Consider the following 60,948-nt stretch of genomic DNA (forward strand, 5'->3'; position numbering starts at 1 on the left):
TGCAGCTGGCTGTGGGGCTGTGCACCCGGCTCTGCTCTCTTCCCCTTTTCCTGAGCAGAGTGATGCTCATCGGCTCCTGAAGGCATTGGGAGGCAGTGTGATGTGATGCTCCCTCTTGGCCCTTCGGGGATCCCTGTGTTTCTCTCTGTGCAGGCCAGACATGAGTCATGCCTGTGGCGTCAGGATGCTGCTTGCTGACTGCGAGTGGGTCAAAGCCACTCTGTGCATCACTGGGGTGCTGGGCTGGTCCTCCAGCATCCCTGCCCAGGGTGCCAGCCCTAACACTGCAGCAGGAGGGCTGTCAGGGGGTGCGGGCAGCCAGAATCATGAAGAGCCGTGTAACCAGAAGTGTGCTTCTCTGTGTGCAATGGTTCTGCTGGCAGGTGACTGGTGAGCTAACATGGGTGCAGGTGGAGAGCTCTGAAGCTTTTTTTACTGTCCTAAAGGAACTTCAGATTGTCTAAAAGCCATGAAGGATGATTCTGTGATACAGGCAGACAGTGACAGGAGCTGCAGCAGTTTGATTGAAGGGCCCTGGTGTAGCAGGGTGGGTGAGGAGCAGGGTCATGCTGAGCCCCAAGCTCAGTAGGAACTCTGTGTGCCTTGCATCTGGCTGGGAAGTGACACTGTCCTGGGCCTTGTAGGCCCCCTGGGTTCCAATGGGGCAGAGGAGCTCAGGACTGAGAGCCTCGCTGGCAGCGGAGGACTGAAACTCATGGTGGTGATGAGAGCATGGCTGGGTGCTGCGGGGCCTGCAGTTGTGTCTAGATCAATGGAGAGATCACATCAGGACAGCGGAGTCTCCAAATTACTTCAGATAAAACAATTAAATGACACTTCCCGGGTTTTATTACTTTTTTTTTTTTTTAATCTTACAAATGTGCCAAAACTTAAGCGCGGCGGCTGCTAATGTACAAAGTGTGGAATTGATTTTACTCCTTGCAAGTGGAGCAATTAAATGTGGAGCAGGTCTAATGCTCAGCGCGATGAGCTGCTGTCGCCCTGCCAGGAGAGCAGGGAGCAGGGGAAAGGCAGCGCTGGCACCCAGCGAGGGGTTGATGGCAGCACAGCCAGCAGCTGTCATCCATGGGAGAGAGGGGACACACTGCGACCGCTGGAGATGTGGGCTGTGTGGAAGGGTGAATGCTGTCCTATGTGAGCAGCCAGTGCTCAACCCCTCTGCTCCCCGTGCTGCCCAGGCACTGCCTCCTTAGCGGCCAACCAAACCCACCCTTGCCATTCCCAGTACCCATCAACTATTCTCATCCTCCTCATTAGCAAGAGAAACACTACAGGAAAGGTATTTTTAGCAAGATCTGTTTTAAGACAACCGAAACCAACCGGCCAGCTACTGGGGAGGATCGATTCATCACCAATTCTGGGCTCAGTGCACAATATGGAGCTTTTCCTGCTGCAGCAGTGTGCCAATAACCTTCAATATTTTCCAGAACACAGAGAAAGCAGAGTCATTTAATTTGCAGTTAACTTTGAACGGCAGGTTGGGGTGCAGCTTTCCAGGATTCCTGTGTGACCCCATGGGATGCTCCAGCACTTGTCTTTGTAGTGGTTTGTGGCAGCTGGGACTCCCAGGAACTGCCCAGCTATGGGCCATGCACCTTCCCTGGGGAGGGAGCAGAACCCCAGGTGAGAGGGAAATGCTCACGTTCCCCTGCACCTGCAGGAGGGAGCTGCAAACCCTGGCTCCTGCACTCCGCCTCACTAATTGCTCTCTGCTAATGGCCACGTTGGCTCTCACACAAATGGGAGCCCATTAGGTTTTGCCCAACGACACATACTGTTTTGTGGGCTTGACTGACAGTGCATTTTGCTAAAGTTAATTAGCAAGAAGAGAGGAAGGCAGCAAGCTTCAAGGATGCTTTGAAGTTTCCTTGACTTCAGACAGGGCCGTAGCTCAGCGGATGGGTGCATGGCCTCGCAGGGGCTGCAGCACCCCAGAGCAGAGCATAGGACTGCTGGCAAGGCACTGACCCCAATAGTGACCACAGTGCATGGGAACTTCCCCTCCAGGGTGCTGGGAAGGCACGGGAAGGTACCTCCTTGCAGAGCATTGAGTCTTCAGTGTTAATGATGCGTGTTCCCGTTCTGTCTTCCATGACCTTGTTTGTAAGCCCTGCAATTTGTTCTAACCTTCATTTCTTGGTGTGAGATTATGCTCGGATCCCAGCACGGCTGTGGGCTCCAAATCTGAGATGCAAAGGATGCTGTTGGCACCTATCAGGGGCTGCACATAGGCTGCAGTGCCCATGGGAACTGCTGTGCTGCAATGCCCCCAGCCCCCAGGTGCTGTGTGTGGCTGTATGAGGGATCCGCATGAGCTGCAGCTCCCCCAGCCCAGCAGCTCTCAGCTCAGCTCTGGGATTTGGGGCAGGGATGTTCAGGAAGAGGGGAGCTGCACGGTGCCTCTGTGCGTGACGGTCAGCAGCAGTGTGCCTTTTGGAAAAGATTGTGTTGACTTAAAGGACACCGCAAATCTCTGGAGCGTTTGAATGATTAAAAATGAATCAGCAACAAAGTTAATTACTGTGTTCACACTGCTTTTATGCATTGAAATGTCCCTCATTATCTGTCTGTGAGCACTGGTGTAAGTTCTTTGAACATAAACATTTATTAAAGGGAGCTGCTCTGTCATTAACACCCTGCGCTGCCTGGGGCTGGGCTGTGCTTTTTCTGGGTCTCCTCTCAGCACAGCACTTTCCCAGTGGGGACAGACTCCCTGAACCATACAGCTTTAGGGGATGGTGCTGAGCCCACCCCGCGGGGCTGAGCAGTGACAAAGCCCTACTGCCAGAGATCCCACAGTGCTGCCATCCGCATTCCCCACCTGGGGCCGGGGCTGTGGCTGCTCCCAGCGCCATGTCCCTGCATGAGCAGCAGCTGTTCTGGTGTCAGCTGCTGTAGGCTGTGTCCTGAAAGTCTGCTGCAATGTCACTCTGCTGGTGAGAGCTTCTTTTATCTTCCTCACACCTCAGTTTCTCGCATGCTTGACCCAGTTTTACTAAAATCTTCGTGGAGCTGTGCTAGAGCTTTCATCTACTGACACTGTTTGCAGTCCCACCATGCTTGGTATGGCACAGCATGGGGTGGCACAGCACTGCATGGCTTGGCATGGCACAGCACGGTATGATGTGACAGGGCACAGCACAGCACTTGCATCCTCCCAGCCATGGTCACCTCGCTCTGTGTCCAAGTACCATATCACAGCTACAGGTGCAGAGCCTGCACGCAGCAACACACTCAGCCCTCCCACCAGAGCCAGCACGGGGGATTTTTTTTGGCCAAATTAAACAGTTTGGTTTTGTGCCGACGAGTGGCTGAAGTCCAGGACTGTGCACACATCAGTCTGTGGCCTCCGAGGAGAGCTCTGGCTGCACCCGCCAAATCCTCTGCACACAGCGAGTGGCGGCAGCAAATATTTGCCTGGAGCTGGCAGTGCTTCGTGCAGCACTGTGCGGGCTGAAGGCAGAGCCATAACGGGATTACTGAGCACATGCTCCCCCCGTGCATGTTGATCCGCAATATCTCAATCATCTGATGAATTTTTGTACAAATTTATCCCTGGGAGAGTGTTTCACGCATGTTCAACATCAAAGCAACGTAGCCAGCAAGGGAGCGTATGTTTCTTTAATGTGGGAGTGTTGTAGGGACTGCAGGGTGCCCAAAGGCAGATTATGAGAGAATTAATAATTCAGGTCTGGGAAAGGTGCTGGAGAGAAGTTAACTCCTTCCAGGCAGGTGTTGATTCACAGGTTGGGAGAGAGCATTAATGCTTGTCTGCAGTGTACTAAAGGGCTTTAAGAATTTAGTAACTACAATAAAAATAATCTCTAATTCAAGAGGAATTAATGCTGTATCTCCAGCCAGATTAGTGCAGTGAGCAGGGGATTTGCTGGAGCTGGGGATGCCTAGCAGGTTTGATGCACATCCCTGGGTTGCACCCTGGGCAACCAGAGTGGCAGTGGGGCACCTTTGGCAGTGCAGCCCTGTGCTCTGCTGGGGAGGCTCTGCCTTCTTCCCCATGTGTCTGCAGCTGTGCAGGGCCCTGCTGTGTCCTGGGGAAGGGGCTGTCAGCTGTCCCACACTGTCAGCCAAGCAGAATGTGTGTGCAAGGAGCACTGTGCCAGGGAGGGCTGAGAAGTGCCGGGGTGACTGAAGGGCACTGGTGAGTGGATGTTGGCATCCCACAGCTAAGAGCATGGAGAGCTGCAATACCCCTGGTGATGAGATACTCCTGATGATCACTCCCAGCCTTTTTGGCAAGCACAATTAAAAGCAAATGAAGGAGAAAGCTGAAGGAATGCATTGGGAGTGGCAAAGGAGCTGCATCACTAGACAGTGCCTCCTGGAAGGAGACCCTCCGACTGCTCCCACAGCCCCAGGACCTGTCCCTGCTCCCACAGCTGATCACCAGGGCAGGTGAGGGGAACGGCTACTCTGCAGCCCACACTGCTTCAGTGAGACCATTGTGGAGCTCGCCCTGCCACGTCCGCAGACACGTCCATGCCCCGCTGCTCACTCAGCAACAGCTTTAACCTCCTGCATTTCTGCTGCGTCGCAGATTCTCTTCACCAGGACAAAGCACATCGTGCACACGCCGCCAGAGGGACAGTTCCAGTCTGGTTGCTGCAGCCCCAGGGTGCTGTGAGCAGTTATGATGGTGGCATCATCCTGGTCCCCAGGTTTGGCCATGCAAGTGAACCTCTGAACACCCAGCAGCAGCCCTGGAGCCAGCAGCATTCATGTCTCACTTATGCACATCCCGCACCTGAGAGTGCTGCAGTGAGCCTGGCCCTTCCATGTCACCAGGTTGTCACTGCACTGGCACTGGCTCTGGCAGGGGTCCGGCACTGCAACCTGCTGCATCTTTGGCTAAGGAGCACCCAGGAAGGAGCCCGCTGCACCCACAGCACCGTGCAGGTGCTGAAAGCCTTCAAACCCGAACGTGCCAGCCCTGGGCTTAAAACTATGTGACATGCTATTTGTATGCAAATAACTTTCGGAATGCAAAAGTCCAAAAATATCATTTTAAAGTCAACTGTAATTAAGTTTGCAATGCATTTCCCAGCTCCTGCAGCTCTGGGGATCCCGCCGTTAACACAAAGATGAATGTGTGGATGACATTTCTCCCCCTCGCACGGTTTTGCTGGTGATTTATTTATCTATTCGGGCTGGGTTTTGTTGTCTCAGCAGTCTCTGTTGTTCAGGAGCAGCGAACACTGGGAGTCCATTTAAAAAGAAAACAACTCCTGTCTCATTTCCGTAATTTATTATGCGGAGATTTTGTGTTTTTCATAATTGATTAGAACCTGTAATTTCATTTTTTAAATACGTGGACCTATTAGCTCACATAATGAAAGTCTAACAAGCCTGAAGATGAGCCATTAATGAAACAGCAGTTTTATGATTCTCCAACAATATATTCTAACGGCAGTTCGCTTATAAAGCTGTCCTGCACTGATTTACACCAAAACTTGTTTGTGATATGGAGATAGCAGCAGTGGTGCCTGGCACTAAATTAGCACTTCCTGACAGTCATTAAACAATGGGAATCATAATCTGGATTTATGGGGTTTGGAGCAGAGCAGTCAGAAAGGCCAATTAAGCCACGGCTGTGCTCGGGTACCTATGTAAAACATTTCTATTAATTTATGCTAGCGAATTAGTTCTCTTTCAAACAAAAGAACTGATCAAGAGCAGGTGAGGGCTGCAAGGCCAGCAGCACCATGCCTAGATGAGTCCCCTCTGGGCTGGGTCAGCTGTTAGGTTTCTGTCTGCAGCTCTCAACCAGTGCCAGGGGCTGAGGACATTGCACTGGGGACCCTGCAGTGGGTGCTGAGCTGAAGGTAACCCCCCAGAAGGTCTCTGCTTGCAGCCAGCAGGTGGGTGCATCTTTCCATGCATGCTGCAGTATGCCAGGAAGAGGCATGGCCATGCAGAGTTATCCCATGAATAAAGCAGTGCCTGTGCTCTCCAGCAGAACGGCTGCAGGCAGTGCTCTGATGTTTGCTTTCTGTGACTGCTCCTGTCCTGAGGCTTTGCTGGGCGAGCCCACACATCAATAGAGCCAACTCTATTAAGATGACTGCTGCACCAGCTCCTCCTGTGCCTCACTGCCCTGGTTCCCTTGCACTCCAGTGCAGCCACATGACTTTGCCTATTCGATTGCAGGAGCCCCAGGGACTCACAACCCCCACACTGAGCAGCTGCAGCAGGTCCCTGGTTGCAGCATGCAGGGTTTGTTGCCAGCAAAGCCTTCCTGGATGCACATCCCAGAGCTCATGGTAAAGCTCTCCCCAGGCAGCGTCTGTGCCTTACAGCTCACAACTGAATTGTAATCAGCGAGCCACTAACTTCCACTGCACAGTGGAAGAAGTAACAGATGCTTTTGAGCAATAAACATAATTGAAACATGAAGTGCCTGTGAGCACAGTGAGGCCCTTGGGGTGCACTCCCCAGTGCATGCTCAGAGCACTGGGCAGTGCTGCAGCCATCTGTGTCCAGCACCATTGTATCCTTGTTCCTTCCAAAGCCCTGAAGGTGGAAGAGAAGCTATTCTGCTCGCAGCCCAACCAAAAGGATGCCATCAGAACAGGTGTTGTCCCAGACCCCTCAGTCAGACTTTGGGTCCCCCTCTCCTCGATCCCAGCGGTGCTGCTGTTGGCAGTGCTGCCATATGCCCAGTGCTGTCACAGTGGCAGTGACCCGCAGGAGGCTTGTTCCAGCTCCTGGCACAATGCAGGCACCCTGCTCTCCTGCTGCAATGGATCTAATGGTTGACTCTGGTAGTACAAGGCCAATTTATAAATCTTTCCGTCCCATTAGATTTTATTTGATTTGGATGTTCATGCATCAAAGCAAATGATTTAATTAGCACTAAGCGGGGCTGCCTGCCCCGGCACTTCCAGCCCTGCGGCTCTGCCTTCACCCAGAGATGGGCACCAGGGCTATGTGGGGCTGCTGGGGGCCAGGCATAGGTGGGGACAGCTGTGATCCCATGGAGTGGGGCTGCACTTGGGGCTGGCACTTGGCTCACACTAGTGGTGACCAGCAGAATCATAGAGCAATGATGGCAGGGGCAATTGCAACAGTTCCAGAAGGAGCAGCTGTAATTTCTTTTGGGAATGGCAACCAGTGTAGCAATATGTGATGAATGGACTGGAGGCTCCACAGAGATTTTCTCATGGTTAATGCCATGGCAGAGGTCAAGGCAGATGGCTGCAGGGTGAACTCACACATTGCCCTGAAGCTGGTGAATTCAGCACCAGTGGAGATGGAGCCGCCACAGCTACTGCATAGCACCTCTCCAGGGCAGTGCCTTCACCTCTGTCCTTCATGGCTCTGGGCCCTTGGGGCTGAGCATCCCAGGTAGGTGCAGCCCCTGCAGGAGCTGGGAGTGGACGTGGCTGGGGCAGCCCCTGCAGTACTACAGGAGGGAGCTGTGCCCTCCTACCCTCCGGTCCTGCTGGGAAAGGACACCCTGCCAGCCTGGTTCTGCTCCTCACCACCTCATTCTCTGCTTGCAGGAGCCTGATGCCACGCACACTCGACAGCCAGATCACGGTGGAGAAGACCCCCAGCTACTTTGTCACCAAGGAAGCCCCACGGCGGATCTTCAACATGTCACGGGACACCAAGCTGATCGTGGTGGTGCGCAACCCCGTCACCCGCGCCATCTCGGACTACACACAGACGCTCTCCAAGAAGCCTGACATCCCCACCTTCGAGGGGCTGTCCTTCCGCAACCGCAGCCTGGGGCTGGTGGACACCTCCTGGAACGCCATCCGTATCGGGATGTACGCCGTGCACCTGCAGAGCTGGCTGCAGTACTTCCCCCTCTCTCAGATCCACTTTGTCAGTGGGGAGAAGCTGATCACCGACCCAGCTGGGGAGATGGGCAAGGTGCAGGACTTCCTGGGCATCCGGCGCGTCATCACAGACAAGCACTTCTACTTCAACAAGACAAAAGGCTTTCCTTGCCTGAAAAAAACAGAGAGCAACAGCTCACCGCGCTGCCTGGGCAAATCCAAGGGGAGGACTCACGTGCAGATAGACCCCGAGGTGATAGAGCAGCTTCGGGACTTTTACAGACCTTACAACATCAAGTTCTATGAAACAGTCGGGCAGGACTTCAGGTGGGAATGAGCAGCCGGGAGCAGAGCTGCGGTGACATGAGCTGCAGTCTTCCATGGAGCAATGGGGGGGCAGGGCCAGGACCTGCACAGCCCCATTCTTCCTGCAGCCGCAGCATGGCAGGAGGGGGCCAGGCTGCTGCAGGGTGAGCAGCGACAGGACCACAGTGCCCGCAGGTGTCACAGGTGCTGCCATCCAATGCACAGCTGTGGAGTCCTGTGTGTCGGTGCTGTGGTGATGGCCCCACTTCCAGGGTAGGTCCCTCCCCAGCAACCCAAAGGGACCCGGGGCACCTGGAACAGAGGATGTACCCAGGGCAGGCAGGGCTCTGCTGCCCACTGCCTTCTGTCCCTGCAGAGCAGTGTGGCTATCAAGAGGGTGAGATGTATCTGCTTGAAACAAAACGTCTTTGAAACGTGTTGTACCAATATTTTGTCCTGTGAATAAAGCACAGAATCCTGCTGTTACGGGTACTTTAGTGGCACTAGTGTCCTTGTTCAGCATGTGATCCCTTGTGTAAATAAAAGAGGCTATCACCGGTCCTTACGCATGGGCTTTTCTTAGGGCAACCTCCTCTGTGTTTGGGGCAGCCCCGTGGCATCCTGCTCCCAGCTGTGGCGCTGGGCTGCCGGTGCTGCAGGCAGAGACCCAGGGACAGCACAAGAGGGAGGGAGGAGGCCCTGCAGAGCGTGGCATGGGGCTCAGCTGCTCCAGTCATGACACCAGGAATGACACTGACATGGCTGGGCACAACGGGGCAAATCTGTGCTGTGGTTGTGCACTCACAGTCCTGTCCCATCCTGCAGTACTCCATCTCAGCAGGCTATTAGCAGTCACAGTAACAAGCACCACTGGTCGTGCATATCAACAGCAGCTCTTGCTGGAGAGATGTTATCTGCCTTTCTGAGTGTTGGACTGTTTGAATCATCTATTGATTTTCTCAGTAAATCTCAGGCGTTTCTGTCAAAGGTTGCAATTTACCACTAGCATCTAAATCCCAGCTAGAACCCGAGCTGCAGCCTGCCCTGCCTGCAGGCAGCCCTGTGCCCATAGAACCATACATAGCATCATGGAAACGTTAAGGTTGGAAAAGGCCTCTGGGATCACCAAGCCCAACCCCACCCCTCCCACCATGCCCCCCAGCTGTGTACCTCAGTGCACATCTCCACGGTTCTTGAACACCTCCAGAGATGGTGACTCCACCACCTCCCTGGGCAGCGTGTGCCAGTGCTGGACTGCTCTTCCTGAGCCTTCCTAGGGCTGATTCCTGCGCAAAGAACTCTGATCTTGGAGGTAATTCATGGCCATCTTACAGCACCCTCCCTACATCCCTCCCACCATTGCCCAGCAGCAGCTGCAGGAGCTGGGGAGCACCCAGCAGTGTGGCCCCAGGGACAGCTGTGGGCAGGCGGTGGCCAAGGGGAGATTATCAGGAAGATGGGATATCTTCTCATATGATTTTTTCCTTTAAAGGAAAAAAAAAAAAAGCATTCACAGCAAGACTCACAAATCCCAGGCTTGCAGTGAAAAAACCATTTCCAATCCACTCCAAGGAAGCAGAAGGTACTGGGCTAGGTTGATCCCCCCAGCAGTACCGTATTAGTGGGAAATTAGAGCTGGAGGCTGGGGAAACCACAGCAATATCAAACAATTACTCTACATTTGTTCTTACAAATGTAGGGAGCAGAAATGGGCTTGCATCAAGTATTAAATTTCCAAGAGGTAGGCAAATGAGGGCTCAGGAAGGGCTGTGCTGACCATGCTAATCATGTTGGAAGCTCCTAAAACAAGGCTTAAAAGGCATTCAAGCAGGCAACCTGTGCACGGCAATGCCAGTGCTGTGCAGAGGAGCTGCAGGAGGGAGCTGGGTGCCACAGCAGGTGCCATCATAGAGCTGTGTCCCCCCAAGCTCCCAAATGCCACTGGGTCCTGAGCATACAGCACAGAGCCCTCTGGTGCACAGCACGATTTCAAGCAGCCCGGATTAGAGGAACTAATCCCCTCCCAGTGGCTAAATCAGCCCAAAGCCCTGGCTTAGTGAGTGCTGGGAGCGCTGTAAGCACATGCAGAGTCAGGGAGGAGGAGATGCATGGGGGTTGGGGCTCCCATCCATCCTATGCAGCAGCAGGCAGCAGGGTTGGAGCCCTGCAAGGCTGGTTACAGTGTGGGGTGGTGCTGGGCCCACATCCATACAGGAGGGGCAGTCAGTGCCAATGGCACCGAAGAGAGGGACGTGCAGGGCAGCCCGAGGTAATTGGCTTTGTCAGATGTATTTCCTGTGCTGTACAGCTGTGGTCCTGAGCAGCATCCATGTGATTAAACGGTCATAATAGGTGGTAGGAAAAAGCTTTAGGAGTGAACTTGATAAGCCAGCATGTAAATCATAACAGCCGCTGTATAATTTTTATGGGTATGCCTTTCCTGTCCCCTATGCTTTGGTTAAGGGCGGCAGAATGCTGTGCTGCAGAGTGCATCAAGGCTTGATGGAAACGTCCACAGACAGAATGGCACAGCAACCTTTGGGTGACTCGGTTAACATGCGTGCCAAGTTCAGAGCACTGCGTCCAGCTGCACGCGAGGAGGGATCAGGCTGCAGCCATGGATGTCAGCACTCACGTTCAGTGCACAGTGAGACTGCACAGCCCCTGTAGTACAGCTCAGGACGGGTTCTCCTGGGGCAGGAGGGCGCCTGTTCCCTCCGTGCTGCTGCAGGACCAGGGCCGTGTACCCTTGTAAGGCTGCAGGGCTCAGGACACTGCCACAGCCCCCCAGTGCTGCAGCCCTGCAGCCATTGCGTGCTCTGTGTTGTGATCGGATCACTCAGGCTTGAAGTCCCTTGAGTGGCTGTTTAATATTTATCAGCTCATAAATACTTAAACGTAATGAATGTGACTTAAGTGGTCCCCAGTACTGTTTATGCTGAAGAGCTCTTGAGCCACGCTGGGTCGGAGGAAAACTGTCTTCTCATGGCAAGACCCCAACGAAGGCAGGAAGGTGGCTATGAGTGTGCAGCTGCAGGCACAGGGCTGTGGGCACTCGGCTGCTCTGCTCTCCTGTTGTAGTGCTGCTCAGTGGCACCAGAGGTTGGAGTGTCCCAGCCATGAGCACCACGTTGCACCACCCAGCTCTGGGCTGCGTGTTGAATGACACCGCAGTATTTTCAGTTGCTTGAGAAGCATCGCTTGTCTCTCAGACTGAAGTGGGATCACGTATCCGTAAGTGGTGAGAAAATTTCATTAACTTCTTCTTAATTAATATAGTTCACCTTCACTGCTGGCTCCGTGTTTATTGGCTGCAGCAGGGAGCAGGAGCCAAGTGAGAGCCTTAGAGCCAGGGGGAACCTCAGCCACATCCGTCTCCCTCTGGGAGCTCTGTGGCCATGGGTTGCTGCTGGGCCAGGCGGATGGACCCAATGATGGACAGAGCCACGGTCAGAACCACAGACAGACTCACGGACAGACCTGCTGCTCTCTTCCTATTGCAGAAGTCAATCGGATTTCTATTTTATGTGAGCCAGTAAAGTATAGTGTATAAACTGACCACGCTCCTTTGAAGCTCAGACCTTCTGAGGAGTTCTGTTCACTTAGGAACCACGTCCACTCCATCCCTGGGTCAGTCCACAGCCCCTCCTGCAATGCCCTCAGGAATTACCCTGCAGGATGTCAGCTCCAGGTCCCATCGCGCTTTCCAGTCCCCCTGTGCTCTGTTCTCAGCACACAGTGCTTGCCCAAAGCCCGGTACTGACTGCTTCCACTCCTACCCACCTGTGTCTCTAAACTGAATTACACAGAGTTCTAACGACCTTTTTCTCCACCCAAGAGGAGCCGGGCAGCAAATAAATGTGCTCATTAACAGGAACCTCTAACCCCTTGGAAATCATTAACACTCAGGCAAGAGTTGGGATGGCAATGCATTCAAGTAGGTCAGGATTCCTTCTCCGTATTTTACCAGGCTGCAGCAGCCAACAGCAGTGTGCTGTCAGAGCATTCCTGCACGGTGCCACCATCTCCAGTGGTACCACCATCCCCATCAATACCAGAGCAGAGCCAGGTGAGCCCCCAGAGGCACAGCCACAATGACATAAGCACCTCCTGCCACTCCGCACACCAATGGGCACAGTTAATTCACTTTGAAGGTTCTCCAAGTTCTTCCACAAGCTCTGTTCCATGCTCCATTGAACAAGAGCATGTGAAAATGGGAGGATGTGATGGTATCAATACTGCACTGAAGTCTGGGCATCGCTGCATTATTCGTCACCTGACAGCTAATTAGCCAGATGCCCAATTAGGACCGCTCCCTGCAGCCAGGGCACTGCCATGCTGAGCCAGTGGTCGACGCTGAGCTCAGCGACGGCTGTGAATGCTCCCAGCAAAAGCATTTCAGCACAATGCTGTGCCTCATCCCCTGCAAAGAAACCATCTCCAAAGGCACAGGTGGCAGTGCAAAGCCATGGTGCTGGTCCCAGCCCACCCACCCAACAGCAGCTGCATGGCACCAGGGGCACAGGAACAGAGGTGATGGCAGTGCTGCTCTCTGCAGCCCGTGTGATGGCAGCAGTGATGGCAGCCATACCCGCATGCTGCAGTGCTGGCGATAAGGATGGCTCAGGTACAAATATTTACCTAGAGATTGACTGGATTCAGCTGAGTTCATTCCTATTAGAGGGTCTGTTAGTAATTATCTGAATATGCGTGATTACCTGGGGACCTATAATCTGCCACAGTAATGAGTTCAATGGCTGATGTGGCATAACAAACAGGAGGGGGAGGGGGCAGGCATTGCGGCAGGGGCACGGCAGGGCCCAAGGACAGTGGGGGCACGGAGCTGGGAGGCACAGGGTCTCCCAGCAGCAGAGAAGGACGAGCCTCGCTCCATCCCTTGGTATCACACATCATCTCCCCCTGCTTCTCCTGGGATGGGGCCACAGACCGTCCCCTCCTCCCCCAGCAGCCCTCAGCCTCCCCCGCCCTCTCAGCAGTGCTGGGTTCTTGTGGATCCAAACACTTTATTGAAGAAATAATGATCTGAGAGCGCAGATAATCTCCGTCCCATCTCTGCCTGCTGCAGTGCTGCCATGTGCTATCACCATGTTTAGTTACGGCACTGTTGTGAGAGCAATGCAGTCATTAAGCTCTAATTTCTAAAACAAAGATAAAATTACGTGATTAAGATCTAATTAAACCCTAACTACCAGCGCCATGAATCACTCCAGCACACAGTTTAATGGATGTCTTTTGAAGCCATCGTGCATTTTGTTTCCTTCTGCGGCTGATGATTTCCCTGAAGGGATTGGGTCTGCTCGCTCTGATGTTTGCTTTGCTGCTCTGCTTTGGCTGGGGACCACTAAAAATGTTTACATGTGAGCAAGAAGCTCGAAAATCCATTTCTAACCAGACAGAAAATTTCACTTGACAAGCTCGTTCAGACGTGTATCTCAGTAGAAATAATCAGAGCACGGAGGGTTCTTAATGCCAGCGCCGTCCCCCAGCCCCCAACCTGCTAACGCAATTTCAGTCCTGACATGAGCTGTGCTGCAATTAGCGTGGGCTGCCTGCGTGCTGGAGAGCCGTGCCCGGGTGCCTGGTGGCCAGAGCTGCGCTGCCTGGCATTCAGACTCCTTGTTAGAAGGGAAAAACAAGGCAGAAATCTCCCGCACAGCTCTGGACTGCTGACTCTGAGGGACAGTGCCATAACAATTTTGATGGAGAGTGTTGTCATTTTTCTTTTCACCTGCAAAACATCAGGCTCTGCTGCCCAACCAAGGCTGCTTGATGCAGTCAGGCTCATCCATGTGGGCGATTGTGCCCTGAATCCCCCAGCCCTTGGCATCCCTCCTTAGCAGCCAAGCATTACAAAACTCAGTGCTGGGAGCTCCCACGATGCTTATCACGGGGCAAAGAACTGAGACTCACCTCACAGAGAGCTTGCTCTTCCTTGGAGAGAATGTGGCAAGGTGACTGCCTGCCCACTGCTCAGGTGTCGGAAGGGATGGAGAAGGGCACTGCAGAGAAACAATGCGAAGAGAAGTTATGGCCCCATTTAGGTTTGCTTTATTACCTCTTTTTGGCAGAGGAACACCTGTTTTTCCCTGAGATGTCACATTAAATGAACACATCCTCCCGCGGGCAGCTGCAGTGCAACAGGTGCCCAACAAACTGCTGATGGGAAGGGGAACTCCATCATTAATCGCATGCTGGGAGACAAAGCGGTTCTGAGATCTGCCCCCCCATATAACCGCTAGTGGGTCCTAATAACGGCAGTAAGTCAGGGGAATGTTCCCCAGGTGACTCAAACAGCCAAGAGAGATAGAGGAGCTGGAGAGGAAATAGAGGAATCGAGCACTGTCAGTGCTTCTGCTGTACACTGTTGGAGGGGCTCACTTCCTTAGGTGCTCCTGGCAATGTGACAGGCTCACACATGTCACCAGTGGGCACTGGCAGGGTGACACAGGGCTACACAGGTCCTGCAGCGTGTGAGCACACTGTGAACAAAGCAGCACAAAAACAGTGGGAAATGTCCCTGCTGGGATCAGCTGGGCCCAGCAGTACGGGGCAGACAGCACAGCCCAGCATGGTGTGGGATATGGGGGGCTCATGATGGGGAGGAGAAGGACCTGTGGGTTCAGGTCGGAGCAGAAAAGGGAGAGAATTCGGCACCCAGCACAGCCACACCTGGGAGCAGCTTCAAAGGGAGAGAAAATGCTGCTGCTCCAAGTTAATATTCCCTGGTGGAGCTTCTTCTCCTCATTATTCTGGTCGTTACTTAAGCAACAGCCGCTCAACACTTGTGGTTCAGCAGCTGAGGAAGGGCTGAGTGCAAGAGGCTAATTTATTTTCTTTTAGTGCTCCTCATACATGGCAGCCCCTGGCTGCTCCTCACCGCTGGTAACCAACTGTAGGCATTTCAGATATTTCTAATGTATGAAAGCAACCGGGAAACAGAAATTACCCTCTCTGAAATAATTCCTGAGACAGATTTCTGTTGGCACTCTGCAATAGATGCGCAGGGGAGGCACATGCTGCAAGCACTAGCTTGCTTTTCCTGAGCAATTTATTAGCCCTGCCATCTGGTTAGGACTTCATTTCTTTCCCCTGGTTAAACGTTCCTCATCGACAGAAATGGCATCTGCAGGAAACATGAGTAATGGGAGCATCAGTCAGAACCCATCCCAGCCCCACATGCTGCATGGATGTGCTGGGCTCAGTGGGGCTGTGCTGGAGCCCGATGGCTCTGTTGTCACTGCCCCTCCTGCCCCACTGCTCTGCCCCAGCCCCGAGCTGCAGACATTTCCCATGGCGGGCGCCCACTGAGATCTGGAGTGGGTGACGGATGATCTGCTGAGGATGCGCTGCCTCCGCCTCTGCCTGTGCAGCCCAAATGAAATTAAAATATTGACAGAAGCAATTTCCAGGGGAAATTGGAGGAGTTGGAAACAGAGCTGGAGGCTCCCACTGGGTGCTCAGCATCCACCATCCCCACTTGGGGTTGGTGCTCATCACCTCCCCCTTGGTGTAATGAAGCATCCCAAGCACAGCTAACAGGCACTTCTGGCTGGAGGTTGTCGTGGTGCAACCCATAATGAGCAGTGGCTCAGGCCCCAGGCAACACAGGGCTAGGCAGTCTTGACTCCAGGCAGAGATAGGAGGACTTCATGCCTTACTTCCTTACCTTCCTCTGCATAAGTAACACAGATAAACTGAATTACATGTTCTTTAGCTACATGTCTTAACACTGCCTGGATGGAGTTAGTAAAAGGCACACTGTGCTGCTTCATTGCCTTTACATAAGACAACCCATGGAAAGAGAAATTGGACCATTATTCACTGCATACCTGAACACTGCTTGGGCAGTTGGGTGTTGACCTGGTGCTCAGCCCCAGCCCAGCACTGCCCTAGGATTACTGCAGGGCTCTGGACACATCCTCATGAAGGGCACCAGCTGCCACTTGGCACCCTGCACAGAGCATCCCGCAGCCACTACTCCCCTCTGCACCACCCCACGGCTGCAGGAGCACCATCATCTGCAAAGGTGGGAACCCAGGGCCATGCAAGGGCACTGCATGTGCATGCATCAAAAGGCTGAAGAACAAAAGCAATTGGGCTGGAGAAGCCCCACAGAGGAACTGGAGAGCCCATGCCCTACCTCTCAGCTGCCACTCAGAGTCTGATGGCAGCTCAGTGGGCTCTGGGTGTGCTCCGAGCTGCCTCAAACAACAGGCTGGCAGGAGATCAGGTTGACTGCAATAAAAATTTCATTACTTGTGTGTTTGAAAAGCTGTTGTACTATTTTAGAGAAGAAAGGTAACCTGTCATGGTTTATTAATGCGCTGTAATGGGGCTCTTCGCAGGCAAAGGGCACGTGGGAGCTGCAACGTGTGCCATGGGCTGTGCAGCTCCGGCTGCAGCACACGGAGCACACACAGAGCACTGCATTCCACATCCCACCTCATGCAGGGACTCTCAATGCGAGAAGCAGCACTGCAGGGTGCCATTTCCAGGGACAGGACCCGGCACAGCCATAGGAGCCCAGCATCCCCTGCACACACACTGAGCAAACAGCAGAGAGGTGCTGAGTTAGCCGGCGCCCTCCTCCTTCCCCTTGAAATGTGCATCGAAGTGTTGAGGATGGCAGAGACAAGAGCTGCGTAAATCTGCCTATTGCTGCAGCTCCAATGAAAGGGTGTATGGTGGTTAATTAAATCCATTCATAATCAGATGGATTTTGGTCTTACTTTGGGCACAGTTTCTGCTGTTTTCTCTCCTCTCAGAATCATCTTCCCAGAGAGATTCAGGGGAAAAAAGCAAACCCAACACTTTCTGAGTGCACACATTTTCCCCAGAGAGCCTGTGCGTGATTTCCCTGCAGGCAGCACAGCAGGGCCGGCCCAGCACTTGGTTTTCTGAATGCAGTGCAAGGGTTTCCTATTCCCCTCTCTTTCACACTGTCCCACAAGGCAGCCACGTTCCACCTGCTCCCTGCCCCTGGCTCCACATTTCTTGCCACCTTCGTATCCCCCTGCCTATGTCTCCATGTCCCCATGTCCCACATCCCCATGTCCCCATGCCACCCCGGTGCCTGCTCCCTCCCTGCCCCCCCCAGCACCCATCACTTCTGTGCCATTGCCCCCATTGGCCAAACTTGTAATCTCATCAGAGAATGAAATCAGGTTTGTCTGACAAACCTGCTCCTTTTCAGCCAGGCTGACAGGCAGAAATTTATGTTCCCAGGCTCTAATTCTCCCATTAATTGACTCTTGCAGCAGTTCTCCCACTGCTTTGTTCAGGACTGATGTCAGGCTAATTGGACGCAGCCTTCCTGCTCACCTCCCTGCTGCTGCATGGTGCACCACATCCTTCTCCTGCTGCCATTTCCCTGCTCCCACCCCAACTCATCACCCACGGTGCCACCATGTCCGTGCTGCTGCCAGCAGCTGGGTGTCCTGAAAGTAGCTTTGGGACAGCCCAAACTACCATGGCCTTGCAGAGCTGCTGCATCTCTGGGGCTTTTCCTCCTTAGTGTCCTTTTCCTGAGTGTTTAATGCACCATTTGCACGTTGCAGATTCGTTTTTAACAATGCTTTTAATGAACGTACATGGCTGTGTGTATGCGTGCATCAGCTGTCCAGGCTCGCACTACATTTTACAAATCAGCACTACTTTTGGGAAAGCTAATTAAACATAATCATGAAAACCTCATTAGTCCTCATTTACATAAGATACACAGAGAAATTCCTTAACCCTTAATCCTGGCAGTCACAATCCATTTCGGTATCTCCTGTTTGTTCCATTCAAAGGCAGCAGCACAGCCTCATCCTCTCCATGCACACTCCTCTGCAGCACCACTCTCAGGGCAGGATGGGGCTGCTGCTCCTCAGCCCTTCAGACGATGCTGAACCCAGCCCATGCCAGCACAGGTCTGTCTGCATGCTGGGCAGCGCATCCTGCACCACAGAGTGAGCATCAGCACATCTTGCACTGCAGACACCAGGGCTCTGCGGAGCAGCTGGGGAAGGTGGTGGTCATGCAGCCCATGCCAGGACCACCACGTTGGTCACCATGAGTCAGGACGGTGCCCGCCACTCCCTGGGCAGTACAGGAGTGGCTACGTGCCTCTGTGCTCCTGGTGTAGAAATGCAGCTCAATTAGAGCCCCCGTGTCATACAAATGTTGGAGCATTAAAAGTATTGGATAAAAGTGCTTCTGCTATTAAAGCAGCTCACGTCCTGGAAGCCTCCGCAGTAAGCTGTGCAATTTCACCCTGCGATACCACTGGATTAAGCTGTCCCCACAAAAGCCTCTTATAGTACGAAAAAAACCATTAGCAACCTATGAAATCAATAGACAACACGGTCCTGTTGCTGTAAAACAACAGAATTAGCCGCAGAGCCAGCAATAGCACCAATTAAGCTGGGGCCTCATTCCATAAACTCACACAGGAAGGACTCGGTGGAACCAGAGGAGCAGTCATCCCACACGGGAACGTGGGAGCCAGCGCTCAGCAGTACAGGCAGTTCCTGTGCACATGGCACAAGGGGCGGCACCTCAGCATCAACCCCTGCGTGGGATCCAATGTGAGCATGGGGAGCCCCTCTGAGCCCCCACTGCCCCCTGTTATCTTCCAAAGCCATTAGTTCTATTTCTCAGTGGCTCGATCCCAGGCGGAGTTGGGCGAAATGCACCAAAGCAACAGCAACAAAAAAAAAATGTTGCAAACTCTGCAAAAATAAAAAAACAAAATGCAAACTGGGATTTCGCTCAGTTTTTGCCAAGTAGGCTCATTCCCTATCAACATCTAAGTCAGCGAGCACAGGAAACCGCTCTGCGAGCAGCTGCCCTGTATCCCTTATCTCAGCTGCCAAGCAGCAGCTCTACGCCTGGCACTGATGGCTGAGCTCACTGTGACTGGGATTGAGGGTCCTAGTGAGAGGAGAAGCAGAACAGAAGTGGGCACCCTGCAATGAGCCATCTGGGGGCCAGCAGGGACTGTGTGCGGCTCCGTCCCGGTTGGTGCGTGGGGCTGAGGAGGGACCTGGAAGACTGCGTGCAGAGCCTCGAGCCCTGGTGACAAGTGTTTAAACATTAAATGCCGCCTTACAGGGAGCGTGAGGCTGGGAGCTGAATCATCACAGAAAATAATGTGCTGTGAAGGATGGATGAAAGGACGACCAGGGAGCGGCTCTTGGTGAGAGATGTGGCTCGGGGCAGCCATCGAAGGAACTCCCGTTCTCTAGAAAGCACAAACCCACCAGACTCTGCCAGAGTGTTGGCACAGCAGTAATTTAATAGAAATCAATCATGCAAAACAGACACGGTATGAGTTTGGGGATTCATTTCCATATATGACACTGTTCTTTATTGTCTTCCTGGCCTCAGTCTGACCGTCAGAGGCAGCAGGAGCTGGCACGTGGCTGGTGGAACCACACAGTACTCGAGCTGCCCAACCTGCACAGGTTCACCCATCCCAGCTGCACTCACTGCCCCTCACTGCCCACCGCCCCATTCCACCCCATGCACTGCAGCATCCCCTGTCATTCTGATAACCCAGAGGGTTTTCATCACCTGCAGGCAGCCTGAAGGAATGCAGCTCCCCTGCACAGCTGCCCAGCAGCCCCCAGTAGCCCCCAGTAATTGCTGTTCACATCCCCTAATTGGACATTCAAAGGATTCCATAGACAAGGTAGTGGTCCAACATGAAAAACAGTCTTGATAGTGTGATGCAATATTTATACAGAGCATCGTGTTGGCATTGATATGGAGTGTGCAGCAGGCCGACTCCTGATGGGGTGAGGACCACACATCCCCCATCTCCATCAGGGATGCAGAGCCTACACTGCATTCTCATCTCCACCCCACCCATTCCTGTCCCCATCCCATCTTCATCCAGATCCCATCCCCACTTCCATCCCCATCCCATCCCCACCCCTGTCTCCATCCCATCTCCATCCCATCCCCACCTCCATCCCATCCCCATCCTCATCCCGCTCCTCACCATCCCGTCCCCGCACCACACCCAGCACAGCCCCAGGAGCATGCAGTTCCCCCTGGGAGCCCCATGATATCACCTAGCAGATAGCACAGTGAGGGCAGCTCCTCCTGGGAGTGCCCTGTGCTTTATGGAAACATGATTCAAAAATACTGTCACCTCAGGGAAAAGAGAGATATATTTGGATGGAACTTTATGGGACACGTTTCTAACAGGTTTAACATTTACCCAGTTTCATATTTTCTTTAGCTCTACTGGGAGAACTTAACTTCCTGTGAAATTCAGGTTGCAGATTTGGCTGCTCAGCCAACCAGGAAAGTGGCTCCAATATATGATTCCATTCCAACTGATCAGGAACATCAGCCCATCTGGAACACGGAGTGCAGGAGCCTGGTGGCCTCTAAATGCTTGGATTCATGCTGATTGAAATACTAAAATCCCACAGAGCACACAAGTACCTGTCTGAAACCAGCACAGAACAGAAAACATCTCACTGCCCACTCAGGACAGGAGGTGCTGCCTTTCCTGACAGTTTCCCTAATTTAATTACCAGCCCTCCAGCATGCCCTTATCACCATTTCCCAGGAGGTACGCCTCTTGGGGAGGTGTTTATAGGGGCTCTGTTCCCAGTAGCTCCAATTTATTTGCAGTTTGCTGCCACTTGAGTGCAGGGTGAGGGGCCACGCTGGGCCCTATGAGCCAGGCCAGGGGGCACAGCCTGCTGAGTGAGTGCCTGGCAGCACCTGCCTGCAGCAGTGCACAGCCCCAGCAAACAGATGCAAACACATGAGCGTGGAGGAAAAGTCCTCAGGATTTTTAAGGCATTCAGTAACAGCAAGTGAAGGCAATGCATTATTTAAAGGCTCTTCTAAGGAAAGAAAAAGCTTAGTTAGCTTTTTAGGGCAGAGCAAGGAGGGAGCAAAAGAGGAGCTGCAGGCGGCAAGCGCAGTGCTGCAGCAGATGCAGGGCAGGGGCACAGGCTGTGGGCAATGCACCAGAGCTGACACTGCGCAGTGTGGGGTGCCAGCAGAGCCAGGTTCAGCCTCGTGCTTCAGCTGCAGCGAGCAGCCAGCTCAGCTGTGGGCACACGGTGTCCCCCGGCCGCCTCCACTGGGAGCGCTGCCGCTCGCACCGTGCCCGCATGGAACCTGTGATGGACGGCACCGAGCACTAATGGGCACTGCGGTACCGGAGCGCTGATGGATGGGGTGTCACTGGGTTTAATCCAGCGCCATTAGCCATGCTGAAGACTCGCATATCATTTGTAAAACTAATGGGTTGCTGGAGGTCATTCGGTAATAAGAATGAGAGAGAAGGGTTATTAGTTTTTATCAGACATTAATTGGCCAGAATCGATTACTTCTTTGGCATTTGCAGTATACTAGGGGCACTCCTGCCAGAACCCCCAGTTGGCAGAGCAGGGCAGGTGGCAGTGGTCATGCCAGGCTCTGAGCATCACCCACCCACCCCAGCCAAGGGCAGCCCCAGGTCCCTGCAGCCTCCATGAGCCCCAGCACGGCCTGAGTCTGGCACAGCCATGGGCACAGAGGCAGAGCTGCTATGGGACAGTCCAGGAGCTGTGGGGTCACCCTTTGCTTCCACACTCACAGCACTGCACGTATCTGGGGAGCAGCAGAAATGCCTGTAAGGCGGCTCAGGTGATGCCACATTTATCTAACAAGCTTCCAAATGAAAACTAGCATTTGGACTTACTGCGTTCTGGCTCAAAATTTGATTACATTTTTCTACAGCTGTAAATCTGCCTTCCTTTCTGCAACATTATTATTAAAGCCAGTATTGAATTGGTGGTGTGATACGTAAAATTTCAATCCTGGCTTTGACATTCCAGGAAGTTAAAAACCAATTACAGTGTGTGCTTTGCCTCAGGACAGAATGAATCATTGAACACAGCCACTTCACCAAGAGAAATTAAAGGCTGAAGCAGCAACACAGGGAAGGTATTAAGCTAAAAATCAAAGGTCAATTAAAGTAAAACTGAGACTATTTTATTTTTAATATTTTGCTTACATTTTCATTCCTTGCTGATGAACAAGGCGGCCAAATAGACCTGCACTTTTATTTATTTGCTGGGTGATAAATCTACGCTGAGGTTGGTCTCAGTAGCTAAGAGGAAACAATCAGGGATGAAATTCTCAGCCAGCAACCAGGTTCACTTCACCGTAATGGAGTCCACCAGGCCCTTTGCACCACGCTGCTCTGCACCACGCCATGCCGTGCTGCACTCGCTCCATGCATGTGCACACACACTCTTGTTGCACATGCACACATCTGCTGCATGCCCACACACATGCACACACCTGCTGCATGCACACACACATGCACATCTGCACCTTGCATCCCGGCCAGGGCTGCCTCAGCTCACCTCACAGCACCTCACCATACAGGGGCAGTTCCAGGCCATTGCTCATTGCCAGGGCCCACCTGGCACCGTCACAGGAGCCACTTCATGTATAAACAAGCCAGCAGCCTTCTCCCAGAGGACTCAGAGCACTGGACAGCCCTGGAGAGACAGCTATGAGAGACCATGCACTGATCCAGCAGTGAATCAGCACCGCGCTCAGCCCTTAGCCAAGCACTAAGCTCCAGCTCAACACGCCAAAGCCTCCAAAGACAGCAGAGGGGGAAGGGCAGGACCACACAGCATCATGCCCAAACTCAGGGTGTATTTACCAATGTTGTTACAGGACAAGGGGAGAGACCTCATGAGCTGCTGATCCCTCCCAATAAACAAAACAGAAGTTGTGATTTCAGCTTTCTGTTAGCAGTGCATCACCTGCAGATGCCTCCTACGTGGGGACCTTAATGGATAATCCATACCCTTGGAGTATATCATCTGCTCATTACCTATGATAAATCATTTGCAAAATATTAAAATGCTCCAAGATTGTCATACGGTCTTCATGAATTGCTTTGCAACACACACACTTCTGTCTATTAAAGGGGAAAATGTATTCACGGTGGATCCAGGCAGAGCTATCAAATTCTGCTTTATTTACAGGCTGGAGTACAAAGCTATCAGAGACTCACAGCAGTGCAGAGAGCCACCTCCTGCCCTGCCATTACCGCCCTTCGAGATAATCTGACCTCAGCTATGGAAACTCATTAAGGTCGTTAGGAAGCGCGCCAGTTCTCCAGGGAGCAGCTTCTCGTAGATTAAAAAAGGGAGCGAGCGCTGCTAACCGCGCACTTACCCACATCATACAAGTGCGCCAACCTCGGGGAGAGAGTAATCTAATCTATTCTCAGACAATTTAAACTCATTTCAATAAAAAAAGAATTAGACGGAAGCAAACGGCAGAGAGAGCAGATGTTACAGTGTTTGTGACACCCCGAAGAACAAGCTGATAGCAGCGTGCGGCGCAGCAGGCACTTCCAGCCAGGTGGGAGGGCAGAGCTGTGGCTGCTGGCTATAGGCTGCACTGCCCATCGGGATCTCCCCCCGTGGGGCCATCAGCCACCCCACACCCAGGGGATCCTGCAAACAGAGCACTTGTTTGGTAAATACCAGCATCGTTATAAATATTCGATTAGCCCAAGAGCTGCAGTGCATTAAATAGTGATAAGGCCCTGCTTCCCAGGCAGGCACGGCTCCGTGCTGGTGCCCTGGAAGAGGTGTTTAAAATAGGACGTCAGCGAGGGCTGGCAGAGGTATTTATCGTGGGGCTGATGAATAGTTTGAGAAGCACTCAATACCACGAGGACGGATCAATTCATCACAGATCAGCTCAGACTCAATGGTAACTAATGCACAGCCGCTCCTATTGCATTCCTTTAAGAAACTCATGTGGTTACACCAGGCATGCTGTTCCTTACTACACTGTAAGTATTTTTCCACGGGATGAAACTAACGTGGAAAAGGTGTCCACGTCCAGCTGAGCTTTGGCAGCTCTCTTAGCCTCACCAATTTCCATTAGTTAGAGGTGTGGTTATGAAATATGATGACGACTGAGCACCCTCCCCGCGTACAGAACAGCTGTGGCACCAATCCCTAACTGCCAAATCCATTCACTAACCGGGTCAGGCTGACAGAGAGGCAGTGTCAGCGGGTTTATTAAAAGCTGTTTTTGCTGTAAGAGGCACCGGGTTTATGTTATCATAAATTGTCAACAGTTGGTCAGATCCCCACAGAGAGCGGATCAATATGCAGCAGAAGGGAGAAACTGCTGAGGAAGGAAAAGCAATGCTCTAATTAGAACAAAATTTAAGAGTCCAGAGGTAGCGATGACAGTGCCCAATACCTTGTAATTTATCAATGGCCTCCAACTCCTGGTGTCACTGTGCTTAGAGGCAGCGGTGCAGAACACAGGGGGTTGTGCAACTTGCATGCCATGGCACTTGCCCCAGCTCGCTCAGGGCCTCCCAGCTACGGGGACAGGCCATGGGGCCACCAGCCCTCAGGCACAGGGCACTACCCAGCATCAGGACCCTATACGATGCTCAGCCCCCCCAGCACAGCACAACCCCAACCCAGGGTCAGACCTACCCTTATTAGGCACAGATCCATCAGCTGCCCCACCTCATTTCTCAACTCCTCAAAAACAAGGAGCAATAAAATTTAATCACTCCAAGTTCCCACCTGCCTTCCAGTTGCCCCCAACACCCTCCTAGCGACATGAAGGGAAGTGCAGGCTCCTTGTTTAATAAGTAGCCATAAAAAGCCTTGGGGATTGGAGAAATATCAGCAAATATAATAAACAAAAATATATTAACTCTAATCCTGCAAAGCCCTCGGCCATATTAATATCTGTTTAATGTAATCACCTATAAATAAGTGATGACCCCACGATTCAGTACGACATCTGTCAGCCCCATTTCCATACAAGTAATTATGCTCCCTAATAACTAATATAAGCCCAGATCTTTTACACTACCGACCAGCTGGTGTAACACAGCCTCTGCGCACTAGGCTCTGTGCTGGGCTCTGTCCCCATGGTGGTGCCCAGCAGAGTTGCACCCCATGCAGTGCTGAGCAGCTACAGGCAGAAAGCAGCAAGGCTCAGGAGCAAGGCATGGCCCAGGGACAAAGGGTGTAGGGCTGTCCCAGCCCCAGGGGACAGAGCAGAGGGGTAGCCACAGAGGACTGAAAAACACTCACTCAGCGAGGAAGGCCTAGTAATAAATTTATTGTATTTTATTACATTTTTCCCCTTTTTTTTTTTTTCCACTGAATTCCAATTCCTCATATTCCCACTCTTCTTTCTGAAAGAAAATGATTTTTAAACATAAAAATAGAAATTCTGCATATTAAAAGTGCATACACCTTGAATAATAAAACATACAAATAAATAATAAAAGGCATTGACACAGTCTCATGCACTTGTCCTCAAATAATTTAAAATTTATGGTACAATGTTCAATCCCAAGTAAAGACAGCCTGCTCTCCAGATTGCTGTACAGTTCAAAAACATTAAAATACAGAAGAGAATATCAAAGGTGTGGGCAAACCCCACGTCCCAGTATCGGCGTACAGTGATGTGACATGCAGTTTTCAGAACCATAGATATTCCAGTGTAAAATCTGACGCTGTGTCCAGAGGAGAAACTACATTTGTAACAGGACTTAAAATTCAATTTTAACCAATGGTGAGGCACAGTTGGTGAGCAAATCTGTACAAATTAATACTTGGAAGGCCACAAGAAAATAATGTAGCCGCTTGTAGCCTGTATTCCCTTGTGTCACCCTACCCGAGGCAATGTAGCACCTAAAAAATATTTGCTTATTGCACTGCACAAATGCCATACAAACCTAACACTAACCTTCTCACAGCACATTGTGCTGCAGGGCCTAGAGCGAAACAGGGTTGGTGTTCACACTTAATTTTAATCTGTGTCTTTAAAATAAAAAACACTATCTGCAGATAAACTGAGTGCTATCGCCTTGAAATAAACAGAAGACTTCCTAAACCTTTAGGCCTAAGATAGATCTCGTGCAAGTCTTCACGTACCCTTATTTTACAAAGTAAAGCTCCTAATAGTAGATGCTTCATGGTGCTTTTGTTAAGAAAACCACATAGTTGTGCTTTCATCTCACCACAGATTAAAACCAAATTTCAGTTCCCTCCACAGGTAACGTTGGATGCCGCCAAATTGTTTCAGATTAGGAGGCAATGACAAAGATAGAAAAAAAGATGACAGCAAAACCAATTGGAATGTCATTTCCCACCCCTCTCTATGATGGCTAAGCCCTGGGCACGGCCCATGGGGGCACGGCCCTGCCCCACAGCCCCTCCTCACCACCCAGAGTGTGTCAGCAAAGGTACACAAAGCAGCAGGCTACACACAGAACGCTGACCAGGATTGCCTTGTTTTAAAACAAACAAACAAACAAAAAAAATCAGAAAAAAAGGGGAAAAAAAGGAAAAAGAAACCAATACAATACATAAAACCAGTTTGTTCTCATTTCAACGTTTCTAATTCCTTTGACATTACACTGCACTCCAGCCTTGTCAGTTATCTCGAATTCTGCAAAGGAAAGAATCAAAGATGTGCAAATAAAGCAGGAAACCAGGTACATGCTCCTATGTGCCAGCATGGCACTGCACCAAGGAACAGAAGCACAGAGTCAAAGCATGCTCTGGTGCCCACCGAGCAGCTCTGGGTACTGAAAGCACGGACTGTGGTTCATATTAGATGCTTGCATAGATAATAAGTGCATGCATTTGAGTACAGCAAGAGAACCGCCATGCAAAACTGCCTTTGTTACTGAGAAAAAATGGTTGACCATGCTCAAGTTTCAGCTTTGGGAAGCAAACAACTCTGCAGCTAGGAAGGATGAGGGCACTTGCAGTGGAGTAAGTGTATTGTCATTAAGCTGCTAGTTTTCTATCCTAAGCATTTTGTTTTTTAACGTAGCCTTTTTTGATAAGTTCGAACGGGTTAACAATTTATACACCCAAAGTGAGACATTTACAATTTACCGAGAACTGCAGGCACCAAATTGTCTATCAAATGTGATTAATACAAATAAAAGGTGCCTCTTTAATACACATCATTGAAAATGTGCTTATAATTTTGTACACTACTAAACGCTATCCAAAAGACAAAGCCCAAAGAGGGTAAAAATAACTTCTGTAGGTGACTCCAGCAAAGCTCTGGCACTGGGCAGAGGTCTGCCCTCCACCCCCAGTGCAACCACGGTTTTAACAGCAATCAGGTGTGGCTTTAAACCACCAGGAACACTGCTGTTTCCAGGGCCCACATCCTTCAGCCCTCTCCTACCCGAGGAAGTTCCTACGCTGCTGGGGATCTGTGACACTGAGGAGCAGAGGATGCTGAGTGGCAGCAGGCAGCTACTTCCCAAACTGCTGTTTCACAGAATCAACACAGCCACGAGAACAGGGACTGCATCTTCCAGATCCTGTACAGGCAAGCTTTGCACGCCTGATGTGTACCTTATATTCAACAAGAACTACAGTGCACCCTGCTAGATCAAAGCACTTTGCTCGAGGATGCTCAAAGTCATGCCCTCCTGAGCCAGAAAACGTGCTCTAAGACAACAGATCAACAGGAAGAGGGCACTGTCAGTATCAGCTACTCAGCCCACCCTATGCTTGTTCACAGCGCAATGACTCGGTGCACTACAGCTTCTGTTTCCAAAGGGACAGGCAGAGATCCAAACAGGCAGCATGCAGAGAGCAGCCAGTGCTGGAGCTGGCAGAGACTGCCATCAGGAACTACAGTAAGCAGAGAGAGAAGAGCTGGATGACTTCTCACAGCAATGCAGAGATTGGACTGTTTCTAACCTCAGCTACAGGAACACTTGGCACCACGACCTCTCATCCCCTCTTTGTCCAACCAGCAGCTCTTGTGACCACTCTTGTGCCCCAAACACAGACATACTAACTGGCACTCAGCAGAATGCCAGCTTGGACATGGCTTCAAGTTTCCTTCAGCACAGGCATCAGCTGAAGACACCTCAAAAACCACACAATCAGCTTCCAGTTTCAAATTCTCCAGTGAAAGATGGATGACATGAAAAGAAAATGTCACTTGATAAAAATAACCTTTCACAAGTGATCCCATGGTGAAGTGCACAGAAAATGAGGTTCTGTCTTATCAAAAAGATATCAAACCAAGTTAGCAGTAGCTTCCAGAATTACATTCTTGCTAGAGGAGTTGTTACAAGAGAAGAGCCAACACGGTGCAAGATCTTAATACAGATAAAATCTTAAGTATTTCAATATCGACATTACGGGAGTAATTTAAGTACCACAACGTGAAGCAAGTCCTATCTGATCTGCTGGATACAACAAAAAAAATCCAGGAATAATCTGAGTTATACATGGAAGAAGCAAGTAATGCAATCTTCGCTTCTTGTGCTGCACTAAATGAGAAGGAAACAACGCATGGGAGAAGAAATAGATCAAGATGGCTGTGTTTAGGCTTAAAAAATAGCCCAGGGCACAGAGTCCAACACATCATAAAAACATGCAGGTCACTGGCACAGCTTCTGTGGTGCAGAAAGGTAGGCCCTGCAGAGCACAGCTGGGATGGAGCAAAGGCTGTGCTGCAGGTGGGCTCACAGCCACACACCAGCAGAGCTCTATGGCATCCCAGGCCAACTCCTCAGCTCCAAGGTAACAGCCACCTCAAACTGAGCACACTGAGCTCCAAAGCAGTGAGCTGGGTAAGAAGAGGGTCAGGGAGCAGCCGTGTGCCCAACTGCCCCAGGTGAGGCTCCTTGCAGGGAGCCAACAGCAGCTAGGAGTGCAGGTGGAAGAGGCCAGCTGAAAGAAGTGCTGGTTTGAGGGCCACCTGCCACAGTGCCAACAGAGGAGTGCCAGCAGGGCTGCCCATGGCTCAGCCTGGAGAAGCTTCGCTCAACGAGGCAGGCAGGGACCCCACCGAGAGACAAGCACACAAAAGGCTGCTGCTGTACGTAAAAGATATGCAGAGCATTAATAAAAACTCATTGAATTACAAAAAAAAAAAAAAATTATACCACGTGTATATAAAAGGACTAGAAGAATCCTCCTCCTAGGAGGAATCTTGAAGAGTGTGAGGACAGTCCCCTTTCAGAAGGGCATGTAAACAAAGACGTCACAAATGCAGTGCTTTACCCCTGACAGAGCCCACCATGACCACAAGGCCCAGCAATGCTTCACCCCAGTGCCAGGCAGGGAGGAGTGCAGCAGTGCTCTGCAGCGTGGCTGCTCCTCAGTACCCAGGCACCTGCAGCCCACATGGGACAGCTTGCTAAGGGCACGCTCAGAGCAGGCAGAGAAGGTGAGACAACACTTTGCTTATCTAAATATTACCCCTATAAGCAGCAGATGCCATATTACACCACTACAATTAAGCATCAAAGCACAGAAGCTTCTTCTCAGGAGGTACAGTGGTGCTCTGTACAGCACCACTGCCATCCAGACACTAAGACAGCTGTTTCTTGTGGCACTGTAACAATCTCCACCCTGTGATCTCACAGGTACAAGCTGGTGACCAGCTGCTGCTCAGTGGCTTCCGTCACTTAGTATAGGATTTTGGAAGAGAGAAAGCAATTAAAGAGGACAGGCTAGAGGTTGTCTTAGGTATGGACAGAGTAAAACTCTCTGCAGACACAGCAACAACAAAAAAGCAGATTACACTTTATGAAAAAATCTTTCTGCTGTTGGAATGCCAGAATGGTATCTATTATAAAGACACACATATGCAGACACACAGGTACCTTTCTGTCCATCCACTAATGCTAGTCCCTCCTATACTGGCTGAGTATATACCTGAGAAACAACATTAGTGTTGAGATATTGCCCTTTAGAAAGCTTGAAAATGATAGGGAGTAGGGAGAAAGGGTTGAGAGAGAGCATAAGCAGCGGCAGTCTCTTCTGTCTGGTTTCCTTCGCATCCTCCCAGCTCAGAACAAGGCTGCAATCCGATGTGGAAACAGCCTGCTCAGAACAAGACTAAAGGAATATCAGTTCACAGCTCTATAAAGCACACCAGTGTCAGTACAACTGGGTTTCAGACTTCGAGCCTGAAAGAAGTTGATGCATTTTCTATAGACAGACTCCTGTACAAGTGCTATAGGACAGCTGCATTCACGTTCAATGACGACTCCAGCTAGCCTACTTGCATCAGTGCTGGCTGCCTGTGGCTATTTGGTTTGATGGCAGAATCAAAGGCGCTTTAACAACTTGCAGTTAACTTCTCCTCAAAACATACATTAGGCACATGAACAAAAAAAAAAAAAAAACAAAAAACAAAAGCTCAGAATAAATTAGCTTCTCAGCAGAAAAGACACCTGGATTGCAGCATTTCACTGAGGTTCCATGGAAGGCCGTACAGACACCTGCATGCTGGAAGGTAACCTTTTCAGTGGCTTGTCTGCAGCCTGCTTGCCACTGGAAGGAGGAGACCGGGCTCCAGGATCTAGCAGGGAAGACTTGGACTTGCGGCTGGACAGCAGAGAATGTTTGTTGGGTGCGGCATCTTTTGGGACATGTTTTTCTTTTGCAGTAACGTTGGCATTGGTTTGAGAGGCTGGTGGGACACCACCTTTCTCAGATTTGTCCTCCAGCGCGTTTTTGCTGGCTGATTTGGAGCTGCCACTCGCTGCCTTTTTTGAGAGCATCGTTGTCTTTCCCAGGTCAGCTGATCTACGGGTCTCTTTCTGCCTCAAGGCTGATTTAAAGAAAGACAATCCCTTCTCTTCCGATTTGCTGTCTCTCTTCAAACCAGAACGCATACCAACATTTGGAGACCGCAGGTTTGCCATAGAGGAGCTCCGCGTGTGCTTGCTGTCTACTGCCCTGCTGTCACTCCTGGAGTGGCTGATCCGTGGGGAGCTTGTTCTCGAACTGCTGGTAACACTTGTTTTATCTGACCCCAGGCTTATTTTAGAGCCCTCCCTGCTGAGGCTTCGTTCTGAAGTCCGGCTCTTCCCAGCAGAAGAGCCCTTAGTCAATGAGCCTGATGCAGCTTTCTTGGCAGCTGTGGAGGATGGAGAAGAACCTGACTTTTGTTTCTGTTGAGCCAACGGGACAGTCACCTCAGACTTGGTGCTATGGTCCTTCCTAGCCTGGGTGGGTGCAGGAGACCCGTGTCGCCCAGTGGCCCTAGAGGCATCGGTCTTACTCCTAGACCGGGAAACCTTCTGGGAACTCTTGAGGGGAGGAGAAGAGCGAGACACTTTAGTCTCTTGGGTAGATAAGACCGTCCTTCCTTTCCTCATTCTGTCTGACTCAGAAGCTCCCTTGGAGCTGTGAGCCTTCTTCGGGGTTCCCTCCACTTTCTCTGGAGCCAGTCCTGTCCCACTGGGGGCTTTCACCTCCTTGACTGGAGAGCTATCCACAGAATCACTCTGATCAACAAAGGCGATTTGATTGTTGTTATCAAAAGGGTCCAAAGCAGGGTGACTCCTGTCTGGCTGCTCAGAACTCTTACCAAGCCCATCTGAAAGATCTGAGCTTGATGTCCTTACAACAGGCTCTTCCCTGAATGCCCCTTCCATGACAGCCAAGGGGGCCCTGCGAGCTGCTTTATGTTCTCGCCGGCCACCGTCACAGGGCTCCAAGTAGCTGCTAGAGAGATTCCTCAAGCTGCCAAAGCAAGAGGTGGAGACTTTATCATCAGCAGCCTCTCCGATCTTCTCCAGAGTGGAAGCAGAGGTGTGCACAGGGGAGTCTCCAGAGAAGCGCGATGGAGAGTTGGAGCGCATCTGCAGTTTTGCAGAGAGTGACCACGAGGGCCTGACACCATTCTCACTCACGGCCAGTGGGCTGGTGACAGAAGATCTGGATGACAAGCTCTGACGTTGGACACTTCTCACAAAGGGCCGAGTTGAAAAACCTCCTGCAGAGCAAGAAAGCAATGCCATCAGTACTAAAGCCAAGCCCACAGTCAGTTTATGTCACCCCTCCATAGGTGCAACTTCAGTCACAGAATGGTTGAGTTGGAAGAAACTTTAAAGTCCCCTCGGTTTGCCTTTGGCTGGTTGCCCTCCACAAATTCAGACTGCCCGGGTCCCCATCCACAGCTTCGGGCATCTCCTGGGACGGGGCACCAACAGCTCTGGGCTGCTACCTCTGAGTAAAGAATTTCCTCCCTTCCCTCTTTTAGTTCAAAACCTAAACGAATCAGACAGACACAACTACACCACACTGTGCACTTGTCTCTTCATGCCTGCCTGAGGCACAACTGTCTTGCACAAAAGCTAAAGGATTCAACAAGTGTCCACTTCCCCAGCTGCTAAAGGAACTGTCCCTCCTAGGCATCTTGGAATTGAAAGGCTGGCAACCTGAGAATTTTTTTTTTGGCCCAGCTCCTTCTCCCTGTGCACCGCAGTGTTAATACACACCATCATCCTCACTCCTTTCTCCAGTCAGCTCCACCGATTCCGAGAGCGAAGCCAGAGACGTACGCCGTGATGATGCTGCAGAAGCAATGCTGGGCTGCTTGCTGCCAGGAAGACGGCTGACCCAGTGCTCACAGAGTGAGGAGCTTGTGGAGCCTGCAAGGAATAGGACAGAAACATCAGGCCAGGAGCACAAAGCTGCAGAACACATGAACTCTTGGGAAGATCAGTGTCATGCATGTACTGCACCAGCTTCAATCTGGGACTGTCTCATGTAGCCACAGCATTCTGATACAGAAGCGTTAAATCTCTATTCACACATAGTTATGGCCACAAACAAAAGAGACAATTACACTTGTCCCAGCATGCTGCGAATGAAAAGAATTAACACCACAGCTCACAGACAGGACAGTCCTTGAGCTGCCACAAGAACACTGTGCAAATCTTTCCTTCCAAAGGCAAGTCACCAAACCTTTACCTGACCCTGTTCACCCCAGATTCCAAATCAACACACTCAGCTGCCAGCTGCTTACCCAAGACCAGCTGCACTGCTAGTAGGAATGAACTAGGCCCGCTGCTATGGCATGCTGGTTTCCACACAGGCAGCTCTGAGCACATGGCAGCAGAAGGGGCTCCCCCATGTCCACAGCTCCCTTGTCATAATTAGCTAAGAGAGGTAGGGGGAGCAGAACACACGGGAAGCTTCCCATGTCTCCTGTGCACAGCAGAGGACTCATCCCAGCTCCCTGTGAACTCTGAGACAGAGAGCTGAACTATAAGCAGAGCCGGGCAGAGAAATTATTCAGTTCTATGCAGAACAAACAATAACCACTTCCTAACAAAGCCAACAGGGCTTACCTGCCACAGAGCTGTTAGCAGACCATGATGGGATTGCTGTGCGTCTCTGGTAGAAAAGAATATATGCTGTCTGCTTGCAGACTTCATTTTCAGAAAGCTGCTGAACATCACTGTCATCAAAGCAGTACCACTGGCCATCAACCGAGTTTTTGCAATATGCTGAGAGAAATATTACCATTACTTTCCTTACTCCTACAACTCTCAAGTTTGCTGTATGATAAGGTTGTGCTTTAATTATGCGCTCTGATGGACTCAGAGGAGAATGAAAGGAATGGATTTATTCATGTAACACATCCTCTTCCAGCCTGACTAGCAAGAAGGAAGCCTGAGATGATCAGAATGCAACAAACAGCTCACATTTCAGGATGCCCTGTCTTCAGTATTGCTGCCCAGAACAGAGCACCAGTTGGGGTAGTTTCACTCATTTCATGTTCTGTTCTTTGTGGCAGACTGCTTTCATCAGTGAATCTCCTCCTGCCTGAGCCCACCCAGGACAAGGTGGCCCAGAGGCATTCATCTGAACTACAAACATGTACATTTTTTTGTGCTGACTGAAGACATACAGATCCTATAAACCACCACAGAGCTATTGAAAAATGCAGAGAGGGATTCAAAAATGGGCTGTGCACAGAGGCAATGTGCAAATGCTTATATATAATAGTCTCTTGCAACTACAGAAATGGGAAAGAACATTTTTGAAACACGGTGATATTACTCCCAAGGGAAAATAGTGCAGAAATGAATGTACAGTAGGATCTATGGGGTCTAAAGGCATTGTTCCATTTCTCAGAGTCATAAGAGTTACCCCTCCAGTATTACATAGCGAGCCCTCCTGAGCTGACTTAGGTCATTTTGTTGAAGAAGAGGAAGAAGCCACAGACAATAGAAAATATAACAGTTTTCTTTCTGAGAGGACATAATATTGCAGGGAACTTGCCTGTATAGTGTCCCCCTTGCATGGTGCCATGATGATTGCAGACAGCATACAGGTCATAGATATAGTCCTCAGGATCCCTCCCAAGACCATAAGGTCGCCTCCAGGGTGACCAGTGGGATGGCAGACTCCAGCTACTCTGACTGCGCTTAACAACATGAGGGGTCATGTCCAAACCACTCAGGGGAAATTTAACCATGTTCTGAAGTTTCATCCTTCGGTCTCCTTCCTGTGCAAAGAGAGGACAGCATGAACTGCAGTGACAGCAAGGCCACCGTCCGTGGGGAAAACAAAAACCAGGAGAGAAACGCGCAGGAACAAGCAGTGCTGCTGAAGAGGTGCTCTTACCAGGTCACTCTGTGGCTAAACAAGCAGTCCTCCAGGATCACTTACCTGTCTAAACCTTTTGAGGTGTATGATGAGAACATCAGGTAAGGTCCAGAGGCTCAGTGTGATGCTACCCTGCTGTAGCTGCTTGCAGTGTGGGCATCGCCATGCATCATCTGGGGCAAGCTACAAGGAAGAGGCATGAGCTGGTATTAGTTTCAAGTTCCAAGGCAGCAGCCACTGCTTCTTCGCTGGCCAAGCTCAGCACAGGCACCGACCCACAAATCCCAACTACCTCCACCATTCATCAAGTTTCAGGGCTCCCAACGATACCTTTCAAAACAGCAAGGCAGAATTCACCTATAGCTGCTGTGCACATTACTCATTTCCACCTTTCAAAGCCCATAGTCCCTTAGAAATGAACAAAAAATAAAAGAGGCCTGAGTAGAGTTATCCTCACAAAAAAAACAGCAGCAGAAAAGACATCTGAACAAAAGGAATACTGGCATACTTCAAATTTCATCTCTGACACCATGCTGCCCTGTGAGAATCCTTTTACTCCTTATGTCCCAATGTCCCAGACTTACAAGCTGCAGAAATTTGCACAGTCCACCAAGGAGAATGTATCATTTCAAAGACACAGGCATGACAAGCACTTCCATCCAGAGCCCCACGGTCAGAAAATTCAGAAGGCAGAGAGCTATAAAGCTGTCAAACAATGTTTCTTCCACCTCTGAAAGAAGCGACCAGAGGGGATCCAAAATAATTAAAGCTCAATCAGGGGTCCACAATCCACCTCAGGGACCAATTCTTTTTACAGCAGGTTACAGACCTCTCTCAAAGGGACACAGATCACTTGCACGCTCCAGATCAGAACCATCTCAAGCCTGCCTCACGGCACACTACTGCTTCTGCCCATTTCACCTCCTCACATCAAGAGCTGAGCTGGAGGAGTAGAGCAGCCACACTCTTAGAGTCCGGTCCCTGGGTGACTGTGCTGCAGGACCCTGCTTAGCACAGGCTGCCTCGAGCCTGCTGCTGCTTTACTCAGGACTGGGAGAGCATAACTGCTCCAAGACAGAGCAGCACATTCCCATGAAGATGCCACAGTGTTTCAATCCTTTCTCCATACATCACAAAAGACACTGCTGTTTCACAGGAGGAAACAGGAACTTGCACTTCTGTTCTGCAGTGATAAACATCAGGGGTGGAGAAGGAACATTACTGCCTTCAGCTTTCTCCTCACTGCAGAAAAACTGCTAGCAGGACTGCTAACTAGTGCTGTGTTAACAAATTTATTCTCCTGCCTCAACAAATCAGTACTTGCAGAAAACAGCTACTCTGCTGAGTATGGCATTCAGGCAGCACAAAGACCAATCAGACATTCAGAGACATGGTGCCATACAGTCAGGTCCTACCTGCTCCTCTTTGGTGTACAGTTGGAAACACTGAGATAAAGTGCAGGTCTGAGGTTGGTGATGAAGCTCTCTCTGCTGGCGGACGCTTTCAGAGTCTGGAATATACTCATCCTCTGTGTTCACAAACAAGCTGCAGAGATACAACACATTTTTTTACCAGCACAGCCACCTGCTTCCCCTGCTGCTGCTGAGCCATTGTGGAAATACAAGTAGAATTAGCAGCTTTTTCCTGGATTTGTCTTATTACACGTGAGCAAGAACTGCCTGGCAAGAGAGCCCACCAGAGGAACAGAACAGAACACAGGAGCAAACTGCTTCAGTGGCATGTACTGCAGTTTATCTCAGAGAGACAACGCTGCTCACAGCCCACAGAATATCTCAAGTGAATATAATTCCTGAGGGAAGGAGCCACAAGTGAGACACAAGCACCGTAATTCAGAACCCCAGCTACAGAGCAAAAGGCTCTGAGGCCAGAGCAAACCCAGCATGTACAACCTCCGCCTGCCCCCACCAACAGCAGCCAGGGCATGGATGCTGGTTCTGAGGTCTGGTGTGTGCTGAGAGATTCAGTTCACAGTGTGATCTGGCCAGAGGTCAAAACACTTCACAGCTTTCTATTTCATACTTACAAATCTTTAGTTTCTTTGTCCCATTCTACGACTAACTTCACATGAGCAGTGCCCCCCTGTCCACATGACTTCAATGCCCTGGAGAAGAACAGACATAAGTTAGAGCATCTTGGAACCTAACACCTACATTATCTTCCATACATATATAACTTGTCTGCCTTTGCTCTTTGCCTTCCTCACTGCCACCCAGATCAAGTTTAAAAGGAGAAAAGGAATTCACACAGCAAAAAGCTTGGCAAAGAGAGAACTGTATTTACTTAAGTGCTTAGTTCTGGAAATGAATGCATGTTTATTTACAAAACAAGCATCCAGAAAAAAAATCTTCTGAAGAATAGTCAAGAAAAAAAAAAACCATGGGGGATGCTTTCATTCTCTTCTCCATTTGTGAGGACAGATTCCAGATGGCAAGATGGCAATCCTGACAACTCCCTGAGGACACCCAGCTATTCCTCTGCTCCTGGCTCCCTGCACGCATCTGCACCAGGACTGCCCCTTTCTCTGTGCCTGCATTCCAGCTCCCAGCTGACAAACCTCTCCCTGCCCAGGAGGAGCAGCACCACCTACCTTTCCACTGTTGGATGGCAGAGGGGCCGCTCCTCCTGAGGTAGCAAATACGTTATGCCCACAACACTGACCACTCGCAAGCTGAATGGGCAGACCTGCAGCAAGACAGCAGAAGCCACGTGAGTGACTCCAGTACAAGTTAACTTGCTCCCAACATAAGCAGACAGTGAGTTTAACTCAGAACGCATTTTACACAAGTGCCCAAGATCCAGCTATGCCAGGCAGCTAGCAGAGGGGGTGCAGACAGCAGCAAATATTCCATGCCCCCAGACCTCCCCTGCAGTGACCAGACAAGCTGTCCCTTCTCATCACTGCGCAGAGGGAGCTCTCAGCAGAAACACGCAACCAGTAAGCAAACTCTACAGCTTTCCTTAAGGCAAGCACCACCAGCCAGGGGATTTCCAGTGCAGACAGCAGCACTTATTTCTCAAGTGCCTCTTAGGGGTAAGGAAGGAAGTGAAGCATGTAATTTCTTCACCTGACCAGTTTACTCTTAGCTGGAACACTCAGCAAAGCAGACAAAAGTATAAGTGACTTGGACATTATTGCAAAAACAAACATGGGAAGGCATCTGCACAGCACGTGCATTGCTTCCAGCAACAGGTTTCATGATCAGGTCATCACACACCACAGGACACGCCATAGAAACTGAGCCATATGCCTCACCTGCAAACAGGCTGCAGGCCGCAGGAAATACTGCATCTTCTCCAAGATTTCCTTCTGCAGAATATCCCAAGCAATTGTTTTTTCCAAATGCAACACAAAGGGCAAGCCAAACCTAGAGAATGGAGAAGCATTTGAGGAAGAAATTAAAAGATCATCCTTTTCAGCAACCCAGACCCCACACTAGGACAGAGCCACAATGCTCCCCACTCTGCTCCTACAGAAACTCCTCAGAAACAAGGCATTCTGTACAGCTTTGGCAAGATCACTTCTCACTCTCCCCCACCCGAATGCACTCAAAATCTCCAGCTGTTGTTGAACATAGACACGCCTGCTGTCTCCCAAAACATGTGGCTCCCCAGCAGGTCACACATCTTGATGGGCTCACCATCCTCTCAGTAACACTAGGCCATATTAAACTCAAAATTAGGAAGATTTGCTGCATTCATTAATGGGTTTTGATCAGTATATTTAACACTTTATTGAAGCTAGGAATGTGAACTGGCCCTGCTGCACCTTATGTTTTCACTATTCAGTGAGGAAAACACAGGTCATTCAGGCAACAGCCACAACAGTCAACCTGACAGGGAACGTGGCACTCACCTTTTGCTCTGCTGTCCAGTGCACGCTCTATTACACACCAGCAAGACAATCTTGTCATTTGCTCCTTGTCTAGTAGAGGACTGTTCCAGTTTTCCAGACACCACAGTTCCTTGAGAGTATGATACTGTTCGTGAGTGTTCAGTGCCATATTTTAAGTTATTCAGGTTATTGTTCACATGTATTCCTGAAGAAGTAGAAATGAATTACTTCATTATGTCATTTACAATGTGTGTCCCTCTGGGGAACCTTCTCTGGGCATCAGGGAGCAGGTCAGTATGGAATAGAGACTCACTATTTTTATTACGCTAACACAAAGGCTTCAAAGAACAGTTACTTTTCATGGTGACTACTTCTTTATAGAGATAAATTAGATGCAAGTGCTCACCTAACTGATTTTTCACAGTAATTTGTGCAAATACTCATAAGCTTGTCTGCCTGCATGAAAAGCTGAAGTGACAGAAATTCTGCTTGTTACATTCAATAGGAAAATTTACCTTTGATTACCCTCTGTCCACCCAGGATGCAATTACTCCCTTTCTCTGAGAGGGAGATCGAAAAAACTGCATTTCTTGAGCTTTAATAGAGAAAAGTGCTTGCTCATTCCTGAGCCTGTTCATTCATCATTGACAATCTGATTTTAAATAACATGATTTTGGTGTCTTGATCTGGTCCTTAGAAGACCTTTAAACAAAAACTAAACAGATATTGAATTAAGCCAGCCAGGCCTGCAGAACAAGCCCAGGAAGAGGAAGACAGTCATGTACATCACTTCTTGATAACCTCCCAGCTGGCACCACCATTACACCTACTGGAATAAGATGGGACAAAGCCCGAGCTGAAATCAATACACCAGAGAATTGACTATTTGTAGGACATAAATTATTGAGTAAGCTCTCTTCCAAAAATCAAACCTCTCTCATCCAATCACCTGAGGTGGGCACAAACCAGTGTTCTCCACTTACCTCTCTGACTAAGGATACCCTCAGGCCTAAATATTTCCGGGGTCTCAAAGGCAAAAATGCAGTCACTTTCATGAATTGTGTCCAGGTCATCAGTGTCACAGAAGGAACGATGAAACCCATCGTAGTACATCTCCGTCAGCACAATCTAGAGCCAGCAGAAGCAAAAAACCCATGAAGCCACCCTAGTCGAGTCCTGCTGAGCTGCCCCATCTCTCTCTCTCAGCATGGGCTGCCTGCTGCAGAGTGCATTCTTCAAAGCATCCATGTGCTGGCCCAGAGCAAGGCGCAGGGAAGAGGGCAGTCACAGAATAGAAGACAAGGCAACGGCAACATGCAGGGGGTTTGGTGGGATCTGACAGCCTTCTTGGAACACTTCCTGTGCCCATAGGTGCCCAACAGTTCCCTGATACATAAGAACCACGGGGTTATCAGGCAGGATAGTGCAAAGTCTGCACAGGAAGTGATCCTAACATCACTAGATTTCAAGAAGTCAACCCACAGGAAAAAGCAGGATCCAGGATATCACCATACTGCTATGGATTGCGAGTTGCAATTCTACACATCCAACACTGCTTGCACACAGGATGAATGCCACGGTATTGGCCTCCTTTAGCAGGAGAACTCAGGCAAGACCAGCCCTTACCTGCTCAGTGGGTATCTTGGTTTCTGAGGACACAGCCTCCCTCAGCCTGGCCACCGTCCCAGCGATGGGTACAGCCACCCCGATGCGCATGCAGTGGGAGCACTTCCCCTGGTACACCACAGTGACATACAGTGGCCTGCAGAGAGCACAGACAGGTCACAGGACCTCAGGCATAGGCTTTACAGCACCCAGAGGGGGCCAGCCTGACCAGAGGCTCCCCGTCTGCAGCTGTGGGGCGACACAAACTTATTTGACTTCCAAAGACCTCTTTTACTATATATGCTGCTGCTACTTGTTCCTAAAAGCAGGAAGCTTTGAAAAAAAAGATGCACAAAGTTAAAAGTAAAACCCTCTTGTAAAACAATCTAATTTTCCAGCAAGGATCCTGTAACAGGTCAGTTCAGAGGAACAACTTAGTGCACTCAGAGAGCTGCTGCCACAACCACAGGGATAGCTCTTCCAAGTTGTTTCTTAAAACTAAGTCCTGCCTCCAACAGTACCAAAAGTAATACCTCTAAAGTACACAATGGAGAATTGAGCCTACGAGGAAACTTCCCCTGGAAAGCCCACTCAGCCTCCACCTAGCAGTGGAACAGGGATTTTGAACCAAACAGGACATCTTCCTATTTAGTATCTTCTTTCAATTCTTTTGTTCTGTTGCTTCTTGAACTGCATCCATAGTGTCACATAAAGGAGCTGCAGAGCTCAAGTACCCATTGTATAAACAGGTGCCTCATTGCTACGGGGGAAACAGGCAACACATACTTCAAGACAATGCCACATACCGTGTGTGAGGCAAAGGAATCGGCAGAGAGATGCAAAGAAAAGGGTCAAAGGTGTTGCTCTGCTTCTGGCAATGAGGGCACGTCAGAGAGGACCTGGTACAAACACCAGTAACAGAACAGTTATACACCGTTTCATCAGGAACAGATCAATGATCACATCATAAATAACCAACCCCACGTGTCACACTTTTCTTCCTCCATACAAAGCGGCTTGGCACAGAGACAGAACAGACATAATTCCTGTAAGAGAAGGGTACTGAATTTCTAGATCATTTCAAAGTAATTAGCTTGAAAGTTCATTACAGGGCATGCAAGGAGAAGACTTCACTCAAGACACTGAATTGGGCTTTGAATAAGCATCACTCCAAGATTAATAATTCACCAACAGCAGCTCCAGTGTGAAAGACCTGAAAGGATTTTCTCTTTGAAGAGAGGTAAAGTGATAGGAAGGAGACTGTGACAGTCAGCACTGCAGGAGCAAAGACCTCTTACTCAGAAGAAGACAAATCCCAACAACACATCTCCTTCCAAATCAACCTACACCTTGCACTGCCAGTGTTTTACACTACACAAAATTTCTCCTTTGTAGAAGAAAACCTGGCAAGCATTGGGGAGAATGCCCAGTAATTCAAGTTCCTACAGCAGCACAGATACAAGACATTGAGGAACACTGGAATTAGTTCTGCACTAGTTCTGAAATTAGAAAGCTCACTTCCCAGAAGTATGAGAAACTCACAGGAAATAACCTGAAGGGACACTGAAGGATTCAACTCGGGATTCTCAAGCACCAGATAACAAGAACCCAGCAAGGTGCCTGGGATCCATCTGCAACTCCCCAGCAGCCTCCAGGCATCTCAGCACTTTGCTGCAGCCTCTTGCCTCTGAGCAGGCAGGGTGAGCTTCACAGCAGTGAGCACCCTGGGCCTTTGCTCTGTTAAGCACTGCCTTGTTTTCAGGACACATCAGGGCAGGTGGCAAAGGGGTGCATACTGTAGAATATACCAAATTTGAAGTAATCAAACTCTTTCTCTCTTCCTTCTGGTGAAAGTTTCTAGTTCAACTTTTATTCAGCAAAAATTCAGAAACATCTGTTAGCAGTCCGAATTGTACTGTGAGCTAGTGTCAGAGTAAAATTAAACTGGGGTCACTACTGCATGTAATAATGCCTCAGAATTTACAAAATGTCATACCTGTACTGGGCTTGAAAGAGTTCCTGCACGAAAGTACTACTGATGGGAAAGGCTGGTCCCTCAAGGAGCACATCATCCTCCAGTGGTGGCTAAAAGAAAAGAAGAAACCCCAGAAGCATAGCCAAGCGTGTAGGTGTGCTCCAGCTGACTCCAGTACTCCCAGCCAAATCTGTGCCCTCCCTGACCAGAAACATCAGGAAAGTGTCCAAGATTTTTAAGCAGTGCTCTCTGCCCACACAGGTTGTCAGAGCCCCGTGACTGCACGACAGGCAGGGGTCCTGCACCAGATGCAAGGCTGGCAGCGTTTCCTCTGCGTGTCAGCATTCTCTAAGGGTTGCGTCAGGGAGCCCGTGCCAGGGATTACTGAAACAGCTAGCCACATTCACAGGGCCAGAAACAAACACTATTTGAACCCAAGCTTTTGTCTCATTTGAACCATCGGAGTTCAGGCACCAACAGGCAGATCTGATTTGAAGAGCAAAGCAGCAGCTGATCTCCCACGTAGGCTCGCAGCAGCATTTCTTACCTTGAGTGGAGGCACGCCGCTGTAATTCACCACGTTGTTCAGATCCTCGTGGACCCTGTCCAGAAGCCAGAGCAGGAACTCCTGCGCATCGTGCTGGGCATTCCCACGGTACTGCATGGCATTCTTGGACACAATGTTCTGCAGAGGAACACAGACTGCATGCAGTAAGACAACTGGCACTACTCCGGATAAGCTTTCAAGAGTCGGAGGATGTAATTTACACTTGAATTTCCAGAAAAGCCATCTCAGGAGTGCAGCAGCACGCCCAAGAGATTTGCTCAAATCTCTTTTTCTTCCGGACACAAATGGGAATGGCTTGAAAATTCACCAGCAACAAAAGTCTGCACTTCCACAAGTCTGCCCCTGCCCTGCAGCTCCAGGACACCTTTCGCAATGCTGACATTTGTGCTGAGCCTCAGCCAAGCCACACGTGCCTCTTCCTCCCCATGCAGAAGTCAGAAGGCTTGGAATCATCTTTCACCATAAGCAATCAGCATCAGGAGGTGCTTCCTGTGCTGCAGCCCCTCGATCTCACTTTCACCTTCCCTACAGCACTGGGACAGACCCAGGGGACGGGAACCATGCACCACCACAAGGCACCCAGACTGAATGCTCTCCAAAATAACAGGATATGATGAGCTGACCCTGGAAAGTTACAAACTGAGGAGAAAGCAACCCCTGCTGCAGAGAAAAATAAAAAACAGCTTTTTCTGCTTCTTCAGGGACACAGGGAGCATCGAAGTGACACAATGCTGGCACCAGCCATCGGCAGCACAAAGGCAGAGCAGCCCTGCACCCTGGCAGCACCAGACGTGCTGCATGCCCACCACAAACCTCTGATTTCTCTAATCAGACTTCACAACAGATTTGAGAAAGGGGGATGGGCTGCTTGCTTTATCCCTCTAAAAATGGGGTCATCAGAAGGGAGGGGTGATGAGAAAGACAGGGAAGGACTGACAGACATATATTCTCTATCCTCTATAATCCGTCCACCTGCCTCAAGGCAGCAAAATAAGGGAGAACAGAAATAATCTGCTCTCATTACACATGTGCATGCCCTTCTGACAGGGGATTTCCTGTCCCTGCAGGCACAAGGGCCAGCACCCTACCAGCTCAAACATACCAATGTGGTGCTAAAGCAGTGAGCAGTGTCCAGGGAACAGCCACTCCACACAGGGTTGGCCATTCCACTCCAGACAGGGCTGAAGGAAAGAGCACCCTGAGTGCCAAGGAGCTCTGGACTTCAAGCAAGGACTGATTTCTCACTGCCCCTTCCCAGCACCACTGGCATGGCTCTGGGAAAGACCTGGGTGCTGGATCCTGTGTGCACCAAGGGCTGCCTGCAGGTTGCAGCCTGTGCTCCCAAACCAGCACCAGCAGCGTGCTCCCAGTGCTCCTTCTGCTTCCTGCTGCCATTGGTACAAGCAGATTTGTTCTTGCTTGAACAGTGCAATAAAGCAGCAGCAATTGTGACTGGCTGCAAATACACAGTTAAGAAGCAAATGGTTTAAACATGCATAAAAACACATTAAGAACAGCACATCCACCAACCTCCTGGCCTTTAATCCCCTGCCCCTAATCTGGGCTGCAGGCAGAGGTGGCACATCCCACCAGGCTCCATCTCACAGGGCTGTGCAGCTGCTCCAGCTGTGAGCAGCAGTGTGGGAATGGGCTCTGGGGACCCACCACCCACAGCCAACAGGATGAGATCCTCCCAGCGCTCAGAAACCCTGAATGGAAGCAGAACTACTAGAAGAGAGAAAGGGGAAATCATAATTTGTGTTGACTGCAGATATCCAGCCCCCTAATACAAGCTCCCCACAATCAAACAAGTCCCTGTCTGTCCACAAAGCCGATTTACAGCAAAGATGCATTATCGTTTTTATCAGCCCAATGAAACTTTAATCATCTATTGCTCTAAATAGATGCCATAAATAAAGCCAAGCATAGCTGAACCACCGGACACTCCTTTGCTGCTGTTTTTCTTCCAGGTGGCAAAGATGACTGAAGGGAAAATGTCAGCCCGCTGTTTTCCAGTGTGCCTCTGGTAGGAAGCAGCTGTTGAAAGGTTTGTGGACATGGACGGATGGAACTGGCTCATGACAGCCCTGAAACAATGACACACGTGAGCAGGAAAGAGCCTATTATTTGTCTGTCATTGAACATTGTGAAGTTGGGCTTGGGCAGAGATTGTGTTGTTTTTAAATCCCACAGACAGCTTTGTGTTTGGGTAGCTTCTAAACAGACACCTCACGAAGAGGTCACACACACAAACATGGCAACTTCCCCTCTCAAAGAAAGACTTCCCCTCCAGGGAAAGCAAAACCTGGGAAACAATGGCTCCAACCTGGCAGCCATCCACAGCCCTGGGGACAGAGCCAAAGCCACAGGCTACCCATGGTCAGTGGGGGTCCTGGACCCACCATGGGGGGCACAGACCCAATGCTGGCACAAACCTGCTGCAGAGGGCACAGCAGTGAGGAGAGCCACCCAGACACAGGGCAGTGGAACCACACAGCAGGAACACAGGGACTGCAGCTGGAAGGAGGGATGGGCAATGCCAACAGCAGAACAGGGTCTGAACTGGGGCAAGCACCTCAAGGCCCCACAGCACCCAGCTCTGCCCGCTCCAGAAACATGGGAACCATGGGGCCAGGACACAGCAGGGGGGGCCCAAGCACCACTGCCCTCCTCTCTCAGAGCAGGGGGCCGAGGACTGGCTGTGTCCATAGGAGCTGCTCCACAAGTTGCAGACATTCAGAATCCCACAGAAATGAAACACAGCCAATGGACCACTCATCCCAAGCACAATATTTACGTCAAGAGCTTTCCTAAACACCAGCACTGTAAAACTAAGTTACACACTATTAATTGTTACTGAGGTTTAAAAAAAAAAAAAAAAAAAAAATGGAAAAGGCAATATTTACTTGGCACAATAATCCCTGTTCCACTAACAGGGATTTGCTTTTGGTCCAGATCTAATTCTGATAATCCAACTCCATCCCATTCCTATGGCTCTGCTGTATTTGCTGTACACACTACAGGCAGTTTCATCTTGTCGGGCAGGAAAAGAAACCGGGGCAGCACAAGTACAGCAGGGCCCTGGAGAACATCAGAGTGCTCTGGTGTGCAGCCAGCCTAGTGATGAGGAAAGCCTCAGAACAGCAAATAACTTCACCATCCACAGGAGACCACAACTGCAGGAAAGACAAAAGCAGAGGATCTGGGTACGGGTATACAATTTTCAAGCCCAGTAAGTTTCAATAGAAGTTCACTCCCTGCAGCTCCCCTGTTCCTGGCACAAAGGGCACTCTGTCCCTGCAGCTGATGGACAGAGCTCTGGGGGAGAGCGGGACGGTGCCCTGCAAACAACGGGCCCCAAGCACAGCTATTGCTGACACAATGTGTGTTTGCTGCTATTGTCACACCATCACAAAGGGAAAAAGGAAGCGCGAGCTGCAATACTGGCCCCAGTTATGAAAGCAGCGGTTCTGTTTAGGCAGGAAAATAAAAACCACTGCACACCAGGAGAAAGTGGTTGCTCAAACAACTGTGAAAGAGTACGAGGCCGGAGGGGAGGTCGCCCAAAGCTGCACCTGCCTCCTCTACCGCAGTGTGGAACATCTCACGCCAGGAAGCTCGTGAAGGAACAACAGCCCCTCACCCACAGCCCCTTCCACATCAGCCCTGAAGGTCTCCATCCTGAACAACCCAGAGAGGCTTTCCCTTGAAGCAGCATCTTCTCTGCCCTAAGAACAAAGCCTATGATGTCAGAACAAGCCAGGAGATAATACTTATCCTGTATCCCTAAAAGGCGCTTAGCACCTGCAGATAAGCACTCCGAGATCAGAAACTGTCTTTACCCCATTATACACAGCACTACCAAAAAAATCCCCCACACCTACTGCTAAGCACTGCCTAAAGAGCTTTGCGAGCAGCAAATGTGACTGTCAGTAAGTACTGCCAAAGGAGTGAAGCTGCAGAACAACTCCTGAAAACACTTCTCACCATTTCAAACAGAAAAGAAACAGGCTATGAGGGACGTTCTCGTGGGGAAAACAGCGGTTCCCAGAGCGAAAGCATCAACCTTCGCCTTCCTTACATGTAAGGTTCTTGTTTACACCTTTAAATAAACCATGCAAACCTGCCGAAGAAAGCTTTAATTAACAACAGTGAATTTAATAGCAGGTTCATGCTACTGAATTGCCTTTAGAAGCATTCATTTACTACTCAAAGTAACTGCCCCAGTGAGAAGCAGCTGCACACTCACGTCAATGCTGAGGTCACTGTGAGCTAACTCTGGGCACAGCCATGGGGCCCACCTGCACCAGACCCCCAGCATGAGGCTTCGGGACCCAGCTGGGGGGCCTGATAGCTCCAGTTCTTCCAGCACGGACCAGGCAGGCACTCACTGTCAGTTACGGCAGCCACTGGGCAAAGAAAGTTCCGCTATTAGAAAAACTTGGAACGCAGGTTGAGCTGAATACATGGCTCTGCTTCCCTTCTTGTTCTGCCACCCCTACCCAGGCACCTCTACTCCAAGCCTGCACATAGCACTTCTTGGCCTTGCTCTGCTCTCCCTTTTATATCTGTACTGGGGAAAGATAGCTTTGCCTCCTCAAGCTTCTAATCATTACCCATGAGAAATTCACACCTGCTGCTGCCAGGGAGCACTCACAAGTTGGGGGTGGCTTCAGCAGAGCCATGGGGTGGGTGGTAGCACCTCATGCTCCTCACCAGATGCTGGGCCTCCTTTTTCCAACAGGGTGCCTCTGACCCAATTGCAGAGTGTACCTGCTGCAGGGCTCTGTGCTAGCCAGAGCCAGGGGCAGAGCTCACAATGCCCCAGCAGCACGGCGGTGGGACAGAGGGCTCAGGGCCCCCTCCCATGCCAGCAGCAAGCCGCAGCCGGCCACCACGGCACGACAGGCATGAAACAGCAAAACGGGCACCTCCAGCATCAGGCACAGAGCCGCCGGTGGCTTCACCGTATAGTGGAAATCAACAGGCTGGCTGCCCCACCGGGTCCGGGGCTTCCGCTCCTCCTGAGGGGCAGCCACGAGCATTCCAAACGCACCCAAAGCGGCAACAAACCTTCCACGTACAACGGTGGGAGCGCCCAGGTACGGGTGGGAAGCGGAGCGGCGCGGGAGAGAACCCGTTCCTTCAGCGTCAGCCTAACCGCAGCCCGGCACGTGGGAAGCAGCGCGATGCCGCCGGGCCTCCGGCGCGGGCTCCTCGCACCGAGACGCGGACGCACGGCAGCGGCCCGGTCACCGAACCGCGCCCAGGCCCGAGGCCCGCTCCCGCCGAGCAGAAGTGCAGGGCCGCGCCGCGGCGGCTCTGCCCGCCTCACCTTGAAGTCGCGGCTGTGCTGCGGGGTGTATTCCAGCGTCCAGAGCGCCCGCACCAGCTGCGCCAGCTGCTCCGTCACCTCGCCGGGTGCGGGGGGCGGCGGGCCGGGCTCCGCGGGGCCGCGGAACTGCTCCAACGCCAGGAACTCGGCGAACAGCTCGGTGTTGCTGAGGCACTGCAGGATGGCGTTCATGAAACAGGTGTTGCCGTGGTTGCGCAGCCCCGCCACGCCGGGCACCGCCTCGGAGCCGCGCTCGGGCGGCGGGGGCTCGGGGCGGCGCGGCGGGCCCGGCGGGAGGCAGCTGCCCAGGCCGCCGGCGGCTCGCGGCGGAGGCAGGCGCGGGGCCTGCGGGCCGCGGGGCTCGGGCTCGCTGCTGTAGTGCGAGAGCGTGGAGAGGGTCTTCAGCACGCGGCTCATGAAGCCGCCGAGCGACCGCCCCGGCGCCGCGGACGGGGAGGAGGAGGCGGCGGCGGCGGCCGGTGCGGGAGCCGCGCCGCCGCCCGCCGCCCTCCCGCGGAAGAGCCGCTTGCTGAAGGAGCGCTTCTCCTTGGCGCTGCCCGCCGGCCCGGGGCCGCTCACCCGCGACATGGCCGGGCGGCGCCGCGCGCATCCCCACGACCCGCCCGGCCAGGCCCGCTCCGCGCGCGGCCCGCAGCCGCCTCACGGCGCCGCCATGCGGCGGGCGGGGCGGGGCGCGGCGTCACATGACCGCCCCGCCATCCCCGCTTTGGGCTGACGCCGCGCCGCCACCTTTACTGAGGGCAAGGCGGGCCCCGCTCTCGTCGGGTCTCCACCCCTCTGCCGGCTGGCGGCGCTCGGCGCCCGCGGAGTGCGGCGGGGGCGGGCCGGAGGCGGGCCGGGGGCGGGCGGGCGGGGTAGTGCCGGGGCGGGCGCCCGCAGCGCCATCCGAGCGGCGCCGGGGCCGGGAGCAGCATGGCCCCCTCGGGCCCGGACGGGCGAGGTGAGGGGCGCGAGAGGGGCGATGCGGTTTTCTCGGGAAAAAAACGCCGTTCGACGGCATTAAATGGGACGGGAGAGGGAAGCGCTGGGTTAACGCCGCAGCGGGCGGGAGCGTCGGATCGCGGCTGCGAGCGGTGGAACTTCGCGAAGCGCCGAGCCTGAGGAGCGGGCTGCGGTGGGACGGGGGGCACCGTCCCGCTCTGCTCCCGCGCGGCCTCCCCCGGCTCACGGCCCCGCTCCGCTCGCAGCCATGGCCCCCGGGAAGAAGATCACCGCCCGCATCAAGAAGACGCTGCCGGTGCGCGGCCCGCAGGCGCCCACGCTGCGCGAGCTGATGCGCTGGTACTGCCTCAACACCAACACGCACGGCTGCCGCCGCATCGTGGTGTCCCGCGGGCGGTTGCGCAGGTTCATCTGGATCCTGCTGACGCTGAGCGCCGTGGGGCTGATCCTCTGGCAGTGCGCCGAGCTCCTTTTGAACTACTACAGCGCGTCCGTGTCCGTCACCGTGCAGTTCCAGAAGCTGCCCTTCCCCGCCGTCACCATCTGCAACATCAACCCCTACAAGTAAGGCCGGCGCTGGGGGTCACGCGTCCCCCGGCTCCTCGCGTCCCCCGTCCCTTTGCGGTCCTCCCGCTGCCCGCTGAGCCTTCGCTCCGGGCGGCTCTGTGCCGGGGGCGGTCCGCTCGGCTCTGCGGCTCCGATCAGATTCCCTTTTCCCAGGACCGGCGTTACAAGCAATGCCATCTCCTGAGAACTGCAAAGGGAGCGGCTCTGTCCTTCCTCTGTCACCTTTTCCATCCCTCGCGGGATGCTCTGCCTTTTTCAATCAGCAATGCTTTTTTCCTGCCTTACCGTGCTTTCTGCCGAGGTCTGTTTCACTGCCGGCTTTCCCCAGCTGCCCCCATATTCCACGGTTGCCGTTTGGTTTCTGGTCCAGGTTGTGTCCCTACCAGTGCTGCTTCTCGATCTGCCTGCAGTCCCTCTGGCAGCTCAGCACCCTGGGGGGGTTCTCCACGGTCAGCATCCTCCTGATGGTCATTTCCCTTCACTCCCCTTACCCACACTGATTTAACTTAGCTCGATTGTAGGAGATCTGTGCCAATGGTTGTAGCAGATCTGTGACAAAGACGCTCCTGAGCGATGGGATTTGTGGTGCAGTACTGCAGATGGGTTAAACAAAGTGGAAGATGAGGCGAACAACGTGATTTTCTCACGTTTTCTCCCACGCAGGTACAGTTTGATGAAAGATTATTTATCTGAGTTGGACAGAGAGACAAAAAAAGCATTGGAGACGTTCTATGGATTCTCAGAGGGCAAGTCCAAGGTGAGGCGGGCGGCGGGTGACTGGAATGGCACTGAGAGCCTGTTCTTAAGGCAGATCCCACTGCTGAGGTTAGAGAACTCCTTCAGGACTGCCATTGACCTCCGCAGCGGGCGGAAGAGGAAAGTGGAGGGCAGCGTCTTCCACAGGGACTCGTCCATAGTGAACTCTGGAGATTCAAATGACATCATCGGCTTCCAATTGGTGAGTGCCACCCTTCCCTAGCCAGCATATTCCTTGTGGGGTGGCAAAGGGGCTGGGGCAGGCATCCCACTGGACAGATCTATTGCTTGTTTAATGGCAGCGATTAAAGCTCCGACTGATCTTTTACCCATTCTGCTGTGCCTCCGTGGTGGCCTATATACCCACCTTCAGCTCTCTGGAATAGAAATGCCAACAGTGAAGTACAGCCAACATAGACCTAATGCCATCTACGACCCTTCCTATGGGTATGAAACATTTGGTCAAACCATTTGGCCCCAGATGAAAGGTCTTTGGTGCCCTTTTGTCACTTGCTGCCACTGTAATGTCACGTGATTATTACTGAGAGAAAGAAATGATACCAGGCATACTTGATAGAACACATCATTTCTTTCCATCTGAAATGCTTCTTCCCCTTTGTAATTGTCAGTGCGATGCAAACAACAGCAGTGAGTGTGCACTTTATACATTCAGTTCTGGTGTTAATGCTATCCAAGAGTGGTACAAGCTGCATTACATGAACATCATGGCACAGATTCCCTTGGAGACTAAAGAAGAATTGAGTTATTCTGCTGATGACCTTCTGCTGACATGTTTTTTTGATGGCCTATCTTGTGACAAAAGGTCAGTGCCAGTTATTTCCAAGTCCATAAGTGTAAGTGTATAGTACAGAGAAATTTAATGTCTGGCGTTTGCTGAATTCCAGCAAGAACCACTTCCACTTCTAAATGAAAGCAAACTTTCACGTATTAAGGAACTTCAGTTACGGTCTTTAGTTTTATTTGTCTTAGTTTCTGCTGTCCATGTTTCAGATAAAACTGGATTAGTTGGACATAATTGTTTTGGACGTAATCAGGTCCACCTGCTTACAATTACTGCAGTGCAATTGCTGTGTGCCCTGGCAGCAGTGAAAACATCCCTCAATGCTGGGGACAACAGCAGAGCTCCCAGGTGCAGCCGTCAGGATAGAATTGCACTTGTACGTGGCTTTGGCAGTTTTCCCACTGTGCAAAGCTGGCTGCACTCAGCAGGCATTGCTGAATCTTTTCTGGAAGCACTTTACTTATGTCTGTGATCACACAAGTATGTAATATTTTCTTGGAATTACAACGTTTGCTTGAGTGGGAGGGGAGATTCTCAGGAGAAACATGAATGTGCTTGAATCACAAGGGTGTGACATGGCAGTGGCTGAGGCATCTTTCCTGCAAAGTGAAGGTCTGTGTCCCTATAGACACTAGGCTGTTGGATGAAAAAGGACTCTGCCCTCCACTGCCCCTTTCCTGCTAGCACAGTAATTCTGAGCCCCCATTCCCCCCTGAAAGCCTCCAAAACTTTTAATTTCCAGGTGCTGTTAAACCAGGTCATGTTTCTGTGTAGTTTCAAGATATTAAGGAAGGGGGGGGGGTAGGGAAGGGGAAGCATTTTTAAGAAAAAAGAAAAATCCTATCCTGCTTTGTCTCTGCCAAAGCAACATCCAAACCTGCTGAGTTTCTGCCAGAGACGGTTAAAACTGCAGAGGGGGCAATGTAACAATGTTTGATTTCTCAGGCACTTCACACGTTTCCATCACCCCCTGCATGGCAACTGCTACACCTTCAACAGTGGGGAGAACGGGACGGTGCTGAGCACCTCCACTGGCGGCAGTGAATACGGTAAGGAGCTGGCAGAGCTGTCAGCGTGCTGCTCGGCAAACTGGATCCTGCTGGAGGGTGACTGATGTGTTGGCTCTAGATGTGCAGCCTGATTGGGGAAGTGCTTGTTTGAACTAGTGCAAACTGTTGCCAGAGAATACAAAGATAATATCATTGCATCACTAATGTTTTCCAATCTGAAATTACTGCTTCCCAGTTATATAACTTCTTAAAGTAATTTCTGCTCCTTCTGAGGAGACGCCGTCTGTTTGTTGTACTCAGGGCTGTGCAGGGCCACCACTTGCTGCCTAGCACAGCAGAGGCATCGCTTGGTTCTTAAACTGCATTTAGTAAACTGCCACGTAGTGCGCAGCACACCGCTGCCCATCCTGCCCAGAACAAGTGGGCTCTAGCTCTGGTGTAATGCAGCCCCTGCTTCTCTGTCCTTCAGGGCTGCAGGTTGTTCTGTACATCGACGAAGCAGACTACAACCCTTTCCTGGTGACGTCGTCAGGAGCCAAGATCATTGTCCACGACCAAGATGAATATCCCTTCATTGAGGACATTGGCACAGAAATTGAGACAGCGGCAGCCACCTCCATAGGGATGCACTTTGTGAGTGTCCCCAAGGTTCAAGGTGCACGGCACTATTTCCATGATACAGATGTAAATGTGAGCTGTGACGGTGTTCAAACACAGCCACAGCTGGGGAGGCAGCTGGTACCCCATCTGTACAGCTGAAGTGCCCCCAGGAAAATCCTGATAGTACTTTTCTGAGCAAAGTTCTCCTTAGCACAGGTCAAAGGTCAGGTCTTCATAAAGCTGCCGCTCCTAGGGATTTGCTTTGCCCTTCCTTTTCTCTATCTCTGGCTTTCCAGGGTTTTTGTTGTTTTCACTGCAGAGCTCACAGCCACAGCACTGGGCAACCAAACACCTAGTTTGGCTGCAGGGTCAGCAGAGGCTGAGCAGGGCGGTGGCAGCCTGCATTAGGGCCAGATCTGTGGGATGACCAAACCACAGCAGTCTGGAGGGTGCACGTTTTGTTTTGTTTGGTTTCTTGCTGTCCCAGCTGCAAAGTAAACCTTGGTGGTAATGGTTCTGCCTTCAGCCCGGATTTCACAGGTTTCCCCAGTGAGCGCAGTGCAGACAGGCACCTGACCCAGGAGGCTCCTTCCCGCATAGAGTAGTGCCATCAGCAGAGCCAGGCATTCCCCTTTCATCTGGATGGGCTGTTAGGGGAGCCTTTTAGCTCTGCCCTTTCATCACTGATAGGTCAAACTGATCAGCCTGCTCTTGTATGCCCTTGGGTGTGCCAGATCAAGATACTCCATGCATTAGAAAAGGCATTAAGGACAGAGCTGATGGTTTTAAAATGTGCAGATAGTTAGGACTGGAAAATGGGCACCAACTGCTTGGTGGAACAGGCAGGGATAAACACTGCCTAAAAACCAGAAAGCAAACAGGAGGCATCAAAATGAGAATGAAAGGAGGCAAACTCTTACCAAACTGTATTTCTGCTATAACTCATACATTGCATGGGAGAAAGTCATTGCAGATGGAGCATCAGTATTTGCTGTAAAAGTTCCCTGGCACGGTACGTTTGGGCTATTGCACACAGCATAAGAAACAAGACTGAACACATCCTGGTAGCTGCGTTCAAAAGATTTGGCATGAAGATTTGGTCTGATTACATCCTAAAAGTATCGGTTGAAATGGAAGCTGGACTTGGTGTCTGGACCAAAGCAGCAGCCTGCACCTGGAGAGTGTGGTGCTGCAGGGAAACAGAGAGGCAAGTGCAAGGCTGCAGCCAAGCAGGGCTGCAGGGAGTCGGCCCAGCAGGCTGCAGCCAAACTGCTGGTTCAGCCACATCCCCACATCCAAGGGTGTGAAGGAGGACACAGCAGCCATGTGCCACACACAACACTGCTCTGTAGGCCTGAGCATGGCAAGGGCCTTTTACCAAATGCAGACATCAGTGTCTGGGCTATGGCTCATGTATTTCTGCTGGGTACTAGGACCGCCCTCCCTCTAAAAATATTCCAAGATGTTAGGAATGCAAACAAGGCATTGCTTGGTAGGAGTTTCAGTACTTCAGGTAAATGTTTAGTTTGGAAATTATTTCAGAACCTGAATGAAGTATGCTTTTGCAGGGGTATAAGGCATGACAAAAAGAAAAATCTGTACGAAGAATCTATCATCTGCCAGAGGCATTAGGTTGTCTGTAATACTGAAGTCCCAAATTTCTGTACCCTGCAAAGAGAGTTTTGAGCATATTTCTAAAAGCAGCAACTTGCAGTGGCATGCCAGGGCTTTCTGTTGCCAGGTCCATGCTTGCAGAGTTATCATTCCTGCAGTGAGAAAGAGGGGTGATGCTTGGTGCCAGGCGTGGCCTCGGGAACCCGTCGGTCTGCAGTCAGTGCCTCAGACGTAGGCAGCATCTGTCACTTCCTACAGAACGGGTCCTTTAAGGGTTCAGCCACTGATTCAAACTCTGTTTGCAAAGACAGGTGAATGGATTCTGAAGCATGCATTGTTTCTTGTCATTTCAGACCACTTTCTTTGCCATAAAGTGGATAATGTCAGCAGAAAGATAGAGGGAATATGGCGCTCGGGGAGGCAAGGGCTGCAGGAAGCAGCAGTGTTACCTGGATCAAGTCTGCTCAGTGTGAGGGATCCAAGTCACACGTGAGCACAGCACGTGGCACTGCTGAGCTCTTTTCTCTGGGCAGAGACTGCAAAATAGGGAAAGCTGCGAGCATTCAACAGAAGAAAGGTCAGAGCAGTTCATGGAAACGGTGCTGAGGGCGACACAAACATTTCACTTGGAGTGATGTTGGAGAGGTGCTGTTGAGCACTGGTGGAGCCTGAAGTGCCGCTCCCCATAGAGCAGGAGCAGCTCAGTGCAGCACAGGGCTGTGAAGCCCTGGGCCTTCTCCCCAGGATGAGTGGTGTATGGTCCCTTGGACCCTGCAGGGAGAGGAACCCAGTGTGAGGATTTTCTAGAGAAGCCATGCAGTGTTGCAGTGATGCCACCACAGCACCTCTGCAGAGGTGGTGCAGAGAGACACCAGGTAGCCCAGCTAGGGCACTTTTCGGATATGAGCATTACAAATCAGAAACCCTTTTATAATCATTTGAGATGACAGAAAGTAAATATGCTGTTCCAACCTTTCCCATCACTTCAGGTCTTAGAATTCCAATGAACTGCTGCTAAATGCTGTGCATTCTGTGATGCCCGGAACTTGAGATTGTTCTTTTCCTGTTCTCAGACACGGTCCCGCAAGCTGAGCAAACCCTACAGTGATTGCACAGAGACTGGTGCTGATATACCAGTAGAAAATCTCTATAACAAGAGCTACTCCCTCCAGGTAAATCTCTATTGCATTTGTTTTTATCAATTGCTTGAAAACTACCTTCATGAAAAGCTCAACAGTATTCTGTGGTTCAGATCTGAGATTGTTAACAGTACATGCACAGGGTCACTGCTTTTAATCACCAATGTAAAATGCCTCAGCACTTTTTTGAATCCAAGTTTTATTCCTAAGTGGTTGATGTTTGAAGTTCCCTTAGGCACCTTGTTAGATAAAGAGAGAACATGAGCTCATTAGGCAATTTTCAAGCAATGTGAGACTGGAAAATATTGGCCAAGTAAATGTTGCAGCTTAGTAACCCTTGAAGCCAGAAATTGTGACCTTTAGGACTCCAAGAGTAACAGATACCATCTAATCAGTATCCAGATAGCAGAATGTTTGTTTGCAGAGTAAGTTTCCACTAATTTTGCATGGTTTCTGTAATTGGGTCTTCTTGGATAGTGTCAGAACAACTGAAGAATGATAACTGTATTAGCTGCTGCCTTCTGCAAACCCTGTGTGTAGGCTGGGTTTTTGTTTTATGTGTACTATACCTGAAATCCGCTGCGCTGCATTGCCAGACAGGATCACACAGACATTATCTAGGTTTTTAATAACAGTTCTTTACCAGAAGTCAAGGCTCAAGTGAGCTGGGATTGGGTAAAAAAGATATCACCCAGAGTTTTAGAAGCAAAGCTCAGATCATGCTTACTCCAACTCATGAAGCAGTTCAGCACTGAACACTGCCTCCACTTCTCTTTTAACCCTTCCAATTTTTTATTTCCAAATTTGCATCAACACAAATCAGAGTCATGAACATTTCTCACAAGCAAGTCACTCACCCACCACACTGTGATTCCACAGACTGGGTGCCATTGAAAACCTCCCTGGCCATGGGAAGAACTGCAGGGCTGTGAGGGAAGGGAGCATCTCCCCTTACAATGATTACATTCCTGTTTTTGCACTACATCACAACCTACAGGGCTCCTGCTCTGCTTGGGCTCACTGCTGGCAGAGCCCGAGGTTCCCATTCTGTTGCTGCTGTCAGGAGCGGGGCAAGTTTTTGGGAGCTGGGGGCAGCGCTATACAAGCACAGGGCAGCAGTCTCTATTTCTGAGGCACAGTTTATGTTTTTTCTTCCCAGATTTGCCTACACTCTTGCTTCCAGAAAGCCATGGTAGAGTCCTGTGGCTGTGCCCAGTATGCACAGCCGCTGCCCAATGGGGCGGAGTACTGCAACTACAAGAAGAACCCCAACTGGAGTAAGTGCCAGGTGATGGCCACAGGGGCCACCTGCACCTTGTTAGCCCCATTTCAGCAAAAGATCATTGCTTTTCTTTTCAGCTTTTCACATACCCATCACGTTCCTTTCTTGCAGTGTACTGCTACTACAAATTGCACGAGAAGTTTGTGAAGGAGCAGCTGGGCTGCCAGCAGATCTGTAAGGATGCTTGCAGGTGAGTCCTGCCTGCAGTGAGTCCTGCCGGAGGCAGGAGGTGCGGAGGTGCGTGGGCGCAGGCTCACCGCTCACTGTCTGCCTTTCCCTGCAGCTTCAAGGAGTGGGCACTCACCACCAGCATTGCCCAGTGGCCCTCCATTGCATCTGAGGTCAGTTCCTGTCCTGCACAGTCGTGACAGCTCAGTTTGCTAACAGACCCCAAGGTGGGGTCTGGGGTGTATGTCAGCTGTTAAGCTGGAGTTTGGCTCATGTGCCCGTGGGACAGCTGACTCATCACAGACATCTGTTTCTGGAGTCCAACCTGGTCCCAGGAGGTGTGGAGCTTTTCTAGTGAATCTCTGCACAAGTGCATACAGCTGTAGCACTATTTTCTGTGTTTGTTTCCAGGACTGGATGCTTCGAGTACTCTCCTGGGACAAAGGACAGAAAAACAACAAGAAGCTGAACAAGTAAGTTGCCATTTCTGTTTCTAGCTTGCACCTCAAGCTCAGATACAATCTCAGCAGCCTTAATGATGGCAATTGGGGAAAAAGCTCCCTTAGAGCGGCCCAGCCCTACTGGTCCAACTGGTTATTGGCATAGCTTTTCAGTATGTTTCATGTTATTGTTTTACCAAACCCCCTCTCAGAACGGACCTTGTGAACCTCATGGTGTTCTACAAAGACCTGAATGAACGCTTCATCTCAGAGAACCCTGCCAACACGGTGAGTGGGAGCACGAGGGCTGTGCCACCTTCCTCCTGCAGGCTGGGGGCTGTCAGCTGGCCATGGGGGGGGCCAGTCTCTGCCCTGCCCTGCCCAGCTCTCCAGGCTGCCCTGAGCAGTGTGGCAGGCGGGGGGGGCTGACTGCAAGCCCTGGGCACAGCACAGCATCTCTGCAGCAGGTGCCCTCTGACTCTGTGCTCTCCTGTCCCCCAGATCGTCATCCTTCTGTCCAACTTTGGCGGGCAGCTGGGCCTGTGGATGAGCTGCTCAGTTGTCTGCGTCATCGAGATCATCGAGGTCTTCTTCATCGACTCGTTCTCCATTGTCATGCGGCGCCAATGGCAGAAAGCAAAGAAGTGGTGGAACCACCGGAAAAGGGACGGGCCGGGCAAACCCCCCGAGGTGGGCGACGTGGAGCAGCAGGGCCACGACAACCCGGCCTGCATCGATGAGGACCTGCCCACCTTCAACACCGCCCTGCGCCTGCCGATGCCGCAGGAGGGCCACCCGCCCAGGACTCCCCCCCCAAACTACAGCACTTTGCGGTTGGAGACCGCCTTCACGGAGCAGCTCCCCGACACGCTGGAGGCTGAGCAGCACTGATGCCCCTTCACCCCTCGTTCAGGTGCCAGGGTTGGAGGTGGATGCCCCTGCCCTGTGTCAGGATGAGAGGTGCACACCCAGCGAGCACTGAAGGGCTGTTGGGTCAGACCCTTATTCAGGGATGGAACTTGCGGTCAGAGCCTCTCTGAGCAAAGCTCAGACACAAAAGCCGAGGGCTTAGAGACATTAGGAACTTCAAACAGCACCAATTCCCCAGTTAATTACTGCAGGAGGTGGTTGGAGCAGGATGCAGCACTGAGCCAGGAGGACTTGCCTTAGCAACCAGCTTCATGCACCCCATCATTTGTGGACAGGAGTTACTCCATAGTAGAAGATTGATGCCACACTGACTATCAACACTAATTGCTCTCTGCTGTGTGGCTTGACTTGGGGGAAAAACCCCAGGCTTTCAGGAATGCAGGAAGGGGAAAGACAAAGGTTTGGAAAGAGCACAGGGTGGATAGGAGGAAGGTTCTCGAGGTGGATTTTGATTAGGATCCTGATTCCAAAGGTGTTATTCTGGGAGGAAAAGTCAGGACGGTCACAGATGTGCGTGCAGAGCAAATTACTCATAGCTTGAGTCGGAGGACCTCAGTCTCCCCAAAATAATCACCCGAAAAGGGCATGAAATCAAATTCAGATTGCAGTAATGAATGGGGTATCCCGCAAGCTTCTTCCAGCTAACATGCTTTGAGGCACTCATTACACACAGCCTTAGAGCAGCTGCTGGCACTGCCTGGGCTCTGTGTGTGCCCTGCTCGGGGCACAGTGATGGGCTGCAACTTCTCCTCCCTGGCCTGTAGCTGCCTTCCTGTGGGCTCCTGCCTGACTCCTGCTCCTGCAGTGTCTGCTGCAGCCCATCCTCACTGCCTGCAGCTGTTGGCTGCCGTGGTATTGAGTAGTGAATGTGCAAGTGTGCATGCATGTGTGTGTACAGGAGTCCCTCTCTTGCTTTTTCTCTCTAGATGAACTTATTTTATATAGGAAAGTGAGAGTCCAGAATGGTTCTTTCATGTGCAATAAAATATATTTTAACTGGATTATTTAAATAGCTCATAAACTAAAAAAAATAAAGATATATTTTTGAATAAATGCTTCCTACTTTTTTTTGAGGTTGTTTCATGCAGGGAGCAGGGGCAGCTCTGCCCTGACCACACTGTGCTGCTGTCTCACTGCCCTCAGTGTGAACAGCTTCTTCCTTACATCCAAGGGTCTTCTGCACTCCTGGTGGTGCCACCGACGTGGCTGTGCAGCATCGACAGGGTGGATGGTACCTGAGAGTCCCCTTTCTTTCGGTGGGCCACAAACAGGTTTGAGGGTTGAATGCCTCATTAATGTAAATGGCCGGGGCTGGGGAAAGGCATCTCTGGCACGTGCCTATGGGAAAGGCCTTCGGGCTCAGCCCCCACCTGTGACACAGCAGGAACAGGTGTGCATTGCCTTTCTTATTCACCTTTAATTTTTTCAGGACATGAACTTACTCATCCTGACCCAGAAAAGTGTAATGAAATGGTGCCAGAACAGATAACAGCCACAGTGTGGTGCTTTGACCCATACGGAGCACCGTTACCCCACCGCCTGCAGGGCACTGCGACTGAGCCCTGAGCACCCCCTGGTTAAGAACAGGGATGCTACACACAGCACAGAGAGCACAGAGTGAGGGCACCCGGCCAGGGCAGCTGGACCACAGCAATAGGCAGGGGATATGGATATGAACATGGATATTGGACAGGGGATATGGGACACCAGACATGGGATAGGGGACATGGATTTGGACATGGATATGGGATGAGAGACACGGGATGGGAGACATGGATGTGGACACGGACACTGACACAGGACTTGAGACAGGAGACGAGGGACACAAACGTGAGCAAGGGACAGCAGACATGGGACACAGACACGGGACATGGGACATAGATACAGGATACGGATGCGGATGTAGGGCACGGGCATGGGGCATGCTCTGTCCCACCCGGCGCTCCGGGCACCACGGCATGGGCACGGTTGCTGGCCGGCACTGCGCTGTGCCGCGCGGAGCACCACGGAATGCAGCGCGGCGAGTTCCTTGCTAATGCGGCGCTTCCCCTGGCTCACGCTGAGATCATGCTTCAGCTCAGAGCTGAGCTGGGACTCGCTCTGCTCCCAGCCTGCTTGCAACACAGCTGGAGCTGCAAACATGAAAACAGCCCTGCTCCGGGCCCACGGATGGTGCGTTCGGGCGTTCTGTCCTCTCCTGCACCACGGTCTGTGTGTTGGCGCCCTCCAGTCAATCCGTGAAACCCAAATCAGACCTGAGGATTTCCAGCTGGCTGTGGAAGCCCAGCCTCATGCAGCATCCCGAGACATGACCATTCCTCTGCATCTTTGTCCTCGTTCTTTTCCCCAGGTATACCCCCAGAGATGGAAAAACGTCCGCATTCACTCATTAACTCATCTGAAACTAAGAGCACGCTGCGGTCCCAGCGGAAGATGCAATCGCTGTGAAGCACAGCTAAAGCCCGCTGCCGCTTGGAGTCACCATGAATCACAGTGTTTTCATAGGGCAATATTGCTACAGTTCTTCCTCTTTTATATTTTAAGACCTTCTCACCCAAGTTTACATAACCGATCCTGAAAGGTACAACGAGTTCCTTGAGATAATTGAGGCGAGCAATCATCCCTCGGTCTCCTTCTCGTTATAAAAGTTCATTGGTCACAAAATATTTTACATGTTGTCCCCAGAGCATGGGAAGGGATCATAAAGCAGTGCCCTGGGGCCCTCTGCAGCACTCCCCCTCTATAGCATAGTATTATGGGCTGTACCTCAGCTGCGCCGC

The 60,948-nt window shown here is 51.2% G+C and overlaps 3 protein-coding genes and 1 long non-coding RNA gene across 4 annotated transcripts in view; 2 read left to right on the forward strand and 2 right to left on the reverse strand.

Annotated features, from left to right (window-relative positions):
- Nucleotides 1-8,694, forward strand: part of HS3ST2 (heparan sulfate-glucosamine 3-sulfotransferase 2) — a 9,963-nt gene extending 1,269 nt beyond the window's left edge. The window contains exon 2 of the mRNA XM_052680541.1: nucleotides 7,542-8,694. Coding sequence (XP_052536501.1) covers nucleotides 7,542-8,160 — 619 coding nt within the window. The 3' untranslated portion in view covers nucleotides 8,161-8,694. The remainder of the gene's footprint in view (nucleotides 1-7,541) is intronic.
- A 16,560-nt stretch (nucleotides 8,695-25,254) lies between these two features.
- Nucleotides 25,255-48,485, reverse strand: USP31 (ubiquitin specific peptidase 31). Its single transcript, XM_052680532.1, has 16 exons — nucleotides 47,898-48,485; nucleotides 42,542-42,679; nucleotides 42,016-42,104; nucleotides 40,826-40,918; nucleotides 40,041-40,176; nucleotides 39,398-39,542; nucleotides 38,436-38,619; nucleotides 37,836-37,947; nucleotides 37,170-37,264; nucleotides 36,606-36,683; nucleotides 35,977-36,106; nucleotides 34,625-34,744; nucleotides 34,235-34,460; nucleotides 33,298-33,456; nucleotides 32,443-32,595; nucleotides 25,255-31,937 (listed from the first exon to the last, which is right to left on the reverse strand). The coding sequence occupies exons 1-16, from the start codon at nucleotides 48,483-48,485 to the stop codon at nucleotides 30,403-30,405; spliced, it is 3,981 nt and encodes a 1,326-aa protein (XP_052536492.1). The 3' UTR covers nucleotides 25,255-30,402.
- Nucleotides 42,693-47,794, reverse strand: LOC128079394 (uncharacterized). The gene is made up of 3 exons (XR_008206088.1): nucleotides 46,550-47,794; nucleotides 45,469-45,738; nucleotides 42,693-44,649 (listed from the first exon to the last, which is right to left on the reverse strand). It is a non-coding gene; the product is annotated as an uncharacterized LOC128079394 (long non-coding RNA).
- A 284-nt stretch (nucleotides 48,486-48,769) lies between the features above and the next one.
- Nucleotides 48,770-59,221, forward strand: SCNN1G (sodium channel epithelial 1 subunit gamma). The gene is made up of 13 exons (XM_052680536.1): nucleotides 48,770-48,858; nucleotides 49,106-49,424; nucleotides 50,091-50,385; nucleotides 50,813-51,006; nucleotides 51,931-52,034; nucleotides 52,465-52,628; nucleotides 55,283-55,381; nucleotides 56,508-56,625; nucleotides 56,742-56,820; nucleotides 56,914-56,971; nucleotides 57,210-57,271; nucleotides 57,451-57,526; nucleotides 57,740-59,221. Exons 1-13 carry the CDS (start codon nucleotides 48,831-48,833, stop codon nucleotides 58,127-58,129), a joined length of 1,986 nt encoding a protein of 661 aa, XP_052536496.1. The 5' UTR covers nucleotides 48,770-48,830; the 3' UTR covers nucleotides 58,130-59,221.
- The last annotated feature ends 1,727 nt before the right edge of the window (nucleotides 59,222-60,948 follow it).

This window comes from Tympanuchus pallidicinctus, unplaced genomic scaffold (genome assembly GCF_026119805.1).
Source record: "Tympanuchus pallidicinctus isolate F22 unplaced genomic scaffold, pur_lepc_1.0 scaffold18, whole genome shotgun sequence".
Lineage (NCBI taxonomy): Eukaryota > Metazoa > Chordata > Aves > Galliformes > Phasianidae > Tympanuchus > Tympanuchus pallidicinctus.

Bases quoted from the DNA above. Each gene is read 5' to 3' on its own strand.
- USP31 (XM_052680532.1), bottom strand. From the start codon at position 48,485: ATGTCGCGGGTGAGCGGCCCCGGGCCGGCGGGCAGCGCCAAGGAGAAG. The intron at 40,177-40,825 runs GTATGTGGCATT...TGCTCTCTGCAG, and splicing joins ATTCCTTTGCCTCACACACG to GCCACTGTATGTCACTGTGG. The intron at 36,107-36,605 runs GTAAGTATGAAA...GTATCTCTGCAG, and splicing joins GACAAAGAAACTAAAGATTT to CTTGTTTGTGAACACAGAGG.
- SCNN1G (XM_052680536.1), top strand. From the start codon at position 48,831: ATGGCCCCCTCGGGCCCGGACGGGCGAG. The intron at 52,035-52,464 runs GTAAGGAGCTGG...TCTGTCCTTCAG, and splicing joins CACTGGCGGCAGTGAATACG to GGCTGCAGGTTGTTCTGTAC. The intron at 56,972-57,209 runs GTCAGTTCCTGT...GTTTGTTTCCAG, and splicing joins GGCCCTCCATTGCATCTGAG to GACTGGATGCTTCGAGTACT.